Raw genomic sequence first — 72089 nt, forward strand, 5'->3', positions numbered from 1 at the left:
ACCTTTGGTGATATTAGTGCTTGCTATGAAGCCATACCTCATATAAAGCAAGATAGACTTATTGAATCATTCTACAAGATAGCCCATTCTTTAGGGTTCGTTGCCTTTAACAAATCATTTAGAAGGTTCCTTGACATTTTCTTAAAAAAACTTCCTTACCTTTCAACAAATGCGTGAACTTAAATTATGCCTCGTCATTACTACAATATAGTATCTAATATCATTAAAAAGAAGAATTAAGGTGGTATACAACTTGTACTTCTTAAGGTATGCGATTAGAGACTAACATGATTCCATGAATTTCAATAACATGAAGCCTTTAAATCATCATTTAGATTTAGTGATGACATGTTTTAATTAACAACAATTGTATTCTTGATTTTCTCGATTCAAATGAAGACATTTTGGATGACAACCTAAAGTGGATACTACCACTCAGTATTATCACTAGCAAGCCCACACAAATCATTGTGTTGAAGACTATTGTTGCATCTACATTTCTCATTACTTCAATCACACGCCTAAGACCATACCTTGGATTTTTTCATTTTTCCATTACATGGAAGAAAGATAAATTAACCTTAAAGAATGCCATGTGAGAAGCTATGAATAATAAATATTTGAATGCGAGGGAAGACACTTTGTGAGTGAGCGAAAGGGAAACCCCACATTAAAACAACCACCCCATTTGAATGTGAGGGAAGACAAACTTTGTGAGTGTGTGAAAGGGGAACATGATCACTCCCACAAGAAAGGTAAAATGAATGTGTGTGTGTGTGCATGTACGCGCGTGTGTGTGTGTGCGTGTACGTGTGCGTGCGTGTGTGTGTGTGTGTGTGTGAGAGAGAGAGAGAGAGAGAGAGAATTTATGTATAGATAATAGTCAAACATGCACAAATCTAAAGGTATCTGCACTCATGTGTGCATGTGCATGAGCGAATGTGTCTATATAAAAAATCACAATCAAACATGTGCATACATGAGTGAGTGTCTATATAAAAGATCACAGTCAAACTTGTGCATGCATGAGTGTGGCTATATGAAATCTCACACTCAAACATGCATCAAATAACCATGTTTATTTTTCTTTTGTGAGGAATACAACAGACACATTGTTTTTTTCTCCCCTTTGTGGAGTGAGGGTGGAGGCACCGGTCGTCACAATCGAACCCACATCATCTTGGAGAAGAAAGGGCGTCACCTTAAGCACCACCCAACGACTGTCCCCATGCACGCTCAGATCTAAAGGTTGAGTTACTTTTTCATAAAAGAGAAAGGGTGTCACCTTATTCACCACGGGACCATTGTCCCTACCCCCTATCAAATCTAAAGGTTGGGAATACGACAGGTATGGACTTACATTTTCATACGAGAATCAAATTATCACCCAATTAAGTATCCCTCTAAGGCTACTTAAAGGGCACCCAGATATTTACATGGATAAGCGTGGTGAGCTTGAATGCACTAATTGGACCGCCTAGATGTGTTTCCTTGGTGATTGGGGAGAGGGTATCAATTTTATCTGGTTGCCATGCGGAGAAGGGTACGTGTGTCAAGTCATTGGCGCGTGTGTGAATTTGCGTGCTAGGTTCTGATCGTGTTATTATGCCTATTTAAAGTATCTTACGCATAAGGTTTCTTGCTGCCAATTCGCTTAATTAATCCGGATTAAGTGCTTAGTTCCTGCATAATCTCTCCGCTCACCTTCTTCTTCTGCTTCATATTCCCAACAATCGCAATGGCTTCTTGTGGAAACGACGATCGCGTGTGCTGTCCTCAATGCGGCTCCCAGGCTCCCTGCGAGTATTATTTTGAAGCTTTCCATTGATTTGATTTAATGTATAATTAATGCGCATGCAATGAGGCTAATTCTTCATGTATCGTTTTTAAGCAGCTGCGGCAACAACACGGTGATGGACGGAAACCCTATGAGCACGCAGTACGTAGATTTATCTAGTTTTGCGCCAGCCAATGCCCTTGTTAATTAACAGCTTCATTACTGTGTTCAATCACAGCTTCATTAATTTAATCAATCGTTAATTCTAAACCGTTTGCAGGACGGAGGCTACGCCTGTGGGTGCCGATGTTGCCAAGTGTGGGGAGAGCTGCCAAAGCGAGAACACTTGCACGTGCGAACAAGGCACGGAGGGTGTCAAGCGTACCGATGCTTGCAACTGCGGGGCTACTTGCAGCCCTTGCACGTGCTAAATCATGTGAGGGGGGCTACTTGGCACATGTAACCGCCTAAAGCTTGCAAGCTCTAGCTCTCTACTTTTGTATACCGTTAATGTATATATAAATGAGAGATATGTGAGGAGTCCACATTAAGCTTCTTAATATATATATATATATATATATGTGTATATATGTATATATATATATATATATATATATATGTATGTTTGTGTGTGTAAGCAGTTCACTAAGCTTTTGTATATGTGTGTGTGTGTGAGAGATCTCGAGACACATAAAAATGTCTAGCTTTGGGCTTTAATAAAACAACAATATTTATTATATACTTTTTAAAGCCTTCACAATTGAGGGTATCGTTTCTCCATTTTCAAGAATCTTCATCTCCTTGAGTTGCTTGTTACCATTGCCAATTAATTTTGGAGAAGCTTACATGGTTGCAAATATGTTATTTCTCTAATCATTTTTTAGAAATGGTAAATGATGTGGCAATCTTCAATTATTTTGGTTTACTGTAAAGGTTTCTCTCTCTTAACTTGGCGAGGAAATTCCCCTTGACCATTGCCTAATCCTTATCTCTTAGACCGTCGCTAAAGGAATAAATTCATTGCCAAAAAAATGATATAAGCTCGCGAAAAATAACAGTCCCATTGAGGACATATAAAATGAGGAACATAAACAATAACCATGTAAACCAACGCTAGATGTACATTAATACCACCATTCATCATGTGATTTACATTACCACTACTACCAACCATGTAAAGGTCATACAGATCAAATATGTATTGTAGATCAATACCACTAACCGTGTAAAAATCAAACGGATCAACACTAACCATGAAAAATAGCCCAAGTACATGTAGAGGATACATGAATTAATGAACAACCACATTGACCACGTAAAATAACCCACAATTAACACCTAATTATGCACAAGGTGAGTCTGTTGACAAGTTGCCATGAAACTTAAACGATAAAAACAGCACGTGCACATGGTTGTCCACAGTTGCAATGGAGAAGGACGATCTCCAGGGCTTAAAATATGTGGCATTGTCGAATGCACAGGATAGAGACAAGGTGGGTTAAATGAGTGGGGTGGTCGTAGACGTGGTCGTAGACAAGGCTAGGGCACGCAATCCACACAAGGGCGAGGAAAGCGCGCGAGTTGGGGTTTTCTTTTTTGCTTTGATTGCGTGATCACAGTGGTTGTGGGTGGGAAGGTGGGTGTACTGAGCGCATGCTTGGCTACACATAAGCGAGTCTTTTTTTGCCCCGCAGGGGGAAAGGGAGGGAGTACTTACAAAAACAAAAAGTTTTTTTTTTTGTTTTGATTTTTAATGAAAAAAGACGAAAGATGAATTAGAAAATTAAAAAGCAAAAACTAAGGGGAAAAGAAAGAAAATAGAGGGAGAAATGTTTTTTTAATAACTAACTAAAAGAATGTAGGAGAGAATACATGCAGTGTAAATGGAAGCTTGTGTGCATGCAAGGTCAAGAGCCTACCAATGTGTAAAGGTGTCTTCACACGCAAGGGGTGTAATACATGTGCATGTGCAAGAAGGTGGATCAAGGTGCATGTGTGTGGAGGTTAGTGTGCACGTGCATGCGAATGTGATGTGTGCACGCATGTGCAAACATGTATACAAACTTGTGCACATGCAAGTGTGTACGGATCACGCATGCGAGTGAATGTGGGATAGTGGTACATGTGCAAGCGTGCATGCATACAAATGAATGCGTGCAAGCACGGCCGGTGCAAAGGTGTGTGCATGCTTGTGCACGAGGGTGTTTGCACACACACAAATGTAAGTAGTAACACGAGTGTGTTGTAGCTACATGCAAATGTGTAATTGTGCGAATGTGCGTACACTCGCAACTATGAGTGCGTAAGAAGTGCATGTGTGCAATATGCAAAGAGGTGAATGTGTGTGTGCGTGCATGTGCAAGTGTATAGGATGCATGCGAGAATGTGTGTGCGAAACTCAGTGAGAATGTACATGCGCGTGCTCTTTCAAGTGTATAGGGCACACACGAGAATGTGTGTATATAGACCTCTATGGGAGTGAGGTGTGTGCACAAACAAGAGAAATATAAGGGATCGTGCATGCAAGTGGAGTGCGTGCACAATTGGTTTATGCTCGTGCGCGTGCATGGGTGGACAAGTATCCAAGGGTAATTATGTAGGCACACGGATGGGTGAATGGTGCCCCTACGAGTGCGATTGGCATGCTAGTGTAATGTGCAAAGGTGGAGTGCACGTGCGACCATAATATGTAAAGAGGTGGGTGACCAAATATGCACATACGGAGGTGCAAGTGTGTACCTGCACGCGTGAAAATGTGATAAAAGATTGGGTGCACGCACGTGCAAATGTGTGGGCACAAAGAGCAAATGTGAATGTTTTTAGTAATTTTTTATGAATCTTGATATGTTTTTGAAAAAAATTTAGCAATTCTTGATATGACTTTTATCATTCTTGGTATATGAAGGTCGTGACTATACACACTTGAGCGGGAGGAGATATCTTACATATGTACACATGGGGTAGGGTCCGATCTTACCATGCGCGTGCTCAGTAGTTTTGCATGCTTCTACTCTACCAATTCAACAATGCATGAACAAATTATGAAAAAACATGAACAAACATGAACAAAAATCAACAATCCCGCTCTAATTCAACGTAATGGAGTTCAAAGCTCATATTTTGGAAGTAGATTTCACTCCTAATCACAATTACTAAGCTAATTCTTGGACCAAAGCAAATGAAATCTGCGTCTCTCCGACTTCAATCATATACAAATGAGCAAAAAAACTAAGGTTTTTCTCTACCAATAAATGATTTAGAATGCCTTGATGCAAAATAAAACTTCAACTCAAAATCAAATACAACAAACAAACACATCTAATGACTCCAAAACGTATGTTTTTCAGAGTGTGACTCATAATCAACACCGAGTAATATATGGTGATCCCAATAGCTTGGAATGGACGGAAAAACGTAACTAATCAGTTCCCGACAGCACCGCCAAATATGTTCAAGTCAAGAGCTTACCTTAGCCTTGTCAAAGCTTGTGTCGTGGGGTCTTACCTTCGAGCCGCAAATGCAACTTCCCTTGTGGTGGGTGCACCATCGCATCCTCACTCCGTTTGTCACACTAGAATACTCCTTACCAAAGGAATGAAGGGAGAGATCTCAATACCTAGATGGAGACAAGAAGAGAGGTCCTTCGCGATGGTTCTCTCACAAAAAGCAAGGGAAGAAGAAGCTAATCGAAGAGAAATGTATAATCAAACCTATTTATACATACATCCATCTACTGGCAAGCATGAATTCAAAAGCATAAGTAAGCAAGAAGAGGGAAGAAGGAGAGCTCACAAGATAACTACTATAAGGGAATGATTATGTATTTCTTATTGTCGAAAATGACTTATATACAAATAACTAGTTTTCACACTAGCCCGACTAAAATTAAAAGTAGTCCGATCTTTATTACGAGTCTTAAGTAACTATATACACTAAGTCCGTATACTTTCCATATTTGACACTATGGTAAGACTGCTTTATATGTTCTAGTGCTCTCTTACAAAAGTTAAGTGTCTGTTCTCGCATGGGTAAGATAGCAAAGCACATTACGATAGGTCGTGCGGTCGAAACCATGTTAACCAACAGAATGGTCAACAAAAGCTCGAGCAAGAAGATCCCTACGCAATGCTAGTCCGAAAAGTCAATGATCCTGAAAAAGTGGGCCAAAATCCTTATAGAACATACGGTGCAACCTTACGCATCTCATAGTATAGTAGGTAGTGACATGGGTAATGTTCCTCTATCTTGACCTGTGTGTGGCATAATTGGCAAATCCTCTCCTTCCTACGTCTCTATATGAGCTCCCCGGCTGGAAGACACGCCCAACTCTCCCAATCGCCACTCTCAAGAAGTGGGATGAAGCTCATATATGGCCAAACACAATCCGCATGGCAAGGGAGGACATGTGAACACTTACGGAGCCAGACTGCTAAATGAATACATCCTCAGTAAGCATGAGGAAGTGATCTCTATGAAAGTGCATCTTTAAAGGGAGCTCCAAAGGTGTAATCCATGTGCAGTGGGTATAGAGGTTGAGAAGATCTAACCGAGTAAGCCGATTGGTGTCTTCATTCAGAGAACCAAGTGGAAACTTGAGAATACCATATTCTAGGGTGCCCCTCAAGTGCTAGTTGTCTTAAGAACTCCAGAGCAAACCTCGGTACCTACGGGAATCCATGTAACTAATGTGATGGAGGTATGTGAGTGTCTGGAAGAGTGCATGTACTACCATCGAGGCTACAGCAAACTCTGCTTGGCGTGCGACTGATGGTTTGTTGTGGATCATGCGAGAGAAATCATGACTTGGGGCCTCTCGACTCAATATGCCAATCCTCATCAAACAAATCTAGCCCCTAAAAGACTGCTTCATACATCAAGTCTAGTGTGACAAGGGTGTCAAATAGCCAACCCTTCATCATGGGCTCTTGGAAATGTGCCTGGAAGCACCACCGCTCAAGTAAGCTCATGGTTGCATATCCTCGTGTCAATCTGGCATTTTCTAAGGGAAGCATGGGTCACTCAAAGTGGCACGAAGGTAGACATGACAATCTCCACAAGATCCCCTCTTTATGTGAAGCTAAATCTAGATGTGAAGGCACGGGAGGTATTGAAGAACATTACCAAGGTTCACAGTGAGGTCCCGCTAAGTGCACAAATCCTGTAAGGCTTACAAATATCTCTGAATCTCCTCAATTGAATTTGAAAGGAGGACGATGCCATCTGCATAAAGTTAGTACGAAGATCGATATATCTATCAGTGTGGGACTAGTCCCACCTATTTGTCAATGAAGCTCGAGATCTCATCAATTTAGAGGCCAAAAATAGTGGGCGAGAAAGAGAAAGAGGAGAACAGATAAAGAGAAAGAGAGCGAGAGAAACAGGGTGAGAGTGTGTGAAGACCTCAAAGAGAGAGAGAGAGAGAGAGAGAGAGAGACAGAAAGAGAGAGAGAGTGCACATGAAGACCTCCCTCGAGCAGAGAACCAAGAAGAGAACGAAAAAAGGAAGCAAAGCCAACAACAATGCAACAAAAACCTAAGAATTAACCGAGCTTTGTATCTCCCCCCAAGGCACAAAACATACCTACAACCATGCTAATCAAACGAGAAAGAGATGGCTAGAGGTCACTGCAAAGCCACATCCCACGATCAGCATCGTCAACAAGCCACCCATCGCTCGCAATTTACTAACATTTTGCTATACTGGGTGTCCCTAAATTCTTCCATTCTTATGGAAATTCTAACATCAATTCACACCAAACCAAAACCAACAAGCGCACCCACATAAGGAAGTTGCATTTGCAGCTCTAAGGCAAAGACCCAACGACACTCGCTTTGGCAAGGCTAAAGTATACTCTTGAGTTGAACACTTGTTTGGTTCATCTGTTTGAAGATTTTATTTCAATTTTTTAAAAAAAAGTGCTAGAAGCCGAACATAGATAGGTTACTTAGGATTAATTGGAGAAAGAATGCAAGGAGGAATTCTAAAATGGAATTCCACTCCTCCATTCTTTCTCCAACAATATGATTGTTGGGAGAACATTAACCAATAAAGTTGTGAAAGTTGCCAATAATAATTGATGGGGGGTGGTAAAGTGTTCCTAATTGGTTGAATGAAAGAATAGCCAAAGATCCAACAGTTACTGCTGAATGATCTTCAATCGACAACCGATGCTAAGCATAGGGATTGATCAAAGTTCCAAAAATTTTTCTACTAGCATCCTCCAATGCATGGCTTCTGATAACTAGAGCAGTCATTAGAACTCTTCTTCGAGTAACAAATTCAAATGTTGCATCCAAAAAATTCTGATATGCAATTTGTCTGGCCGCCTTACAGCGTGTCCTTGTAAGCTTCTCTTCAAAAGTCTCTTATGTTGCATCCCAAGGTTCCCCTTACTTGCTAGTGGCATGTTGCACATAGCATCGGGTTTTTGTATGTGACCAACTTCTGACTCTCCAAGGAGAAAGTAACACAAGCATGTGAAATGTACTACATGCTGAAAAGGAAGGATTAATCATTAATGCAATACCTGACAAAAAAAGTGCTTGGAGGCTTAAGTGAAACCTCATTAAGCCCCTTTTATGAACACTTGCCACTCTCCTACCTACACAAATTAGTAGTTCGTCACTCCACATGGTCATTAAAAATGGCATGAGCTTGTTCTAAGTCTCATGTGACTAGCCCAAGTGGTAAGGGGTTCAACTCTCAAGGCAAGTTTCAACCCTACTGGCTGCAGCCACTGGACACATTGTTGTCTGTCACTTCCATACAATACATTACTCTTTTAAAAAAAAGGCATGATCTTGGAATCATACGAGTGCATGAGGTAGGAACATGCCTCCACACACAACCCTCATGAATAAGGTAAAGACGGTTGCCCTTTGCTCCGCCTGTAACATCGTAAAGACAACTAACTGCCTGTAACATCATTTTGAAAATACTGTACCATGAACTCTTAGAATTCATTGTACTACTTTAGACTCACAGGTTCGCATCATACAGAGGTTCCCATCATACAGAGGAAAACACATCTTTGTATTTACCCATGTAACAATGAAGTCTAAGGCCTGGTACGGATGGCAGTTATGAATGCCCAGATGTGATTAGGCCACCTTAGTGCTGTAAATCAAGCTAGTAGTCCAACTCAGAAACGGCTTGGAGCATTCTGCAGATGGCATTTTGAGGATAGACCAGGTTCAGTCATATAGCTGTCCTACCTGGCATTAAGCCCTTTTATGAACACTTGCCACTCCCCTACCTACCCAAATTAGTAGTTCGTCACTCCACATGGTCATTAAAAATGGCATGAGCTTGTTCTAAGTCATGTGACTAGCCCAAGTGGTAAGGGCTTCAACTCTCAAGGCAAGTTTCAACCCTGCTGGCTGCAGCCACTGGACACATTGTTGTCTGTCACTTCCATACAATACATTACTCTTTTAAAAAAAAGGCATGATCTTGGAATCATATGAGTGCATGAGGTAGGAACATGCCTCCACACATAACCCTCATGAATAAGGTAAAGACGGTTGTCCTTTGCTCCTACGATGAACTCTTAGAATTCATTGTGCTACTCTAGACATATATGTTAAGGTACACTCACAGGTTCGCATCATACAGAGCAAAACACATCTTTGTATTTACCCCATGTCACAATGAAGTCTAAGGCCTGGTACAGATGGCAGTTATGAATGCCCAGATGTGATTAGGCCACCTTAGTGCTGTAAATCAAGCTGGTAGTCCAGCTCAGAAACGGGTTGGAGCATTCTGCAGATGGCATTTTGAGGACAGCCCAGGTTCAATAATATACCCTAATAGATGTCCTACCTGGCAAGATTTCGCGCCACTGCATGAATATCCATGTAACCGACCTTCACCTACCCACATCCTCTGTTTCCTCATCACTTCTCCCGCAATATGGCTGCATTAGACCTGGGGGTTGCTTGTGCACATGAACATGCACACCGCCCAGTGTCCAGATGCCGTGTCCACCCATCCATTGGTGAACCAGGCCTAAGCACCTTTACTAAGGGCAAAAAATCAGAACCTGATGTGACTAGTACCTTCCTAGTAAGGTTATTCGGCTGTGGACTAATACTCCACTTGAGCGCACTGAATGCAAGTCAAAATTGAAAAGAAGATGTCAAGTACTCAGACCAAGTGCTAATGCATCAAATAGTGGCTCATCTCTTACAAGTGGAATCGTTTTCATAATCTGCAGGTGTAAAGGTTGCAAGTCTTTGGAATCTGAAATAACCACCGTATCCAACAATCAAATCAATTTGAAAGTAGCTGCCATGTAGTCTATAATCTGGGCAAAACATACAAAAGCCCACACAAGTCACAAACCTTGTTCAAAGCTTCCACTTCGTTGCACACATATTGATGCATAATGGGTATCCGTGGGCTGAAGAAGCACGAACTGCCAACTATTGGAGTCTGTCTGCAATGAGTTGAGAATTTCTAGTCTTATAGAGAATGCCTGCAGGAATGCAGAAAGACCCATATTATATTTGTGTGTGTGTGTGTGTGTGTGTGCGCGCGCGCGCGCATGTACACGCACGTGTGCTCACACGTGTGTCAGTGTGTAGCACAATCATGCAAAACTAACAAACAAAACAAAAATGGTTACACACGTCTTTGGGTGCATAACATAACACGCTATCATTTGACCTGCTCATGGGCTTGTATTCCAGTCACATACTCCAGAAAGTCAGGTGATGCAGATAATTCCTCAAAATGGAAGGCGATATCTCTTAAAGTCGTTCCCGCAATACCTTTACCCAAGGCTTTTCCATACGATTCCTATTATCGAACTTTTTATGTTAGAGCTCTACAAAATGAGTTAGGTAAGGCCTAAGATACACGTATTTTTCCCCATTATTTAAAAGATTTTGCACATAAAACCAACAAAAATGACTACAATAAATAAAAGAATACTTTCAGAGTCCAGAGCTGCAAAAAGTGATTCTTGCGTGTTTCAAGATTGTCAAGCTGCTCTAGCCTTAGTGCCTCTGCCTTAGAAAACTTGCGCCTAGCAAATGTTACCAAGTTCGTGTGTGTTTCTCGCTCCTTCTCTTCCACATCGATGCCCACCTAGAAGGCAGAAACAAAGAACAAGATCTATTAGCCCTACTGCAATGAAAAATGCTTTTACTGCTTACATAGATTTTTTATGAACGAAACTGTTCTCTACGAATAGAACTTAAGTCTCACACCTATATAAATTAGCAAGAGCAATATGCCGAAAAGGATTTGCATTAGGCCAACTCAGAAGCAAGCAACTTGGACAACACAGGTATTTAGAGCAGAGAGGTTCCTAAGCACCTTCATGAAATAACCAACAAAAGAAGATGTCACCAAGCACGTGCCAAGGAGATTAGTGTGACAAATTCAGGTCTCCATGTTGACTTGTTGCTCTTTTAATTGCATGAGATTTTTTTGAAATAATTGTACCATAGTCATACTCAAGGTGTTAGAGGCGTCAGAGGCGTTTGGTACGACGGGGGTATGGTACGCGCCTCGAAAGACTTGTATTTTTTAGAGACGTTAGAGGCGTCTGTTTTATATATATATAGTGATAGATAGATATAATATATATAGTGAAAATTAAGAGAGAGAGAGAGAGAGAGAGAGAGAGAGAGAGAGAGAGAGAGAGAGAGAGTAGAGTGTGTATGTATGAGCCTTGAGGGAGGGAGAAATGAAATGAAATGTTATATTAACGTCTTCAAAAGGCCATAATGACCTATGAGACCAAAAGTTACATCATGGTGGATCTGATACAATGTCTGGATAAAAAAACCCAGAAAATGAAAAATAAAGATGATACTACTGGCACCTAGAAAATGAAATTGGAACTGGAATATAGCGAGGGGGGGGTACGCTATGGAGGTGAGTGGAATAAAGTGAGAGGATACAATATCATGTGGGACGGAGGGGTACACTATGGAGGTGCCTCCATCTCATAATATGTGCCGCATCGGACACTGGCAGATCTCCTCAATATCCTCTGTGGTCAGCACCCTGACTGGGTGTCCTGCATGCCTCGCAAGAATAATCCGAATCTGCCGCTGCAACCTCCGTCTATGATGCTGGGATGCCCCCCTCCGTAGTCGTGGACGTCTGGACCACCCAAGCTCAATCGCACGATCAATCAGTGTACCCCTGGTGTGGGCTGTATCCATGTCCTGCTGCTGCTGTGGTCCATCTGGCGCAGTGATGACTGGACTAAAGAAATCTGTAATGTGCCTCTAAGTCTAGCTCTCTGTGCGCCTAAGCAAGCTATCTCTATGTCTCCGCAGCTCAAGCAAGAACAATCCCAAACACCTCTGGTCCTGGTACCCCATGACTCTGGAAAGTGGTCCAAAACCCTCTCTGAATAAACAGTGGAAACGACCACGTATCTCATAGTATGCAGTACAATGGCATATATAATGCAGCTCTGTCTCTGGCTCCCCATGGCATTCTCGGCATATCCTGGCCTCAGCTGGTATACCTCTATATCGGCCAATCTCAATCTCAAGCTGGTGTGAGGATGTGCGAATCTGACCAATAGCACATCGTACTGCATGAGACAAGTGTACATCCATGTAATTGGGTCTGATCACAAAACCATCTGCTGTGAGCTGAAGAAAATGCTCTCTGTAGAAAGCCATCTTCGTGCCCAACTCCTCAGTCGGCTGTATCCATGTCCTCCTAATGTCCAGCTGAACTAAATCCTGACGGATGAGTCTGGTAATCTCTGTCCGTGTGAGAGTGAGAGAGGGTGCCTCCAGAGAGAGGGTGTGTATGAGAGGAAGAGAGAGTGTGTGTGTGAAAGAAAGAAAGCTGTATTAAATATCTACGAAAGGCCAAAATCACCTATAAGACCAAAATAGTCCATCATCATCATCTGGATACATCATCAAGATTCAAGGGTACAAAGTAAAATGAAATGAACCGGTAGAGTATAGAGAGAGCTCCAAAAGTGGGTATAAAAAACATCATCATCCTAGTGTGTTTGAAGTTTGAACTTTGAACTTTGGGTCTTGAGAAAGACTTAAGGGAGGGAGGGAGAAAATGAGGGAGAGAGAGTGTGTGTGTGAGGGGCTGCCTTGGGCCCTTAAAGCCCCCGTCTAAAGACTCAAACTAGCCAAAAAAAAAAAATATGGACGCCTCGATTAGGCAGTCGGACGCCTCTAACCGTTAAGAGGCGCGCCTCGTAACAACTATGTTCATGATACATTTACGAGCATTAATAAGAAGGCTCTTTAGTCATATTGTGCGAGGTCTGGCAATCACCCAATTGGGTATGAATAAAGTGTTAGCAGTCATCTCCTATCTGTATATTTACACAAGGGCCTCTGTTGTGGGTGTGCCTGCCCAATTTAAGACTTTTGGACGTTCCTACATGCTTGAAGAGGATCAAGGGAATGGATCGTACCATAGATCAGGCTTTCACATGCCATGGCTCCCCTATCTAGAGATATACTTAGATGGTTGTGGATGATAAGGCTTGGTCCATGCACTATAGCTATTTTTAGTGCCTATGTACATAAGATGTACTTCTCCCCTGTATGCTGGCCGACTGTCCAGTGCTGGCCGACAAGTGTCTACTCTACTACTGGCCGACTGGAGGGATCAGGTCGTGGGCAGCTATGAGGGCTATCGGCTGTTTTTCAGCAGGCTGACTGGTTGCCTGGGGCCATTATATTCTAACATGGTATCAGAGCTCTAGGCTCTTGCAAGATCTTGGGAACTGTGTGAGCAAGAGGGGGGCTGTTTGTAGTGCTGATTGGAGGACTGTTTTGGGCCGTACGGGAAGAGGAGAAGCAAGCGAAAGGCGGGCAGCCACTTGCAGGTTTAGTTCTTCATTTTTTCCCACCCACCCTCCCTTTTCAGTTACACCCCCGCAATGGCAGATTTACTTGAGACGGCTGAGAAGCACGTGAAGATCCCGACACTCCCCACGTTCCCAGTGGACCGTCAGTTGGACGGGAACAACTACGGCATATGGATGGTAATGATGGAATCTGTTTTGGAGTCTTATGACTTGGCTGATTTCATTGTTGTTGGGGTTCCACGGCTGGAGTTAGAGGAAGGGGAGTTACCCTCTATTCAAAAGAACACGAGGCACAGGCACAGTTATGGGATCGTGTCAATGCCAGAGTCTGTTCTTTCCTCTTCCTCAATTGCACACCACAAGTAATCAATCATATCAAGCATATGACGCTGGCCAGAGGTATTTGGCAACATTTGGCTTCTCTCTACAACAGGGTCTCACCCATGAAGAGAATCTCCTTGGAAGTCCAGATGCGGGTGATGAATCTTACAAAGTTGTCGACGATGCGGGAGCACATCAACAAGTTGCAAGCTCTTCAACAGGAAGTTCTCCAGGTAAGGAAAGAGATCATCAAAGGATATGGCCATAACGTTGCTGTCACATTTGCCCTCTCAATACTCAGCCTTTTACTCTTCGTTGATTACCAGTGATAGGTTCTCAGGTTGGTGACTTGTGGCACTTTCGGTTTGGCCACTTGAATGTAGATGCACTGTGTCGAGCTTTCCGGGACCAGATGGTGGTTGGCTTGACAGATGTTGGCAGCAGGCAAGGACGCTTCAGTTCTTGCAATTGTGGGTAAGCAGCACAGGGAACCTTTTCCGAAGCAGGCTTCCAACCGGCGGGCTTCGAAACCATTGGAGTTGGTACACACTGACTTGTGTAGACCTATGTAGACAGCATCCTTAAGAGGTTCTTTGTACTTCATGCTGCTTGTTGATGATTATTCCAAATTCACATGGGTTTATTTCCTTTCACAGAAGGACCAAGCTTTTGCAAAGCCAGACTTGTGGCTAAGGGTTATGCTCACCGGCCAAGCATCGACTATAAGGATACCTTTGCACCGACAACGAGGATGACCACAATTCGGACGGTTCTTGCCCTTGCTTCTTCTCAGCGGTGGCCCGTATATCAAATGGATGTCAAATCTGTGTTCCTTAATGGTGAACTGCAGGAGGAGGTGTATGTTGAGCAGCCTCCAAGCTTTGAGGTTCCAGGATCAAAGGGTATGGTTTAGGAAGGCCTTGTATGGTCTTAAACAAGCTCTCAGGGCTTGGAATCAAAAGATATATTCATTCTTTCTACGGACTAGATTTTAGAGATCGGTTGCAGATCCCAACCTATATCTCTTTTGGGAACGTGGCATGGTCACGCTGATCATCCTTTATGTGGATGACCTCATTCTCACACCGGCGGTCATGTGGAGCACATTACAGTGACGAAGGCTGCCTTGTCAAAGGAGTTTAAGATGACCAATTTAGACTTACTCCATTTCTTCTTGGGATTGGAGATCTGGCAGACCCACAGGGGGTTCTTTGTCTCTCAGCAACGGTATGTTCATGAGTTGCTTGAGGCCTTTGGAATGGAGAACTGCAAGCCTATCACGTCGCCGATGGACCCGAACACGAAGCTTACAGTGAATGATCCTTGTGAGCCAATTGATGCCTCCCTGTACCGGAAGCTGGTTGGTTCATTGATCTAGTTGCTGAACACCAGATTGGACTTGGGTTGTGGGACTGTTGAGCTCATTCATGCAAACGCTGTTGAAGTCTCATTGGGACACAGGATTGCGGATCTTGCGGTATCTGCAGGGTACAAAGGATATTGGACTCTTTTACACAGGAGGGGGATTGAACGATGGAGTCCGACTCCAAGGTTGGAGTGACTCGGATTGGGGAGGAGATCTAGACACGAGGAGATCCACATCAGGCTACAATTTTTTCCTCGGCTCAAGAGCGGTTTCATGGAGCAATAAGAGGCAGCCAACTATTGCCTTGTCTCGACGGAGGCAGAGTACTGGGCTGCTTGCGAGGTTGTGTGGCTGCAGAGGTTGCTTGGCGAGATTGGGTTTCCACAGAAGGAGCCCACGGTCATCCAATGCCATAACCAGAGCTGTATAGCTATTGCTCAGAACCCGGTCTTCCATGCCCGGACCAAGCACATAGAGATACAATATCACTTTGTTCGTGAGAAGATCTTGGCTGGTGACATCTTGCTTCTTTATTGTTGCATGGAGGACAATGCGGCGGACCTCTTCACGAAGTCTCTACCTCAAGCTATGCTCCGGTGGCACTCCAGCTCACTGGGGTTGGTTCCACATCCAGGAGCTGAGAGGGGGTGTTAGGAGTCATCTCCTGTCTGTATATTTACACCAGGACCTCTGTTGTGGATGTGCCCACCCGATTTAGGTGTTTTCTCATTTTTCCCTACTCTCAAAATTTTTCCCTTGGTGTGGAGGGCTGTATGACTGCTCTGCTGCCCCCATGCTCTCTCCTGTCTGCTAGGTCTGCTGGCCGACTATCCAGTGCTGGCCGACAGGTGTCTACTGCTGGCCGACTGGAGGGAGCAGGTCGTGGGCAGCTATGAGGGCTGTCGGCTGTTTTTCAGCAGGCCTCTTGGTTGCCTGGGGCCATATAAAATGGCCCCCTGCTCCCCACACTCCATATCTTGTACTCAGGGATTTTCTTGTGTATATAGCATAGTTATACGCTTCTCTCTCTCTCATTTCTGCGTTTTCCTGCTGTGCACTTGCTCTAGGTGTTTTCAGATCTTGTCTTCATCTCCGCTGCATATTCTGACATAAAGGCCCCCCACCTTGTTTATTTGCTTTGTAATGAAGTTGAGCTGAGAACAATGCAGATTTGGTCCTTGACCTGAGAATATCTTCCTCCTTGCCAATTCAACAAAGACAACTATGACTTGCAACCCCCACCAACCACCCCCCCCCAAAAAAAAAGAAAAAACCATATGCAGCTAATGTTGGCGTTGAAATTCGTCGCCTTCCTCTCAGCTCCTATGCTGCCATGTTAGCAGCTTCTATCCCACATGGTGGTTTCGGTCTTCACGGCCCTCCTATATGGGTCACTCCGCCCCGTGGTCTCCCTCATCCCCCACTTATGGTCGACACCGGGATTTGGGGGTGGGAAGACCATTCGGCCAAGCTAGGCCTCCGTCCTCTTCCACATTGATGGCGGTTCTCCAGGGCGGCTCTTCCATGTTTCTGATATGGTCTCAGAGCTTGTTCGGCTCTTGGGCTCCTGCTCAGCATCGTCCGGGCACCTTTGCTCGGCATCGTTTGGGCGTCTCTTTCGCAGGGGGCGCCCGGGGGGGGGGGGGGGGGGGGGGGGCGGGGAGGGATTCGTCGCCTTCCTCTAGCTCCTATGCTGCCATATTGGCAACTTCTATCCCACACGGTGGTTTCGGTCTTCACGGCCCTCCTATATGGGGCACTCCGCCCCGTGGTCTCCCTCATCCCCCACTTATGGTAGACACGGGGATTTGGGGTTGTGGAGACCATCCGGCCAGGCTACCATCCTCCGTCCTCTTCCGCATTGCTGGCGGTTCTCCTAGACGGTTCTTCCACATTTCAGATACCTCACCCAACCCTCTCCCTACACCGCCCTTCTTGTAACATGGGTACTTGGGGAAGCGTGTTTATGAATTGATTGATTGTGATTAGCGCCTGATCAAAGGCTTAAACCCATGCACAACCTTCTTCTTCTTCTTTTTTTCAAGAAAAGATCCTTTCATTAGTTATATAAAAACGCCCGAAGGGCTACAAAAGGCTCTCTCCTGCTCATAAGAAAACAGAGCAGAGATCAAAGCAAGGCAGCCAAGGAGACTCTCCCTAGGTGCTAAAAAGTACAAGTATCAGTACAAAGAACTGAGGGGCTATATCATACAATAGGAGGGGGGGAAAGCCAAACAGGTGGCCTGTAGTGCCAGCGGGGGGACCCCGCGTGAAGGGTATAGAAGGGGCCGCTGCGCCAAGTGGTGTGAAAGGCCTGGCGCCGCAAGATCGCCTCATCCGAGTCGCCCCGGATGTGGTCATACTGTCCTCGCAGGGTGTGGATCAACTCCTGCCAGATCCCCCGAACAGTCTCTGCTGGTGTAGTCTCCTCTCAAAAGGCCCTGAAACACCGGGCCCTCCAGGTGAACCAGATGGTGAGGCTGCTGAGGAGCTCCCATCGTAGATCCCTCTCCAGTGTCCAGCTGGCGGACAAGAAATCCCGTGAAGGAACCAGGCGAGGCTGACCCCTAATGAATCTGATGGCCTGGCTGTCCTGCTCCGTCTCATTATTCATAGCCCATAGCAGGCCCTGACGAAGTCGACCAAGCAGCGGCACCCCACGTATACATACCCTCTGGAGAGAGAGGGGCCAGAATACGCAACATCCGCAGCCAAATCTGCTGCGCCTGAGGGCAGTCCCATAGGCAATGTCTCTAAGTCTCCATAGGGTGGCCGCATCGGACGCAGGCCACCAGAAGACCGCTGTAGACAAGCTAGGTGCCAACTGCAGAGCCCCTGTGGGTGGGCGACCAGCCACTCGAAAGTCGAGATCCTGCGTGCCTGTCGACTAGCCCAGAGCCTGGTCCAAAAATCCTCCAGGAACTCCTATGAGAGTCCTTGTAGCCGCCAATGCCCCGATGCAGCTGGATAGACTATCCTCCGCGCCGTCAAAATCTGCCGCCCCAACCGAACAGTATACTGGAAAAAGGTGATCTCTGTGGCCTCCAGGGATGCATAAGGATCATGCCACTCGTACTCGCCAGGGTCCCACTAGAGCCGGGCCAAGGGACGCGCTGCATATGTCCATATGCGCCAATCGGAGTCCACATCTGCAGGGTCTGGGTCAATATGCCACCTCCGAGAAGCGGCGGCCACTACCCGTATCCTCGGAAAGATGCACTCTGCAATCAAAGGCGACTCTGAATGGCAGAGATAATTAGGGTTAGAGTTCATGTGTGGGAGACATACACAGAGAGAAGGGAGAGAGAGAGAGAGACATATGTGGGGATAAGTCAACTCATAGGAGATGAGTGTGTGACTCCCCTATCACACATGTATATTGCACTAGTACACATAGTGCACTTAGTACATTAAAAGTACTAAGTGTACTATGTACTATAACTTATGGGCTTGTACACACTGTAAGGGTGGGCATAATGCCTTTACCCCAACAACCTCCCACTTAAAGGCAAAGTGCCCTTAAATGAAGGAAAAGAAAAAATCAGCATGTACATAATAATATACAAGGCCATATCAAGGCTGAAACTGGCCTCATCCAATGCCCATTAAGTGTCTGCAATGAGCAAACCGCTCTGGAGGCAAACTCTTTGTCAACAGATCAGCCGGGTTGTCATCCGTGTGAATCTTAACAAGCTGAATTTGCTTGTTCTCTATCACCTCTCTGATGAAGTGATACTTCACATCCACATGCTTCGTCTTTGCATGAAAGACAGGGTTCTTTGCCAACTGGATGGCACTCTGACTGTCACAATGCAACAATGGAATATCCCCTGTATAACCCAAATCAACCACTAACCGAGATAGCCATAATGCCTCCTTGCAAGCCTCTGTGGCTGCAATATACTCGGCCTCTGTAGTAGATAAGGCAGTGCACTTCTGCATCCTGGATATCCATGACACAGCACCTCCTGTGAATGTAAACACATAACCGGTAGTAGACTTCCGGTTATCTGGATGACCGGCATAATCCGAATCCGTGTAACCATGCACTAATGCATCCTGTTTGCCAAAACATATGCACATATCCTGTGTGCCCTTCAGGTATCTCATGACACCTTTCACTGCTTCCCAATGCTTCTTGCCAGGGTTGGCCATGTATCTAGAAACCACTCCCACTGCAAATGCAATGTCCAGCCTAGTAGCAACCATGGCATACATGAGACTGCCACAAGCTGAAGCATACGAAATCTTGGCCATATCAGCTCTGCCACTATCTGACTGTGGGCTGTCCATAGCACTGAGTTTCACATATGGAGGCAAAGGAGTACTAGTCTTCTTCCCCCCGTCCATATTGAACCTCTGCAAAACTTTGCCAATGTATTCCTTCTGAGACAAATACAACACATGCTGATTTCTGTCCCGAAGTATCCGCATACCCAAAATGTGATTTGCATCACCTAAATCCTTCATATCAAAGGTTTGATGCAGCCTCTGCTTCAAGGCATCCATCTCCTTACGAGATTTCCCGGCAATCAACATATCATCAACATACAAGATGAGGATCAATAGACTGCCATCCAAAGCTTTCTTGGTGTATAAGCAGTGATCTATGTCACTTCTCCTGAATTTCTGGGATTTCATGAATGTATCAAATTTATGATACCATTCTCTTGGTGCCTGTTTGAGCCCATAAAGACTCTTTTTCAGCTTGCATACAAGCTTCTCCTTTCCACTCACTGCATAACCCTCTGGCTGTTGCATATATATCTCCTCATGGAGATCACCGTGAAGAAAAGCAGTCTTCACATCCATCTGAATCAAGTCCAGATCATGTGCAACCAAAGCTAACACAGCTCTAAGTGTGGTCATTTTGACCACTGGAGAGAAGATCTCATCAAAGTCCACACCATACTCCTGCTTGAAGCCCTTAGCCACTAACCTGGCTTTGTATCTTGGCTTTGCATCTGGTGCAACTTTGAGCCTGTAAACCCATTTGCATGGCAAAACCTTCTTGCCTGCAGGCAAATGCACCAACTTCCATGTTCCATTTTTGTGCAGAGAATCCATCTCTGACTTCATGGCACGCTCCCAAAGAGCTTTGTCTGCCCTCTGTAAAGCCTCCTTATATAACATGAGGGCTCCCCACAGTCAGTAAGCATCAAGTAGTCAACCCCTGGAACAAACCTGTCAGGGGCTCTGGAGGGTCTAGTGGACCTCCGTACCCAATGACCATCATTTGCAGGTTGCTGTCCAGCCTGCATATCACCTATTGGTGGCTCCTGTTCCATGCCATAAGGCTGAAAAATCATGCCTGGTATCTCCTCTAACTGTGGTATATCCATAGGGATATCTTCTGCCATCTCTGGCTGTCCATTTGGACCATTTTCAGCACCGTTTAAGGGCTGGTTTTGCTGCTGTAATGGCTGATTTACAGCCCTTGGTTGTTGTCCATGATGTCCATCATCATCAAAGATGACTCTGCCAGGCTCCCGTTGCCTTGCAGGCTCCTTATACATGCATGTTTCATCAAAAATGACATCATTGCTGCGTATAATCTTTCTATTCACGGGATCCCAAAGTCTATACCCCATTTCACCTCTGTCACCATATCCTAGGAATATGCATTTGTGAGACTTAGGATCAAGTTTGGTGCGCATTTCCCTGCGTATGTGCACGTACGCAACGCAACCAAACACTCTCAAGTGCTTGTATGACGGAGGCTTCCCTGTCCATACTTCCTCTGGCACTTTCCCACCAAGCCTCGTGTTAGGTGACCTGTTTATAAGGTGAACGGCTGTCATAACAGCTTCAGTCCAAAAACCATGAGGTAATGCAGCATGTGACAACATAGAACGGACCTTCTCCTGAATGGTCCTGTTCATCCTCTCTACTGTCCCGTTTTGTGGAGGATCATAAGGAGTAGAGAGCTCCCTCTTGATGCCTTTAGCATCACAAAAGTCCTGAAACTGTTTGGACATATACTCTCCACCATTGTCGGAACGCAAAGCCTTCACTGTTTTGCCAGTTTGATTCTCAACATGAGCAACAAACTTCTGAAACACTGAGAATGTATCACTCTTCAACGAAGAGGATAAACCCACACCTTGCGTGTGGTATCATCTATAAAAGACACAAAATATTTTGCCCCTCCCAAAGAAAGCTGAGGCATCTCACATACATCTGTATGCACAAGCTCTAACTGAGCATCTTTCTGTCCAAGAGCTTTCTTGTGGGGGCACTGGAGTTGCCTGCCATATATACAATGCTCACAAAACTGAAAACTTGAAAACTTTAGAGAAGGCAAGTAACCAAAACGAGACAATTGCTCCATTTCTTTGACACTCATGTGTCCCAACCGGCTATGCCACATAGAGATTTCCAGGAGCTCGGTTGCATTTACATTAGCATGGTGACAAACACCTGCATGCATACAGTAAAGAGTGTCCACCTTAGAGCCTCTGGCAACAACCAGTGAGCCCTTACTAATCTTCCACTTTCCACGACCAAATGTGGTAACATAATCAGCATCATCAAGCTGTCCAGTAGAAAGCAGGTTCTTCTTGATCTCAGGCACATGCCTGACATCATGGAACATAAGCTGTGAGCCATCTGAAAACACAAGCCTCACATCACCTCTGCCAAGAATCTTGCATGCATGGTTATCACCCAAATAAACTACTCCTTCATTGCCAGCAGTATACCTGACAAACAAGTCTCTGCAACCTGTGACATGAAAGGAGGCACCTGAATCAATGATCCATGAGTGCATACCATGACCACCTGTAAGAAGTGAATGGGTATCAAGTGAAGACGTAAATAGGACCTCATCCTCACTGTCACCTGCATGTGACACATTGATTTCTTCAATCTTGACTCCACTTTTGCCCTTTGGCTTTACATCTTTGGCTTCATCTTTGTCTTTGTCTTTGCCTTTTCCCTTTTCCTTTTGATCATTTTTCCATTTGTAGCATTGCTTTTTGATGTGTCCCTTCTTGCCACAATAATGGCATTCCAAGTCCTTTTTGGAGCGAGACTTGCTCCTTCCCCGTTCTTGGCTTTTTCCCATTTGCTGGGATCTCCCACGTGCATTCATTGCATTGGACTTTCCAACAGAATTGTTCTTCCTGTTCATCTCTTCTTGAAGAAGAGCACCCTCAACATCTGCATATGACAGCATAGCATTCGAATTGCTAGTGGCTGTCCTGAATGTGTCCCAACTCTCTGGCAAAGTGCATAAGAGAAAAGTGGCTTTGAACTCATCGTCCATTGCCAACTTTTGATTTATAACTTGGCTGACAATACCATTAAACTCATTTAGATGGGCTGTCATAGACGCCCCTTCCTTCATCTGAAGACCTATGAGTTTCTTCAACCAATACACTTTGCTTGAGGCACTTTGCTAGGCATACAAGTCCTGCAATCTTTGCCACATTCCCCAAGCTGTCTTCTCTTCACGAATGCTGAAAAGTAAAGTGTCTGACACAGACAACATGATGGTGGCCACATCTTGCTAGCTCATCCATATCTTCCCACTCTTCAGCAGTAAGAGAAGCGGGCATTACACCCCTTTCTTTGATAGGCTTGTGCTGCTTCTTCTGGAGCAACACATTATAGCGCTGGGTTTGCCAAATATCATAGTTATGTGAGCCTTCAAGCTTCTTGATGTGAAGCAATGAAGAGCTCTCACCTGTGGTTGCCATAGCAATATGCAACCTGTCAATGCCTGACTCCTTGCAAAATGTGCAAACACTGCACCAAAAGCACACAAAGTGCTCACAGTTGTTCTCCCAAGCTTGATCTCCCACTGCGGAAGCAAGAATGCAACTTTTCTCCCACTGTATGTGATGAAATCACCAAAATCTGGTTGCTGCAGATTTAGGACAGCACCTTAAATGTGCTCTGTTGCCCTTCCAAAGTACTGTACAACAGTACCAAGTGCTCACCAATGATGTACCAAACCTGTACCGGCAAGTACAGCAACTGAAATTGAACCTTTTCCTCACTCAAATCAATGTACAGCCATGCCAAAACTTGTACAAAGCTGTACCAAATCTGTACCAACAGGTACAATAGCAATAAATGCTCTCCGGGCTGTCCAAATGAGTGAAAATCAGACTTTTACAGTCCCGAACACTGCATACAACAGTCCCGAACAGAAATTGGGCAAAGGCCCCTTGACTGCAAGCTGATTTCTGAGGATTCAAGGCATAAATGTCTTGCCTGCTGCTTTGCCAAGCTCAACAAGCATAAAATCTTGAAAAGCCCCTTGATTTAAGATCAATTGCTGATCATACATGGTACATTGACGCACGTGAAGGCATCCAGAGTCTTCACGGTGCTTCCCCTTGGCCACATATACATCCAATACATGAAAGCCCCTTGATTTACAGGCACATTGAGTGCTTGTAAGGCATCAACACATTGCCCAAAGCATCAAATGCGATTGCCTGCATGCAAATCAACCCAATCGGCACAAAAGCCCCTTGATTTGCACTGCAATTTGCTGCAATTTTGCCCGAATGTGCGATTTCTCACATCATACAGCATGTATGAATGCTTAATTACACAATTACATCAAAAGCCCCAAATTTTGACATCCAATTTCCTGCAAATTGATCCTGATTGTGACCAATGTCACCCAATTTTGCCAATTTTGCTCAAAAATTGAGCAATTCGGCACCTGTACCTGCTCAATTGATGAATTGATAAGAAATTCCCAAAATTGAAGGCAAATACCTCTTAATTTTTGAATTTCTCTGAGATTTGCAGGCTGAATTTTGTTGTTGCAGGAGAGGGGGGGGAGGCACGTCTGATGCTGATGCTGTTGCAGAAAGAGTGCTGCTGATGCGCCTGCTCGTTGCAGTTGTACGGATGGCTGGGCAGCCCTCTGCGCTGCCTGGTTGGGCAGCGTGGCTGCTGCTGGGCAACAGCTGAGCAGCCCACGCTGCTGGCTGCCTACGCCCAGCTGCTGGGCAGCAAAGTACCAAGTACAGTGCGACCTCTGCTGCCTACGTCCAGCGATAGTGATTACGCCTACTGCCTACGCCCAACGGCCAGCGCTTCTACACGCTTCCCCACGTTCACACAGCCTTACGCTCACACAGACAGCACACGCCTACGTTGCTGCCTTCGCCTATCCGCCTAGTAGCCAGTTGAACGCCCAACGCCACCAGTCGCTCGAGATCGCCTTCGCGGGGACAGGTGTTCGTTTGTTGATGCCGCCTCCGACCGGTAGCCAGCGCTACACGCGACGAGGCATGTTTTGTTGACGTCGCCTCCGTTCAGTGGTTTTACGCCGTCTAACGCCCAGTGCTCATACGCTTCCCCACGGAGTCCACTTGCCGTGCGCCTTGTGGACCAACGGCTGCTGCTGTAGGCGCCTGGCTGCGCCTGGTTGGCTGTAGGTTAACTACGCTAGGCAGCCTGGGCAGCCTTAGCTGGGCTGCATGGATTGGGCAAGGCGACCAGTTGGGCAAAAGGTAAAATGCGACCAGTAGAGAAATCAGCGCCAAGGGGGAGAGGATCAAGACAGCTACCTATGCTCCGATACCAGTTGAATGGGAGAGATGATTAGGGTTAGAGTTCATGTGTGGGAGACATACACAGAGAGAAGGGAGAGAGAGAGAGAGAGAGAGATATGTGGGGATAAGTCAACTCATAGGAGATGAGTGTGTGACTCCCCTATCACACATGTATATTGCACTAGTACACATAGTGCACTTAGTACATTAAAAGTACTAAGTGTACTATGTACTATAACTTATGGGCTTGTACACACTATAAGGGTGGGCATAATGCCTTTACCCCAACAGACTCCACCTCCACTCTCTGCAGTCTGCCCTCATCCTGGATCTCATAGTAGAGGCATCTGCCATCCTCAATGCAAGCTCTGACAGCAATCAGGATCTCCAACTGTGTAAAGGCTCCCATCCACCATGGGGCCACTGGGTCGAGAGGCGTGAACCACTCCTCTGTGAGTAATCCTGAATGTCATCCCTCATAATCAGCCCCCCTCTGAAGTGACTCAGCCTCTCCACCTGGATCTCCTCTGGAAGACTGCAAAAGGCCTGCCAATCTCCAAAACTACGTGCTAGGCCTGCCGCCAATGGTCCCCAGGCTAGACGAGGCCGAGAACCCAGCATATGACCCTGCTCTGTGCGAACCGCTGGGTTCCATATGAGCGGCTGTCTGGCCCGCTCCTCATCACAAGAAGGAGGTCTCTGAGAGAGTCCCGATCTCAGCAACTCCCAAGCTCTCAGGATGCTCAAGGCAAATCTGTCCTCCCAACCTCTACGTTGTCTGAAAAAGAGGTGCCAGCGAGAATGCCAACGGAGCCCCCTCGCTCCCCTAACCTGTCGCCCACATAGAAGCGATCGATCCGAGATAGATTAGTCCCTCCCTGCCGGCGATCCAACCGAGAGAAACTAAGACTGTCTTGAGAGCGGGAGAAGGCCTCATGCCGCCATGCATCAGTGATCCTCAATGACATGCAAAATCGCTCCCAAGCTGCAAGCTCCATGCCGTGCACTGTAACATGACTGCCTCCCACTCTATCGGTCGGGTCCTCAAGCATGTTGAAGTCTCCCCCGACACACCAATATGCGGCCTCTGGCAATGCATCCGTAACCTGGGTCCAGAACTCTGCTCTGGCACTAGCATGGTTGGGCGCATAAACATTGAGCACGCCAAAGAGCTCATCATGCGTCCTCAGAATGACATACTGTGCTCTACCAGGCACAATGATCCCTCGATCCACAATGGCCTGCCGCCATACATCTGCAATGACCATGCATACTCCTCCCTGCCCACCCAAGGGGCCAAACCCTGCAGACCAAAAGGTGTCCCATCTACCAGGCATCACCGAACCATATCTCCGGATCCTGCTCTCACCCAAATGATGCTCCTGCAACATCAAAATATCGATACTGCCCCCAACCAGGCATCTCTAAAGCTCCTGCCTCAAGCAGCCACGATACCGTATATAATGTGCGCCGCCAAGGCCCTGTACATTCCATGAGATGATCCTCATGGATGACCTGCTGAGGTGGATGCTGTCTCAGCCGTGCGGCGGGCCTTCGCAAGCGGCTTGGATGGAGAATAGTCCCCATCCGAGCGGCTACGAGTCTACCCACCCGGTGTGCTGCAAGAATCTCAGATCAGGCGGCGCCAGTGGCCATGGCGACTGCCTCCCGCTCAGACATAGCAGCCTCGTGTATGCATACATATCCAGGGTCGCATGCTAAGTCTGCCACTATACGAATGACCAAATGTCAAATCCCTGAGGCATCCACACTCCCTGGATCAAAGAAAAAATGAGCCAACTCCCATAGTCGGCCTATCACATCTGTCACCTCCAGATCGCTCACATGATGAGAAAACTCAACTGCCTGAGTCTTCAAAGTGCTAAGAGCAAGATCCATGGTCCACTCCCGGTCGCAAGGGCCACAGAGAGGGAATGAGAAGGCCACCGCTGAGTCAAGTGCCTCCTCCCCGCGGGCCGGAGGTATCACTACATGCACTCTGATGGGTGCTGGCTCATGGGGGCCCTCTACTCCAAAAAGCCGTGTGAAGGAGTAATCAAAAGCCTCTGAGCGCTGTCTAGTATCGAGACGACTCAGCCGACTGCGTATAGAGGATAGCCGTGAAGCCCGAATCGGCATGGTGAGTCTCCTCTGCGGTGCTTGAGCAAGGTCGGTGCTCAATGTCCTCCGGACTGCAGGTGAACGCCAGGGGACTGCCAGGGCCTCCCGGGGAACTGAGGTGAGCGGGGGGGGAGGAGGGGGGGCAGAAGGGGGTGGAGAAGGAGCCGCTGCCGAAACCGGAGCGGGGACGGGAGGAGGCGAAGGTGGAAGCGAGGCGAGAGGGTGGGACGGGGGAGGGGGGGGCGAAGGAGGGGGTGCTGGCATCTCCTGGTCCTCAGTCGGCGCTGGGGTCTCCTCCTGGAGGGGAGCAAAGTTGTTCCTCACGGGAACCCAGTGATGCTGAGACTGAGGCTACTGCTGCATCGGTCTCTGGGCATGCTGCTGTGGCTGTCTCCCTCGACGGCGCCCTTGTCCACGCTGCCACTCCGAGGTCTCTGTGGGCTGGGCAGGTGTCCCGGAGGCTGCCTGCCGAGCCGCATCTGTGAGCGGGCCACTAGGGGCCTGCTGCTGCGGTAAGGGTCTAGGTCTCTTGCACGGGCAGGCCTTGGCCAGGTGGCCGACCTGCCTGCAAATAAAGCACTGGCTCGGGAGCCCCGAGAACTCCACTCTCTAATCAATCCATCCCCCCCTATCCTGGGTAGCTGAATGACCTTCGGAAGGGAGGAGATGTCAAGAACCAAAACTCTGACCGAAGGTAGCCCAGCTGCTCTAGCCACCACTGAAGCGGCTGTGGAGCCAGTCTCAAGCACCGAACCCACCAATGCTCCAAGCCTCGAAAGGAGCGGAAGGTACTCGCGGCGGAGTCCAGGGAAGCAAACTGTAACATGGAAAAGGCGCTCTCCCTGCTCGGCCCTGCTGGGTCAAGCCATGCTGCCAAGGTCTGAAGAATGCCCAAGCACCCCTGATGTCAAGGGGACTCATGGCAAGGACCTGGGCCACGCTCTGGGCAGTCTCGAACTCGATCTGGTAGTGTCCACGGCCCAGTAGCTGAACGTCCAGGATCTTGCCCACATCTGCAAGAAGGCAGGCCTGGAGAAGATCCCGGATCTCCCCTCTGCTGGGGCGAGTGCCGACTATACGGCAGATGGTGGAATGTGCCTGGAGGCGTTCCACCTCTGCGGCGAGGCTCGCTTCCTCTTCTGGCGAAAGAGAAAGCCTGATGGGGGTATCCTCAAGGGCGAGCGAGGGGGCTGCAGAAGAGTCCCTCTGAGGTGGGGCGGGAGGAGCCTCCATCAGAGTCTAAAGCTATGGCGAAGGCGGAGCGAATGCGGAGAGGCCTGCAAGAACAGAGCTGCACACAAAGACGGTAAAAAAAAGGGAAAGAAACCCCCAGGGGGCGGAAAAAACCAAAAAGAAGAGGAGGGGGGGGGGGGGGTAAGTCGACGAAGAAAGAACCCTGGGGGGGGGGGGGGGGGGGGCGGAAGCAGCGCGACAGGGGGGGTGGGGGGAAAGAGAGGGCTGGCGGGGGGGGGGGGGGTCGTAGCGCTGAAGAGGGGAGGGGGGCGCGAAGGCGAGGAGATGGGGCGGAGGGCGCTTCAGCGCAGGAACACCAGGAGGAGGGGGGGCGCACAAGCGAGGGCAGGCGGGGGGGGGGGGGGGGAGGACGCGTGGGCGGGAAGGGGGACTGAGCATGCGGCCGCAGCGCGAGCAGGGGGGGAAGGGCGGGAGCTTCAGCGAGCTTTTGTTTGGCTTTATGGACTTATCCTAGCTTGTATAGTTGACCTTGCACAACCTTCTTCTTCTTCATGCTCAATACATAGTAGAGAGGTGACCTAATCTACCATGTATTACAAACATGAAATATATACAATGCTAAATAGAGATACTCAATGGTAGCATCGCTTCTAAGTCCTCAATGATGAGGCAGTAAGAGGCAGCCAAGTATTGCCTTGTCTCGACGGAGGCAGAGTACTAGGCTGCTTGCGAGGTTGTGTGGCTGCAGAGGTTGCTTGGCAAGATTGGGTTTCCACAGAAGGAGAGTAGAGAGGTTCAGTGTGGAGACAGGGACTTCAGCTAGAGCCAAAGAATTGGAAGGCTACTTGGTGTTAGACATCATCCCCTACTTGCTGGCTTCCTATTTGGTGTCCAATTTTAGCCTCTAGGGCTGACCATGTTAGTCTGAGGGGCTGGTCACCCCTCACATATATTTTCCCATATTTTTTCCCATTTTATGGAGTCCTGGGTATTTTCCAACGTCGTGTAGGTATTTTAGCTACAGTCGGCTGCCTTCATGTAGAGGTATATATAGCGGACATGCCTCCCTCATATTTCACTGCTTAGCATTGCTTGTCTAGCTGCAGTCCCTCACTTACGAGGTTCTCCCCTCTTGCTCGGGACATGTATTCCTTTGGATGATGATATTGAGAGCAAGTTCTCACCTGTGTTTCCTCTCACTCTCTCTCCTGTGTTTCCACTTTCCCTTCTTCCGCTGCATATTCTATCATGGTATCGAAGCGCCGGTGATTGTCAGCGTTGGATGCTCCCTCCTCTACCTCTTCATATCTGTGTTTTTCCGCCCATGGACAGATCTGCATTTTTGTGTTCATGTGTTAAAGCTTGCGGTCCTTCAAGGGCTGATTGATCCCCATCCAGTGGGCTCAAGCTCTCTTCTCCCCTGCATCTTTTCATGGTATCAGAGCCTGGTTCATGCTAAGGGCTGAGCTGCAAGCAAGAGAAGCACAGGAAGCGGTACGAGGGTAAGAGCTTCAACTACTCTTCCCTGTTTGTGTTGGCGACTACACCCTTGTCGGGAGCTCTACGGGAGGCACCGGCAAACGATCTCTGATTAAGGAGCTTTCTTCACGGGAGTAAAGCTATAGGGCAACTGTAATGTCCTATCGGAGTCCTATTGGACAAAAATTTCCGGGCCGAAAACGCGTTTCGGGCGCGTTACGACCTCCGTTTTTCAGAAAGCAGGCAATTTCGAGCACTGCGGGTAAGTCATCGATTCTCTGCAGAACTCTGTTTTAAGAACTGCAGGAAGACAGATTGGTTGAGCAGACATTGTGTGTGCTGCAAGGAGGTCAATAGTTGCCATTGGGTGTATGTACGCACATTGAGGTCACTGGTTGTGACATTTGAGTGTACTGCAGTACCGCTGCAGAAAATACAGCAGTTTGTGCAGGACAAACCAGAGTGCTGTTTCTGGTAAATTTGTGTGTCTGGCAAGATGTCAAATGATGGCATAAACCAGATTGTTGCTCAGAAGCTTGATAAGAACAACTTCCATGCTTGGAGGTTCAGGTTGACGAACTTCCTGATGGGAAAGGGTTATTGGGACTACATTGAAAGTGAGCATGAAGAGGCACCGGAGATACCGGAGAAGGATTGGAACCAAGGAGCCAGAAAAGTTATGTATTGGCTCTCTATCAGTATACATGACACCATGATTGGGCACATACAGGATGCCAAGTCCCCCAAGGAGACGTGGGACACCTTGGTAAAACTCTATGAAACGAATACCAAGGCACGAAAGATACAGTTGAAGAATGAACTTCATACTGTGGAGAAAAAGAGTATGTCTGTGAATGACTATGCATTGAAGATCAAGGGTATTGTGGAATCCCTTGCATCTATTGGCGTTTCAATAGATGATGATGACAAGGTGGAAGTCTGTCTACGTGGTCTCGGGCCACAATACAAGGCATTCCAAACGTCTATTCAGACTTGGGAAAACATTCCCAATTTCACAGATTTGGTATCTATATTGATTATAGAAGAGAGGAGCTTGGATGAAGACCAACAGTCTTAACAAAACAAAAACAACTCAGAGCAAAAGGCTTTCTACATAAGTTCAGGAAGAGGACGAGGTAGAGGAGGCCAAGGAGGTGGCCGAACAGGCAATCAGAATTATGGCCAGCAGCAGCAACAACAACAGTCCCAGAATTCACAACAACAACAACACGCAGGTGGAAGAGGCCAATTCAGAGGCAGGGGGAGTCACAGAGGTCGTGGAAATTGGCAAAGGCAGTATAATGATATACGTGGATGCTTTTATTGTGGTAAGCCTGGACATGTGCAGGCAGATTGTTATAAGAAGCAGGCTGACATGCAAAATGGGAAATTGCAGCAAAACAACTATGCATCCTCGAGCAGAAACAATGAGGATAATGAAAGGTTGTTTATAATGCAGCATGTTGTTAATGCCATGTCTGAAAATGTTGAAGCAGCACATAAAGATGATGTATGGTACGTTGATTCAGGTGCTTCGAACCACATGACAAGTCATGAGGAGTGGTTCAAGGAGATGAAAAATCTTGAAAGACCAAGTTTTGTGGAAACAGGGGATGACACTGCTCATCCAATTGCCCATGTAAGAGATGTGCCATTGTCTATGCAGGATGGCAAAGTGAAGTACCTTGCAGATGTACTTCATGTTCTGAACATAACAAAGAATCTGGTTTCAGTTGGCCAGATGATTGAGCAAGGTTTGCAGGTTCAGTTTAGCCCTGATGACTATTATGTTGAAGACTTTAAAGACAAGTGCAGGTTGGTTGCAAAAGGCAACAGAGTGGGCAAAATATTTACATTGAATGTAAATATGCCTGAAGTGAGTGCTGCGATGTTTGCAAATGGTTCAAGAATTGTTGCAGACACAGACATTTGGCATAAAAGAAATGGACATATGAATGTGTAGAGAATGAAGTCTATGCAGACTAAAGGAATTGTGACAGGGCTGCCAAAGTTTAAAGTTGAAGGTATGCAAAAAATATGTGAAGCATGCCAATTTGGAAAGCAAACAAAGCATGTATTTCCACGTAACAGAAATGTGAGCAGAAATGCACTAGATGTTGTGCATTCAGATGTATGGGGTCCTACGAAGACCATGTCTATGGGAGGCTGCAGGTACTTGTCAGAATACGCAACGGAGATGATGACCGGATCTGGGAACACAAGAGCAAAAAACGCAGGCAGAAAAACAGCACAAGAGAAAGAGAGATGTAGGCGTGTAACTCTGCTCTGATATACACAAGAAGATCCCGAATATGATACAAATATGGTATGGGGGCTGGGGGCCTATTTATATGCCCCCAGATAGGCAGTCCGCCTGCTGAAAAGTCCTCCACGACTGTAGCATCAGTCAGCCAGCACTGTATGAAGCCCACGACTGAGTATGCCTAGTCGGCCACCAGCACAGGGGTCCACGACTGCTGTTGGGTCAGTCGGCCAGCTACTCAGTGCTCCTGCCAACTCAAAACTGCCTCCCAAGCCACAGAAAAATAGGAAAAAATAGGGGGAAAATATGGGGAGTGAGGAAAAATGATAAAACACCTGATAAGGGCGGGCACACCCACAACTAAGGCCCTGGTGTATAAATCTAGACAGGAGATGACTTCTAACACCCCCTCTCAGCTCCTGGCTGTGTAACCAACCACTGGGAGCTGGGGTGCCGCCTGAGCAAATCCTGAGAGAGCGACTTCGTGAAGAGGTCCACCGTACTGTCCTCCGTCGAACAGAACTCTAGCAAGATGTCATCAGCAATGATCTGTTCACGAACAAAGTGCCTCTGGATGACCATGGGTTCCTCCAGTGGAAGCCCAAACCTGCAATGCAACCTCTGCATCCTCACCACCTCACAAGCAGCATCACAAACAGCCCAGTACTCTGCCTCTGTACTCGACAAGGCAAAAGATGACTGCTTCTTACTGCTTCATAAAACTGCTCTTGGGCCTAAAGTAGATCCCCTCGTGTCTGGATCTCCTCCCCAAACCGAGTCACTCCAACCGTGGAGTCGGACTCCATCCAACAATCCCCCTCCTGTGTACAAGAGTCCATGATCCTTCGCATGCCGCAGAAACCACAGGAAACGCAATCCTGCCTCCCAAAGAGACATCTGCAACCATGAGCTCAACCGCCTCATCAGGAAGCTCCCGTCCAATCTGGTGTCCATCAACCAGATCAATGAACCATACAGCTTCTGAGTCACAGAGACATCACACTGCTCACAAGGATCAACACCTTTTACGGTGCACAAGCAAGTCCTGGAAACCTCCTAAAGACCACGCAAGGCCTTCTGAAACCTGTCAACAACCCCCTCTGAATCCGGAACCACAAAGCCTGGAGAAACCACCTCCTTCTGCAAGTAATCAGCTGCCACCTGCCTAGCTTTCGGAAAGGTCCCCGTGGAGAGAACATCCTCAACTACTACTAGAAGTTCTATGTCCCGAACACGACGAGACATCAGAGCATAAGTGACCTGTTCAGTTTCCTCTGACTGACGAACGCAAGAACTACCAACATCAGTACTGGAAAGTTCCTGCCAACTGTTGCCATCTACTGGCAAGCTATCCACCACCTGGTCTCGGAAAGCCCGCACCTACAACGTATCCACACTTAAGTGACCCTTACCAGACTGCCACTCATCACATACGTGAGGACCTGGGAGAGAGAGTGCTGAAAGCCTGTAAACTCCATTCTCCACTCCGCCTTCCCAAACCACTTGACCTGTTGCTTTGTCCCGGAGAGCAACAAAATGCTCATCAAACTCCACCCGTACGCCAGTCTTGCAAACCTGATGCACTGACAACAGATGAAAACCAAGTGCCGGAACATACAACACCTTCCCCCTCTACCATCGGGAACTATCTCCATCCTGCCCTCACTGTGAACTGGGATAGTGGACGTATCCCCAGTAAGAATATGACCAGAAAGCCTGCAGAGATCCTGTAAACCGGAACGGGAAGGAGTCAAGTGCCTGGAAGCACCACTATCGAGAATCCACTCCCGAGTATCCGTTCCGGAGAGTCCTCAAATCTCCTCCCTGCCTGAAGAAAATGAAACATCGGTGTCCATCACCTCCAGGTGCACAAAAGCCGGAGTCTTCATGATTGCTGCTGAGGAGTCTTCACCCTTCTCGGTCTTCCGCTTGGGACACTGCCTCCAATAGTGGCCTCTCGCCACAATCATTACAGGTCCTCTCTGCCTTCAGTTTCTTGCGGTCAGCGTCGGACTTCTTCTCAGAAGACTTCTCCGATGAAGCCTTCCCTTTGCCCGAGTTACGGCCTTTCGACCGTTGGCCAGTTAAGGCCTCCGAACCTCCACCCTGAGGAGGGTTCGTGAATCGTTCCTCCTGGTCCAGGACCATGGGCACAAGCTCCTCCCACGTGATGGTGCTGAGCCTGCCACTGGTAATCAACGAGTAAAATGCTGAGTACGAAGAGGGCAAATGTGACAGCAACGTGATGGCCATGTCCTCTGACGATATCTCCTTCCCGGCCTGAAGAACTTCCTGCTGAAGAGCCTGCAGCTTGTTAATATGCTCCCGCATTGTCGACGACTTTGCAGGGCTCATAACCCGGATCTGTACTTCCAAGGAAATCCTCTTCATGGGCGATACCCTGTTGTAAAGTGAGGCCAAATGCTGCCATATACCTCTGGCCAGCGTCATATGCTTTACATGATTAATTACCTGTGGTGTGCAGTTGAGGAAAATAAGCGAACGGACCCTGGCGTTGACGCGATCCCACATCTGCGTCTGGGCCTCCCGGTCCTTTCGGGTGGACGGTAACTCCCCTTCCTCTACTTCCGGCCGTGGAATACCAACAACGACAAAATCTGCAAGGTCGTAAGACTCCAGAACGGATTCCATCATCACCTTCCATATGCCGTAGTTGCTCCCGTCTAACTGATGGTCCACCGAGAACGTGGGGAGTGTCGGGATCTTCACATGTCTCTCGGCCATCTCAAACAGATCTGCCATTGCGGGGATGTACTCTGAAAGGGGTGGGTGGGTGGGTGGGAACAAAGAAGAACTGATACCTGCAAGTGGCTGTCCAGCAAATCAGCCCACCGTCCTCTTGCTTCTCCTCTTCCAGAACAGTCCAAAACAGTCCACCAATCAGCCACAACACAGCCCCCTCTTGCTCACACAAATCCCAAGACCTATCTAGAGCCTAAGGCTTTGATACCATGTCAAAATACGCAACGGAGATGATGACCAGATCTGGGAACACGAGCAAAAAACGCAGGCAGAAAAACAGCACAAGAGGAAGAGAGATGTAGGCGTGTAACTCTGCTCTGATATACACAAGAAGATCCCGAATATGATACAAATATGGTATGGGGGCTGGGGGCCTATTTATATGCCCCCAGATAGGCAGTCCGCCTGCTGAAAAGTCCTCCACGACTGTAGCATCAGTCGGCCAGCACTGTATGAAGCCCACGACTGAGTATGCCCAGTCGGCCAGCAGCACAGGGGTCCACGACTGCTGTTGGGTCAGTCGGCCAGCTACTCAGTGCTCCTGCCAACTCAAAACTGCCTCCCAAGCCACAAAAAAATAGGAAAAAATAGGGGAAAAATACGGGGAGTGAGGAAAAATGATAAAACACCTGATAAGGGCGGGCACACCCACAACAAAGGCCCTGGTGTATAAATCTAGACAGGAGATGACTTCTAACAGTACTATGTGACATTTATTGATGACCACACAAGGAAAGTGTGGGTATACTTCATGAAGGAGAAGAGTGAGGTGTTCACTCATTTTCAGAATTTCAAAGTTATGGTTGAAAAGCAAACAGGGAAATACATAAAGTGCCTAAGGTCAGATGGAGGGGAAGAGTACTTCTCCAATGTGTTCTCTGAATTTTTGAAGAAGAATGGTATTCGGAGACAGTTTACATGCAGATACACTCCACAGCAAAATGGAGTTGCTGAGCGGAAAAACAGGCACATTGTTGAGATTGCGCGAGCATTGATGGAAGAGAAGAATATGCCGCATAGCTATTGGGCTGAGGCTGTTTCTACAGCAGTTTACATCATGAACAGAACTCAAACTGCAGCCATACATGATGTAACTCCAGACGAGAGGTTTACTGGAAGAAAACCTGATTTGTCTCATCTGAAAGTCTTTGGATGCATTGCATATGTGCATGTGCCAGATGAGCTAAGAACTAAGCTGGATCCAAAAGCTGAAAAATGTGTGTTTATTGGATATTCCCTTGAGCAAAAGGGATACAGGTGTTATAACCCTGCTACACGTGAGTTGAGGGTAAGCAGGGATGTTGTTTTTGATGAGATGAGCAGCTGGTATGCTACTGAAAAAGAAGCTGTTGGGGCTGATGTGAGTGGAAATGTGGTTGCACAAAATGCAAGTCAGCAATCACAGTCTTTGAGTGGACCAGGAGAGTCCTCATCTAGTGGTTCAATTGATAGACCATGGAGTGGCAGGCTGCATCATAATACCAGTCCTCCAAATGTGATTAGTACATCACATAAAGGCAAAGAAAAAGTGGTTGAGCCCCTTAGTATGCCTGACATTTCTGCAGGGCATTCTCATGTTGATGGAGAGTCTAGTGGCTCAGAGATGAGCCTTGATGAGGAGCTTGGGATACCAGCTATGAGAACACCTGGTGTAAAGAAGGCTATGGAAGCCATGAATGCAAAGCTACGAAGATCTGGGAGAGTGAAGAATCCTGTGGAGAGGTTTACCTATGATGGTTATGTGGCACATCACTATGCATACATGGCAAAAGTTGTACAGGTTGTAGAGCCCACGTGCATTGATGAGGCTCTTGGAAATGTGTGTTGGGAGATGGATGAGGAGATGGATGCACAATTTGGAAATGAGACTTGGGATTTAGTGCAATTGCCTGAAGGCAAGAAAGCCATTGGATGCAAGTGGGTGTACAAAGTAAAACATAACAGTGATGGAAGCATAAGCAGGTACAAGGCTAGATTGGTAGCCAAAGGATATGCTCAGATATATGGCATTGATTATGAGGAAACTTTCAGCCCAGTTGCCAAGATGGCAACTGTGAGAGTTGTGATAGCAGTGGCTGCGTCAAAGCAATGGTCTTTACATCAGATGGATGTAAAGAATGCATTCTTGCATGGGGATTTGCACAGCCACCTGGTTATAAGGATGTGAGTCACTCCGAGCATGTTTGCAGGTTAAAGAAAGCCTTGTATGGCTTAAAACAAGCACCAAGAGCATAGTCTGACAAGATTTCTGAATATCTTGTCACTATTGGCTTTCATGTAGCCAATGCAGATTTCTCGTTGTATGTGAGACACAGTGATAGAGGGGTTGTGCTTGTTGTCATCTATGTAGATGACCTGATCATTACGGGAGACCATGATGCAGAGATCTCTGATGTAAAGATCTTGCTTAGTCAAAAGTTTGAGATGAAGGATCTGGGGGAGCTCAGATATTTCTTAGGCATTGAGGTAATTTGGTCACCACATGGTATTGGATTACTGCAGAGACAGTATGGCTTGAACATGTTGTCCAAGTATGGTATGACAGGCTGTAAGCCTATCTCAGTGCCATTGGATCAGAATGGCAAGTTGAGTACAGATTTAGGAGAGATTTTGGAGGATCCTACTATGCATAGGCGCATAGTAGGAAGCTTGATCTACATGACGATCACCAGGCCACATTTGAGCTATGCTGTTGGGTTGGTGAGTCAGTTTATGCAGGTTCCTCGGAGCCGCATTTGGATGCATTGAGACGCATACTCAGGTATGTGAGGTCTACTTTGCATTGTGGACTATTTTATGAAACTGGGACAGATATATGTGTACATGGGTACACAGATACTGATTGGGCTGGTAGTATCTCAGATAGAAGATCTACTAGTGGATTCATGTTTTCTTTGGGGAGTGCTGCTGTGACTTGGAGCAGCAAGAAGCAGCCTACGATTGCTCTATCCAGTACAGAGGCCGAGTACAAAGGTGCTGCTAGGCAGCATGTGAGGTAGCTTGGTTGAGAAAGCTACTTGCAGATTTGGGTCTATCAGTGGATAGACAAGTTGTCATTTTCTGTGACAACATTAGCAGTATACAGTTGGCCAGGAACCCAGTTTCTCATGCTCGCACGAAGCATATAGAGGTCCACTATCATTTTGTCAGAGAGAAGGTCTTGGGTGGCAGAAGACGTTGACCTTGTTTATGTCAGCACACAGGATCAAGTAGCTGACATCTTCACCAAAGCATTGGGTACAGAGAAGCTCCGCAGATTCAGGGCTTCACTTGGTATACATGAGATGGAGTTGAGCTCGAGGGGAAGTGTTGAGATATCGAGCTCATCTAGTGAGGCGGTGGACACAAATGACCCACCTGGGGGATAGGCCCCACACTTACACCACTCGCATGGTTGGTGAGATCATGGGTGATATGCGGCCAGTGGGATGACAGGCTGTGTGACAGCCATTCTAGAGACTGGCATAGTTATAGCGCCGGCTCATTTAGTTGGGTTCATACTATAGAGAACCCTAGTATGTATTTGGTTGAGTACCTTTCATATAGTGTGTACTCTTATCTTTGTATATGGTGTGTTGAGTGTTGAGTGTTGAGTGAAGAAGAAGAAGATTTTTAGCCACTCACCTTGTGTGTTCTCTTTTAGGGTTTTGTGAATGTGTGTGTGTGCTTGCAAGAGCTCAAGCTCTCTTCTCCCCTGCATCTTTTCATTCCACATGGATCCTTTATTTGTTGATGATTCTTGGGATCTGATTCTACTTTTGGAATAGTCTTCTGCTATCTATGATGCTTTTGAGGACTTTGTTACCACTGCAGTTTATATTCTAGCTTCCCTTCCTCATTGGGAGGTGTCTATCTCTACATCTCTTTGTGATGCTTCTGAGGATGCCCATCCCCCTGCCAGTTCTGCAGGCTTGTTGTTTTGGAGGATGCTTTCTTGGACCCAGTGGGATGCTTTGGATCTGTGGTTGCTATCTGTGCCTGGGGCACAGTGGTACTTCCAGAGTTTTTTGAATTTGGATCAAAATCAGGTTGGGCTTATATCAGTCCGACGATATTTTTTTTCAGAGGGGGATGTGGAGTCCTTTCATCATGCGATGCCCACCTCAGTGGTGTGTACTTATGTACATCATTGGTGGGCAACTCATGTTATAGAGTTTGAGCAAATGGAGCCCATTTTTTCTACAGAGTCTTTACATCTTGCGATGCCGACCTTTTCTGAGGATGCTTTTGTACAGCATTCGGCTACTCTTTGTACAGAGTTGGAGCAGATTGACTCTATTTCTTTTGAGGGTTCCAGTGAGGAGCAGCTTGCTTCTCCCAGGATTGATTATATACACGATCTGATCTTGGTTGGTTATGAGGTTTTTCACACCTTCTCCAGGCTGGATACACGACATACGACTTCGGGGACTGTTCTTACACTTGGGTTTGGAACCATTATTTGGAGCAGCACGTCACAGCCTACATGGTTGTTTTCTTCCAGAGGAATGGTGTACCCGGCAGCTTGTTCTTTTACTTTTGTAGCTGAGTTGTTGAGGAGAGTGCTTGTGGAGCTTTCCTGGTACCTGTTTCTGCAGTCTTTCATCTTTGATCGAGGACGGCGTCTCTGGCTTCTTGGAGTTTGCTCAGCATCCGATGCTGAGAGGGGGTGTTAGACATCATCCCCTACTTGCTGGCTTCCTATTTTAGCCTCTAGGGTTGACCATGTTAGTCTGAGGGGCTGGTCACCCCTCACATATATTCTCCCATATTTTTCCCATTTTATGGAGTCCTGGGTATTTTCTCAGTCATGTAGGTATTTTAGCTCCAAACGGCTGCCTTCATGTAGAGGTATATATAGCCCGCATGCCTCCCTCATATTTCATTGCTTAGCATTGCTTGTCTAGCTGCACTCCCTCACTTACGAGGTTCTCCCCTCTTGCTCAGGACATGTATTCCTTTGGATGATGATATTGAGAGCAGATTCTCACCTGTGTTTCCTCTCACTCTCTCTCTCCTGTGTTTCCACTTTCCCTTCTTCCGCTGCACATTCTATCACTTGGGACTCTTGAGAACCCTACAATACAATGCTTTAAACATGCATTGAGAAAACCACAAATTAATGATCAATACAACATAGTTGATCGTGAGCAAACCTTAAATTAAAGGTCAATACTTGGGAATCTTGAGAACCCTACAATACAATGCCTTAAACATTACATGCATTGAGTACAAATTAAAGGTCAATACGACATAGTTGATGGCATGTACTCTCTTAAAGCTTTCACAATATCCATAAGAATATCCCAGAACTGGAAACTTTTCTACATTACTTATGAGCATACCAGATCAAGACAGTTAACTGGAAAATGTGAACTTCTGCAGACAAGTTCTAACTTGTAAAAAGAGAAGCATTAAGTCTTCTAGACCTACCTGAAAGCCACCTGTGATTACACAAGCAATCAGAGATCGTGTGTGAGAAATATTGAAGCTTAATTTTGGTGGATGCCATAACTGTCCACTTGCAGTATGTGAAGGCCATACAATCTGGTGTGTTGACATCAGAATATCAATAGATTATTGACAATGGCATGTGAAACAGTTAGTTCAGGTAGATCATAATGAATCCTAAAAATGTGTTTAAACAAAAATGTTCCGTCAAAGAGAAGCCACTCTTAAAAACATTTACAAAGAGAAAATGATAAAGCGATGTGAGAAACATGCATGAAAGACCAACGAAGGCATAAAGAAATCTTGCCTGTGGTTTTCCAAAACTGCTCCTCTCAAACTTCAGAGTGCTAGGGTTTACTAGATTCCCTGTATCTGCAAAAAAAAGGCATTCATCTAGTGTCTTCAAAAGGAAAGTGAACGGGTACTTAAAGCAGTGACAAGAAACCCATTACATCCAGCAAGTAAATGTGACAAATTGCTTGCTTGTAAGGCCCATACATCTAGCAAGTAGAGTGCGTGCTAAGATACGTGTTAAGAGGTACTCCTGCTGCACCTTCTTGCTCTTTGCCTGAAACACATGGGTTCTTTCTTCATTGGGTAGAGTGCTTTCATACAAACGCAACAAGCTTGATTGATGTACTTCATTGGGGAAAAGGCACCACAGATGCACTTCCCTGTAGTTTACAGAAAATCAAAAACCAGGCACTTTATCATCAATAAACGAGTTTATAATTTCAAACCAGCCTTTTTTTTTTTCGAGAAAAGATCCTTTCATTAGTTTTTTTTTAAAAACGCCCACTAGGCTACAAAAACTCTCCTGCTCATAAGAAGGCAGAGCAGAGATCCAATCAAGGTAGCTAGGGAGACTCTCCCTAGGTGCAAAAAGGTACAAAGATCAGTACAAATAACTGAGAGCTATATCATACAATAGGAGGGGGGAAAAGCCAAACAGGTGGGGCCTGTAATGCTAGTGGGGGGTTCCCGCGTGTAGTGTATATAGGGGGCCACTGCGCCAAGTGGTGTGGAAGGCCTGGCGTCACAAGATCGCCGCATCCGAGTCGCCCCAGATGCGGTCATACTATCCGCGCAGGGTGTGGATCAGCTCCTGCCAAATCCCCCGAACAATCTCTGCTGGTGGCTCCAGTCTCCCCTCAAAGGCCCTGAAACACCGGGCTCTCCAGGTGATACTTGTGTCTAGGGGTTTTTTATTGAGTGCTACACACATGTGTTTCACTTGCTTACTTTGGAGTTTTGCTTGAACGACACAATGTTCATATACTCCGGATTTTTGAGTTGGCCACCAATTTTAATGCTTCTTTTGGCATGAATAATGTCCATTAGATGGTATGCATTGATTTTTATGATCAACTATGGTCTTTATGGATTCGAGGAGCTTCTATGCTTTTATCCATGGTTTTATAAGGATCTTTTGATCTTTTGAATAATTACATGTGCTTTGAAGGTAGCATTTGCCTTCGTTTTTTGCACGTAATTTTGGAGTATATTTTTTGTACTCTTGTACATATTCCAACTCAGATACCTAGTTGCTTATATATATAGGTGAGTTATTTTTCTACCCTAACTTTATTGTGTTTTGGGTAGTTATCATTAGAAAGGCGCCAATAATTCAATTTCTTTTCTAATGATGTACTCAGAAGGAGTTATTCCTTGATGTAGTCTCAAGTATATAGAGACTTAGTATGTGAAAGTCTAGATAAGGCCATCTTATTCCTTTTATACAAGATTTTATTCATATTTCCTAGACGCAAATGGTGAGGCTGCTGAGGAGCTCCCATCGTAAATCCCTCTCCTGTGTCTAGACGGCGGACGAGAAATCCGGTGGAGGAACAAGGCAAGGCTGGCCCCTAATGAATCTGATGGCCTGGCTGTCCTGCTCCGTCTCGTATCCCAAAGCAGGCCCTGACGATGTCGACCAAGCAGCGGCACCCCACGTATACATACCCTCTGGAGAGAGGAGGACCAAAATGCGCAGCATCCTCAGCCAAATCTGTTGCGCCTGTGGACAGTCCCATAGGCAGTGTCTCTGTGTCTCCAAAGGGTGGCCGCATCGGACACAGGCCGCCGGAAGACCACTGTAGACAAGCCAGGTGCCAACTGCAGAGCCCCTGTGGGCAACCAGCCCCACTGAAAAGTCGAGATCCTGCGTGCCTGTCGACTAGCCCAGAGCCTGGCCCAAAAATCCTCCAGGAACTCCTGTGAGAGTCCCTGTAGCCGCCAATGCTCCGCTGCGGCTGGAGAGACCATCCTCCTCGCAGTCAAAATATGCCTCCCCAACCGAACAGTGTACTGGAAAAAGGTAATCTCTATGGCCTCGAGGGACGCATAAGGATCATGCCACTCGTACTCGCCAGGGTCCCACTAGAGCCGGGCCAAGGGGCGCGCAGCATATGCCCAAATGTGCCAATCAGAGTCCACATCTGCAGGGTCTGGATCAATATGCCACTTCCGGGAAGCGACGGCCACTACCCGTATCCTCTGAAAGATGCACTCTGCAACCAAAGGCGACTCCGCCTCCACTCTCTGAAGTCTGCCCTCATCCTGGATCTCATAGTAGAGGCATCTACCATCCTCAGTGCAAGCTCTGACAGCAATCAGGATCTCCATCTGTGTAAAGGCTCCCATCCACCGTGGGCCCGCTAGCTCGAAAGGCGTGAACCACTCCTCAGTGAGTGCCTCCTAAATGTCATCTCTCATAATCAGCCCCCCTCTGAAGTGACTCAGCCTCTCCGCCTGGACCTCCTCTGGGAGACTGCAGAAGGCCTGCCAGTCTCCAAAACTGCGTGCTATGCCTGCCGCCAATGGTCCCCAGGCTAGACGAGGCCGAGAACCCAGCATATGACCCTGCTCAGTGCGTACCGTGGGGCTCCATATGAGCGGCTGTCTGGCCCGCTCCTCATCACAAGTAGGAGGTCTCTGAGAAAGCCCCGGTCTCAGCAGCTCATAGGATGCTCAAGGCAAATCTGTCCTCCCATCCTCTACTGAGGCCTGTCCTCCTCATCTCTATGAAGATCCATCGTATCTCTGGTGCCCAAGTGCCCCCTGCTGGAGGAGCCCTAGCCTACAGTCGCTGAAAAAGAAGCTCCTTCCAAGGCTCAGCGCCTGGAAGCAGCCCCTGAACAATAAGCTTCCTCAATAAGGCTCTACTCTGATCAACTGGATCTATAATGCCCATTCAAACCAGTCATTTCGTCATCAGTTATGAGTTTACAACCTCCAACATGTTTTTTCAACACTTTCTTGAATGAGCCAATACGAACATTCTGATACAGGTGTCCTTTGCTTCAATACCTCCTTCGTCATCTTTTCTGACTGACAAATAAGGATTATCACATGCTAGTCATGCCCAGACACCAAGCAATCCAGGCTTAGCTCATATTTCAAGTGTCAATCTAAACCTGTTCTGCAATTGAAAAGGTGTGCTTTTGTGAGATGAAAACCAATCATGAGTTTGGAATTTTCAAGGCCAGACATGAACCAATGAACATTTGAAAGCCTGCTCACTTCTTAGGCTCCTTCCTGTCCATGACAATTGGGAACAGCCTTCATCCAGCTATTCACAGGCACAGAATGGGCTCAGCTCCCTCCTCATCTGGAACAACTGGCTGAAGAAAATTCCCTACCACGTCCTATGTATCTTGTATTGGTTCCATGACTATAAAAACATAAATCTTTGACTACACTTCTTTCAGTGAAAGCTTGCCAAGAGCTCGTGAATTATAGGTATATAATTGTGTAGCACTTATGCTCTTATTAGCAACTTGACAAAACATATACTGTATATAAAGTTCATAAAATAAACTGTATTAAAGATTAACAAAAGAATAGGAGCTTGAGTAACAAATTGTTCACCTAGGTTTGGGAGGATCAAGCATTGCTTGAGAAGTCGAACAGAGGTGCTTCCACTGGCATGCCTTGGGTTTGAAAGTGGTTGTACCAGCCAACATACTGATGTCGGGGCCCTGCGCGGAATCACAAATGGCAGAAGTTCTGCCAAGCAGGTAAAAAATTGTGGGCTCAATATCAAAAAACAAGAGCAAAACAAACATACCTTTGATTGGTATGATGATAAATCAGTTCAAAACATACAGTGTAGGAGGCATCAGTGCATATCTATTGCATTTACTAATTAAACAACGAACTTCCCAATAATTTCAAAATCAAAATTTCTCCTCAAGTTTTGACCAGGCGTAGCTCAACCGCCAAGCTCTCTCTTATGGCCATAGTGAATCAAATCCACAGCATAGCTACCAAAAAACTTAGAAGCCTAAAAACTCTTACAACAAAACCTCAAAACAGACGTTGCACCCTTAATTTTTAATTCTACAAGTTTCGTAAAGATTTAACCCTTATGACTTCCCTTATCTACACTTTGAGAAATAGAAAAACAAGGAAGCTTGTGAAGGAAAAATATGCTCGATGAATAACTAAACAATTTCCAGTACCTTCATGCATGCAATAAAATAGCTTGATTGCAAAACCTATCCACAATTGTCCATATCATGTCAGGCCCTTTTAGAGACTTGGAAATTCCTGCAACAAAGTCCATAATATATGTTGCCATGCGGCATGCCTCTTTTAAAATTGAAGGAGGCATGGGCTGTCCTGGAGTTTTATGTCTATCAAACTTTGCCATTTGACAAGTGCTGCATACTCAATAGTATTCTTCATGGGTGGCAAATAGAAAAGCCCATGACCAGATCTGGGAACACGAGAGCAAAACGCAATGCAGAAAATAACAGCACGAGAGAGAGAGAGAAAGAAAGAAAGAAAGAAAGAAAGATTTTATTAACGTCTTCCAAAAGACCGAACTCGGCCTATGAGACAAATCGGAGTACATGTATGGGGTATCCTCTGTCATCCCAACAAAATGAAAAAGTACTGAATAAAAAGGCTGAATCTGGGTGTGCAGGGGATGGAGCTCTATTACTAGGAGAATGCAAAGCTATATGCATGGAGTATACAATCATGATATGCAACCTAGCTAGCTCCATCCTGTACCATACTGGGGGTATAAAATGGTATACATCAGTGAAGGGGGTGTCCACAGCTCCCTGAAGAACATGCCTGGGTGTGCTCTGAAGCGAGCCAGTCGCTCCGCACCCTCTTTGTGAAACTGAGCTCTGATCTCTGTCATCTCTCTCTGGTATAGGCGTGGTGTCCGAAAGCCAGGTGTCCTCTGTCTCCTGCGGGCTCTAAGTGTCTCTGCTCTCTGGAGAGTAATTCCCTGCCGTGTAGAGGCTGGGAGGGGTATGGATCTCTGAAAAAATGTAGTAATCTGTGTCTGTCGCCCCCCCTCAGGAGCTGTCTGAGCCTGTGATAATGTCTCTCTGTGGCGCTGTATGTCTAGAATGTATCTCCCCAGTATGCGCTGGTCTGCTGCCTCAAAGATCTGGCGTAGGGAATGTGGCTCTCTGAATAAACTGGGATATCTCTCTCTGATGGCTGTATATGCTCTGCATCTGCATACATAATGCTCCTCACTCTCCACCTCCTCTCTGCACAATCTGCATACCCTCTCCTCTCGGGGGATCCGTGCTGCTCTGCCAGTCTCAATCTCCAATCGGTGTGATGAAACTCTGAGCTGACCAATAGCCACTCGGGAGCCGTGTGGTAAAAAGCCCTCCATGTATCTAGGCCTCTCTATAAATCCATCATCAGTGATACTCATGAAGTGATCTCTGTAGTATAGCATCTTCGGTGGAAGAGGCTGTGTAGGCGATATCCATGTCTCTCGTGTATAGAGCTGCCATAGATCCTGTCTCAATACTCTGTTCCTCTCACTATGAGAGAGACGGATATGTGGTGCATCCCTGTCATACTGGAATGGTGGTAGATGATCCATGTCTAGGCCATGCTGTGAGAACCAATGTGTGACCTGTGCATACCATGATCCTCTGTCTCCTGCCTCAGCCAACTGTCTAGATGCCTGAAAAGCTCTGTATGATAATCTGTCCTGTGGCATCTCTCTGAATCTGTCTAGCAGGCATATAGTCTGAAATATGGCCTCTACCATCATAGAAGGCGCAGCAAACTCTGCTCGGATAATGTCATGAGGTACTGACGGTTTGCTGCGTATCATGCGTGCCATCATGAGGGCCTGTGGTCTCTCTATCTGTGTCCACCAATGGGTAGCAAGGCCTGGCGCCCATACTGCTGCTCCATACATCAATGCCGGTGTGACTAATGTGTCAAATAGCCACCCCTTCGTCCGGGGCTCCTGAAAATGCGCCTGGTGGCACTGTCTCTCTAGCATAGCCAATGCTGCATATCCCCGTGTCAATCTAGCTCTGGCTGCTGAACCCATGGTAAAGCGTGTGGCTGCTGCAGAGAAGGTAACCCCTAGGTACTCGTATGATGTCACCACCTCCACCTGGCATCCTGCGAGGGTGAATGTCAGCTGACTCCTGCCCTGTCTCGATGTATGAAAGACCATAACCTTGGTTTTCCCAAGGTTCACAGTAAGACCCCTCTGTGTGCAGAAATCATGGAGTGCATGTAGATGCTGCTGTAGACCACCTGGGGACTCAGACACTAATACAATATCATCAGCATAGAGCATAATATGTACTGAGGTACCTGCTAAATCAACTCCATCTCCGCCTCCCCGTGTAATGAAGTCAGCCACCTCATCAATGTATAACCCAAATAGCGTGGGGGAAAGTGGGCATCCTTGCTTCACACCAATGGTGCTAGCAATAGTCTCGGACATACCTCCTGGACATCTGACTCGCCCAAAAACCTGCTCATATAATGCATAGATGCCCCATGTCATATCTGCTGGTATGCCAAGAGACTGCAGGCGCTGAAAGAGCCTCTCTCGTGGTACTGTGTCAAATGCCTTGCGGAAATCCACAAAGCAGCAATAGAGCTTTCTCTTCCTCACTCTGGCCTGATCAATCATACATCTCAAAGTGAATACATGGTCAGTGGTAGAGAAAGCTCTCCTGAAGCCTGCCTGCCCTGATGAGCGTAAACCTGCTCGCTCAGCATATAAGCTAAGCTCCTGCTCCAGCACTGCACCATAGAGTTTGGCCAGCACGTGGCCAACCATAACCGTCCTGTAGTTGCTCGGATCCAGCATATCCCCTGTTTTGTGAATCGGCACAATGGTGTGCATCGTCCACTCCGCAGGCAAACCCTCTGCTAGTGCCCTGTTAAACACGTGTGCAAGAAAAGGAGCTAAAGAATCTACTGCATATATGAGATGCTCACCCTGCAGGCCCATATGGTCGGCGGCCCGTCCATGCTGTAGGCGGCGGATAGCTTCCTGTACCATCGAGTGGGTAAAGAAGCTAGCTGTGGTAGGTCGAGGCTCCTGTGGCTGAGGTATAGGTGGCTGCTGTGGGGCATGGTATAGACCCTCTGCATATGTGTGCCATGTCTGTGGGTCTGCAATAGGTGTCGGGGTCCGGGGCTCTCTGAAGTGCCGCCATGAGACAGGGCTATCTCTACTCATGAAGAAATGAAAGATCTCTAGCTCCTGTATCTCTGCGAAGGCCCGCCTTTTGCGGCGAGTAAGTCTCCTCATCTCTCTCCTCGACTCCTGCTCTGTGATGGCTCCCAAGGCTCTCTGTATGCGGAGTCGTGAGTATAGGGCTCTGCACTCGTCATCATACCATCTGTTCTGGGGCATAGTCCCAGGTCTCGCAGGCTCTCCTGAGTGTACACGATGTGGGAAGCTCTGTAATGCAGCCGTGTGTAGGAGTGATGCGAGCTGGGCTGTAATGGTATCCATAGATGCCAGGGGATCCATGAGTAGGAGCCCATCCTCTACTCTGCCAGTGTATATGTCTGCCATGTCATGTGTGAAGTAGATGGTAGTGTGTGGCGTCGGTATGTGGGGGGCTGGTGATACTGGTGATCCGGCTAGTGAAAATGCCAAGTATGTATGATCTGCCCCAATAGGACGAGGTGGAATGGAGAATGAGGTGACAAGCTGTGATGCCTCCAAAGACCCCATAATGTAGTCTACCACCGTGCCTCTGGTCCGTGTATGACCCCCATGTGGGAAGCATGTCAGTCCTCCTGATCCCGGCCACTGTAGCATCCCGTTATAAATAACGAGACGATGCCTGGCTCCCAACTCTAGTAAGTGGTCCCCATAATGTGCTCTGTCTGGTCCAGTGTCCTCTGATGCCCGACTAGCCCCTATCTCCTCTGGATCCACAGGGTGGAGGATCTCCATGTCATCATAGTCATACACCTCACACTGTCTGCTCTGTGTGTGGGCATTGAAGAGAGAGAGAGAGAGAGGCGTGTAACTCTGCTCTATATACACAAGGAAGATCCCGGAATGATACAACATGTGGCAAGGGACTGGAGGCCATTTTATATGGCCCCCTACAGTAGTTGGCCTACTGTAGGGCAACCCACGACCAGCCATGAGGACCAGTCGGCCTGCTGTAGGGCAGCCGACAAAGCCTGAACCTCCATGACCAGCCATGAGGACCAGTCGGCCAGTAGTAGGGTGTCGGCCAGCTCATCTGGGGGGGTCGTGGACCTAAAGCAACACACACAGCCAGCAACAGCATGTCCAGATGCAGTCGGCCAGCTTCAGAGGTCCTCCTTCCACCACGGTGCAATTCGGACTGTTCTTGCCCTTGCTTCTTCTCAGCAATGGCCCGTATATCAGATGGATGTGAAATCCGCGTTCCTTAATGGTGACCTGCAAGAGGAGGTGTATGTTGAGTAGCCTCCATGCTTTGAGGTTCCAGGATCAAAGGGGATGGTTTACAGGTTTTGGAAGGCCTTGTATGGTCTTAAGCATGCTCCCAGGGCTTGGAATCAGAAGATTGATTCCTTCTTTCTACGAACTGGATTTCAGAGATCAGCGGCATATCTTGGCCACGTTGATCATCTTTTATGTGGATGACCTCATTCTCACTGGCGGTCATGTGGAGCACATTGCAGCGACGAAGGTTGCCTTGTCAAAGGAGTTTGAGATGACCGATTTAGGCTTAGCCCACTTCTTCTTGGGATTGGAGATCTGGCAGACCCAGAGGGGGTTCTTTGTCTCTCAGCAATGGTATGTCCATGAGTTGCTTGAGGCCTTTGGGATGGAGACCTCAAGCCTATCATGTCACCGATGGAGCCGAACACAAAGCTTACAGTGAATGATCCTTGTGAGCTAGTCGATGCCTCTCTGTACCGGAAGCTGGTTGGTTCATTGATCTGGTTGCTGAATACCAGATTGGACTTGAGCTTTCCTGTTGGGCTGTTGAGCTCGTTCATGCAGACACCTTTGAAGTCTCATTGGGACGCAGGATTGCGGATCTTGCGGTATCTACAGGGTACAAAGGATCTTGGACTCTTCTACGACACTGGAGGTGAAACGAAGGACCGAGTTTGACTCCAAGGTTGGAGTGACTCAGATTGGGGAGGAGATCTAGACACGAGGAGATCCAATTTTACCCTCGGCTCACGAGTTGTTTCATGGAGCAGCAAGAGGCAACCAGCTATTGCCTTATCGTCTAAGGAGGCAGAGTACCGGTCTGCTTGTGGTGCTGCTTGCGAGGTTGTGTGGCTGCGGAATTTTTTCTACTAGCATCCTCCATAATGCATGGCTTCTGATAACTAGAGCGGTCATTAGAACTCTTCTTCGAGTAATAAATTCAATTGTTGCATCCAAAAAATTCTGATATGTAGTTTGTCTGGCCGCCTTACCAGCGTGTCCTTGTAAGCTTCTCTTTAAAAGTCTCTTATGCTGCATCCCAAGGTTCCCCTTACTTGCTAGTGGCATGTTGCACATAGCATCAGGTTTTTGTATGTGACCAGCTTCTGAACTCTCCAAGGAGAAAGTAACACAAGCATGTGAAATGTACTACATGCTGAAAAGGAAGGATTAATCATTAATGCAATACCTGACAAAAAAGTGCTTGGAGGCTTAAGTGAAACCTCATTAAGCCCCTTTTATGAACACTTGCCACTCTCCTACCTACCCAAATTAGTAGTTCGTCACCCCACATGGTCATTAAAAATGGCATGAGCTTGTTCTAAGTCATGTGACTAGCCCAAGTGGTAAGGGGTTCAAGTCTCAAGGCAAGTTTCAACCCTGCTGGCTAGCCTCTGAACACATTGTTTTCTCTCACCTCCATACAATACATTACTTTTTAAAAAAAGGCACGATCTTGGAATCATATGAGTGCATGAGGTAGGAACATGCCTCCACACATAACCCTCATGAATAAGGTAAAGACGGTTGTCCTTTGCTCCGCCTGTAACATCGTAAAGACAACAGCCTGTAACATCATTTTGAAAATACTGTACCATGAACTCTTAGAATTCATTGAACTACTTTAGACATATATGTTAAGGTACACTCACATGTTCGCATCATACAGAGGAAAACACATCTTTGTATTTACCCATGTCACAATGAAGTCTAAGGCCTGGTACGGAAGGCAGTTATGAATGCCGGTTGAAGGATTGTAGCGGTGCTTTGAGGGGGCTTTTCCTTAGCGATGAGTTTGTCGCCATGCAAGAGTCCCATACAAACACTGGCCAAGAGTGTAGGCTACGGGCGGATGACGCCTCTTGGTGGGAGCGTGTGAAGACCACAAATGCTATGGTGAGGCCCATAGTCCACCTATTGAGGACTGTAGACGCTATGCAACCATGCATAGGCAAGGTCTACGAGGCCATGGATCGCATGATAGAGAAGTTGAAAGACTTCGTGCCTGACGAAGACAGATACGAGGAGATCCATGCCTTGTGTCTAGGAAGGTGGAATTCCTACTACTCTCCATTGCATGCAGCAGCTTATGTGGTGGACCCAGAATTCCAAGGCAACAAGCAAGAGAGCGACCGGGAGGTGAGCGCTGGATGGAGGATCATCTTGGATCGTCTTGTGCCTGATGCATCGGTTAGGCGCAAGATCAGGGACCAGCTTTCGATGTACAGGTTATTTCATGGCTCCTATGGCTGTCATGATGCACAGGTTGACCGCTCCAAAGTTGGTGCTGCTCTATGGTAGGAGGACTTTGGTTCAGATGGACCGGAGCTGCAGCAGCAGCTTGCCATCCGCATACTTAGCCAGGCCGTCAGCTCCTCTTGCTTGGAGCAACTTTGGAGTACCTACAGCCACATTGCCTCTAGGAAGAGGAACCGACCTAGGGTAGAGCGTGCCAATGACCTTGTCTTCGTCAGCGCGAACTTGCGAATGCTTTGCAAGAGCGTGACCAAGAAGGCAGATTCCTTCACCGAGTGGGAGATGAGTCAACAAGAAGAGCAACAAGAGGATGAGGTGCAGGAGCAGCATGCCAGTGGGGATGAGACTGAGGATGAGCTTGATGCTTCTTTGGCACAAGCTACCCATGACCATGAGGCGAGCACTTCACGTGGATGATCATTCATGAATCATGATTCATGGGCCTTACTACTTAGCTCTAGCCTCTAGCCTCTAGTCTTTAGCACTTTTTTGTCATTGACTCATTTGAGTCCGTCCATGTATTCTGTCTCCTTAAGGCTTAGTCTTGACTCCTGACTCTTGAGTCATGACTCATTTTGTATCTACTTAATTATTAATATGACTCAAAAGCTTACCATTTTAGTGTAAATTTGTGCTCATTTTGATGTACTTCCAAAGTAGAATAAGTGTAGAGTAGAAAAATTTTAAAAAAAAGTATTTTTTGAGTGTCGTTCCCTCCCCCGTCCCCGTTCCCTACTTATGGCCGTCCCCCGTCCCGTCCCCCGTCACCGTCCCCGTCCCTTGTGACTATGATGATTTCTTTTACCGTGTGAGTGCCGCACAACAAGAAGAGATCATGAAGCAGGTAAATGAGCTTTTAGAGAAAGGTTTGGTTCAGCCAAGTTCCTCACCTTATTGCTCTCCCGTGCTTCTTGTTCAAAAGAAAGACGGGTCATTCCGCATGTGTGTGGACTATAGAGCTTTAAATAAGCTTACCATCAAGAATATATTCCCAATCCCGTGTATTGATGACATTTTGGATAAGCTTGATGGCTCGGCTTGTTTCAGCCGTCTTGATTTAAAGAGTGGTTACTCATTTGGTCACAGTGTCCGAAGAGTTGTGGAAGCATAAACTTTTCATTAATGCTAAGAAAAGTGAGTTCTTTCTTTCAGAGATACATTATTTGGGTCACATTGTATCCAAGGATGGAGTAACAATGGATCCTGCATAGATAGAAACCATACGGAATTGGCCAGAATTGCAAAACGTACATCAAGTACGTAGTTTTCTGGGATTATGTTCATATTATAGGCGTTTCATAAGGCATTTTGCTATGATAGCCACCCCTCTACATGATCTCACAAAGAAGAAAACCACTTTCAAATGGACTCCAAAAGAACAGGATGCCTTCTTGCAGCTCAAGCATGCTATCATATGTGGACCCGTATTGATTGTGCCCGACTTGCAAAGGTCATTCGTAGTGGAATGTGATGCTTGTGGCGATTGTATAGGGGCTGTCCTAAATCAAGAAGGACATGCAGTTGCATATGAGAGCCGTCAGTTCCTCACGAAGTTTTAGGACCGAGAAACCCATGAAGCAATATGGCTCGACAAAGAGTTTTTCGAAGACTATCCGGCGTTATTGACGGATTATTTGGAGGCTATGCAGCTTCCGTCAAGTTAAGCAAAAGGGGATGTCACGTGCATCCCGCACTTGGATGCCACGTAGACATATCTGTACAGAAGGTGCAGAACCTGGGATGGTGAATTGGTCCCATGTGAGCCCAGTCCGGGACGAGTCAGCCAGGGATCCATCTCAGTTGTCCGAGGTCAGGTGTGCATTGTCCTGCACAGGAGTCTAAGGTCAGGTGTGCACTGTCCTGCACATGAAACAGTGCCAGTCCACGCTGTAAGTCTCCCTCTGGAATGATGTCAGTGATTTTGTGTATCTGGTATAGTACCAGATGCCAGATCACTGAGTAGTTAGTTAGGGTTTGCTTTTAGAACAAGGGGCCAGCCCATAGGGCTACCTCGAGTCTTTGTGTGGGCATGGGGATAGTGTGAAACCACCCCCATGAGGACCAAGAAGGCCCTGGCTGAACCCACCAGCCATGGAGGGATTGTAGGACAGCCCTAGGGGCAGTCTAGAGGCAGACATTCAAGAGATGCAGCCTTTGTATGGCTGTAGGGTAGGTATGGGGCAGCCCATACAGGCTGCCCAGCCCTCAGATTGTTTGCAAAAGCATTGTCCACCAGCCATGTAGAAGCATGCGCATAATGCCCAGCCAACAAGGGAAAGAAGCGCTGGAATTTATGTGATTTTTTCAGCATTAAATGCTGAAATACTCAGTCGTGGGACATTTAATGCTGGCCGCCTGGACTTCACCTGGCCGAAGGTGTCAGAATACGCAGCGGAGATGATGACCAGATCCGGGAACACGAGCAAAATGCATGCAGAAAAATACAGCACAAGAGAGAGAGAGAGAGAGATATAGGCGTGTTACTCTGCTCTATATACACAAGAAGATCCCGGAGTACGATACAAAATGGTATGGGGACTGGGGGCCTATTTATATGCCCCCCCATCAGCAGTCGGCCTGCTGTAGGGCAGAAGACTGGACACAAGAATCCTCCACGACTGAATAATCACAGTCGGCCAGCATCAAAGTGGGTCGGCCAGCATCAGAAGAGTCCCACGACTCATGCAATGCAGTCGGCCATGTCACAGATGCAGTCGGCCAGGCTCAGGGTCCTCCTGCCACTACTAGACTGCCTCCCATGCCACAGAAAAAATAGGAAAAATAGGGGAAAAATACGGAGTGGGGAAAAATGATAAAACACCTCATAAGGGCGGGCACACCCACAACAAAGGCCCTAGTGTATAAAAATAGACAGGAGATGACTTCTAACACCCCCTCTCAGCTCCTGGCTGTGAAACCAACCACAGGGAGCTGGGGTGCCACCTGAGCAAATCCAAAGATAGCGACTTCGTGAAGAGATCCACCGTATTGTCCTCCGTCGAACAGAACTCTAGCAAGATGTCATCAACAACGATCTGTTCACGAACAAAGTGCCTCTGGCTGACTATGGATTCCTCCAGTGGAAGCCCAAACCTGCAATGCAACCTCTGCATCCTCACCACCTCACAAGCAGCATCACAAACAACCATCTGCCTCTGTCCTCGACAAGGCAAAAGATGACTGTCTCTTACTGCTCCGTAAAACTTCTCCTGGGCCTGAAGTAGATCTCCTCGTGTCCGGATCTCCTCCCCAAACTGAGTCACTCCAACCGTGGAGTCGGACTCCATCCAACAATCCCCCTCCTGTGTACAAGAGTCCATGATCCTTCGCATGCCGCAGAAACCACAGGAAACGCAATCCTGCCTCCCAAAGAGTCATCCGCAACCATGAGCTCAACTACCTCATCAGGAAGCTCCTGTCCAATCTGGTGTCCATCAACCAAATCAATGAACCATTCTGCTTTTGAGTCAAAGAGGCATCACACTGCTCACAAGGATCAACACCTGTTACGGTGCAAAAACAAGTCCTGGAAACCTGATGAAGACCACGCAAGGCCTTGTGAAACCTGTCAACCAGCCCCTCTGAATCCGGAACCACAAAGCCTGGAGTATGCACCTCCTTCTACAAGTAATCAACTGCCACCTACCTGGCTTTCCGAAAGGTCCCCATGGAAAGAACATCCTCATCTACAGGAGGTTCTTTGTCCCGAATACTACGAGACATCAGAGCATAAGTTACCTGTTCAATTTCCTCTGACGGACGAACACAAGAACTACCAACATCAATACTGGAGAGTTCTTGCCAACTGCTGCCATCTGGTCCCGGGAAAGCCTGTACCTGCAGCATATCCACACTTCAGTAGCCATTACCAGACTGCCACTCATCACAAACCTAAGGACCTGGGAGAGAGAGTGCTGAAAGCTTGTAAACTCCATTCTCCACTCCACCTTCCCAAACCACTTGGCTTGTTGCTTTGTCCCGGAGAGCAACAAAATGCTCATCAAACTCCACCTGTACGCCAGTCTTGCAAACCTGATGCACTGACAACAGATGAAAACCAAGTGCCGGAACATACAACACCTGGGAGGAATGCTTTCCCCCTCTGCCATCGGGAACTATCTCCATCCTGCCCTCACTGTGAACTGGGATAGTGGACGTATCCCCAGTAAGAATATGACCAGAAAGCCTGCAGAGATCCTGTAAACCGGAACGGGAAGGAGTCAAGTGCTTGGAAGCACCACTGTCTAGAATCCACTCCCGAGTATCCGTTGCGGAGAGTCCTCCAATCTCCTCCCTGCCTGAAGAAAATGAAACATCGGTGTCCACCACCTCCAAGTGCACAAAAGCCGGAGTCTTTATGATTGCTGCTGAGGAATCTTCACCCTTCTCGGTCTTCCGCTTGGGACACTGCCTCCAATAGTGGCCTTTCTCGCCACAATCATTACAGGTCCTCTCATGCAGTGCAGTCGGCCATGTCACAGATGCAGTCGGCCAGGCTCAGGATCCTCCTGCCACTACTAGACTGCCTCCCATGCCACAGAAAAAATAGGAAAAATAGGAGAAAAATACGGAGAGTGGGGAAAAATGATAAAACACCTCATAAGGGCGAGCACACCCACAACAAAGGCCCTGGTGTATAAAAATAGACAGGAGATGACTTCTAACAAAAGGGGCTAGACAAGCCAAGAAGGTGCTAAGCAAAGGGGTGAAGGACTGCGGGTCAAGGGCAAGGAATTCCCAGCCAAGAAAGGTCAAGGTTTTTTGTATTTTCTTTTCAGATTCACATCATTCTAATAAAGCAAACACACCATCCATGGTGGGGGCCCTGCAGAGGGTATTTGGGACCCAATACTGTGTCCTCTCTCTCTCTCTCTCTCTCTCTCTCTCTCTCTCTCTCTCTCTCTTGCACATCTTCATTCAGTTTGTGCATTAATTCCGTCGTGAAAAGAGTGCTGATTTCTGAGCATTGAAGTTACCGATCTTCTCCGAAGTTTCCGCATGTTACAAGGAAAGTGCAGCAAGAAGACAACCTGACGATGGAAGAAACAATGGTTAATCTCCTGGGCCCATGTGCAAAGTTAATTCTATGTAGAAGAAAAGTGTCCCAAACACTTAAGTTATCATTCAACACTCTATCTGCATCGATGGTTTCACATATGATGGAAGAAACAATGGTTAATCTCATCGGCCCATGTGCAAAGCTAATTCTATGTAGAAGAAAAGTGTCCCAAACACTTAAGTTATCATTCAACACTCTATCTGCATCGATGGTTTCACATATGATTGATCTCTGCAACCCATTTTCTGCTGCACATTATGAGGAGGTCATATAAAGAACTAACAAAACACCTCGAAATCTCATGATGCTCATGAGTACAACAGGAGATGTGGAGCTATAATCGATTAAACACTTGATTAGGAAGTAGCAGAGACCGAAACAAGCAATCCAGTGAGAGGAACTAGCGAAATACTAGGGCATAAAAAATACTTCACAGATTTTAACGAAAAAAAAATTCCCCAGAACAGACCCTAAATGAAAGAGAGAAAAAACCTTATATAAAAAATGCAGAAGCCAAACTACGAGCAATCCCTATCTAGAAAGACACAAATACACCTGCAATACCCTAGTAGAAAGACATGAAAACAGCTACAAAAACCCTAACAAAGGGAAAAACCTAATCTCGATAGCTTCTGCAAAGAACTTACGTGAATTAGCCATGGAGATTTCGTTGACTTCATTACCAGACCTTGCGCTTGCCGCACTTCAGCACGCTGGCCGCCAGGCGCTTCTGAAGCTTGAGGGACTCTGCACCGACTAAAACCCCACCGGCAGGTCAAGAAGATCTCTTCTATGATGAGCTCATCAGAATCAATGTGCACTGTTATGCTTTGACAAATCCTCCTATCTGGCAAGGGTCGAGCGGACGAAGTTCTTGGCTCCGGCGATAAAGACAAGCAGACGGCAAAACAACATCACGTTTTTTTTCAAAGGTTCACTCCTGCATAAGCAAGGATCACTCCTGCATGGAGATTTAAGATAATTTTTGGGATTGCTTTATGTTGGACAAAATGCGTCAAAGGCTTTAATAACCTTAGAAAAATAAAAAAGCTATTCCTAGAGTAATTAACGAGTATGATTTTTTACTCATTCCTTATTTTGACCATCATCCTTGCTTCAAGTGGTGTGGTTTGTCTCGTGTCCTTTCTGCAATGGACCAAACCAAATTGCACTATTGAATCAAGCCATTGACAAAGATAGTGTGGATGGTGGCGTAGCCCTGAGCGAAGGGGCCATTGCCACCCACCACACCGATCTAAAGACGAGACGTTGATGAAGATGGTGCGAATGGTAGCGTAGCCCTAAGCAAATCTGATGGGCGTAGGCTAGTTTACATCATCAAATGTGTAACGTCTCTTTGACTCTCTGTCTCGATCTAGTTTACATCATCAAACATGCAATGTCTCTCTCTCTCTCTCTCTCTCACACACACAAGCTACCATCAACAAAGAGTCAACCCTCTAAAGGCCCATTCCCTTAATAATTCTCTCTTAAACTTGATTGTAGGCCATCAAAAATATTCTCTCTCTCACTGTGCAAACATATCTATCTTCTCTCTTTTGGCTGTGAAGGCTGAGGGCACTCGTGAGACCCCCGCCCCCTCCGAGGGCGCAGGCAGCGAAAGCAGCATCAGCCTCTCACGTGGGGTAGGAATCCACACTTGAGGCCTCGCCCACAGATATCCGGACAAGAGACTAGCTCTACCCACGCCTACCTCTATGCTCTAAGAGTGTGACTGTTAATTTTTATCATTTTGCATTAAGTATACAGGGGTTTATGCATTTTTTTCTTTATTTAGAGACTTCTCTAGACTTTTTAGAATAAGAAAAGTAGGGTTTTTAATTTAGGAAAATTTTAGTTTGCTTTGATAAGATATTGCTTTAGGTTTTTCACTTTTCCTCCTTTGTACAGAGAAAATTCAAATCTGTGTTTGTTTTCTTTAGTAGCTATGCTCAAGAGCTTTCTTTCCCTCCCTAAACCACATTAATGAGTTTAGATATTCTCAATCATGGGGTTTCTTCTTTTCTGTAATAGCAAAGAAATTGAAGGGTAGGTTGATTATTTGGTGCCATTTAGTTGGAACCACATATTCATCTTCCCCTTCAATCATCTTTCTGTTCATCAATCTTTGCAAAAGAATCAAAGAACAAGAGAGCAATGGAGGTATGCCCATCTTCTTATTTGTTATGTTGTTTTATTATGGTTTAATTTTGTTTGAGTTATTATGTTTTCTTTTCTATTAATGTTAATCTTATTGTTCTAATTGTGATTGTCATGTGTGAAATAGAAGATAATAATTGAGTTTAATGATGTTATTTCTATGCTATGTGGATTGTTTATTACTTATTTTCTGAGTGCAACAAGTGTGTGAAATATAATTTTTGATTAATAGTATTGATTTAGTTTTGGAAACAAGAGAGTAAAAGAACAAGAGAGCAATGGAGGTATGTCCATCTTGTTATCTGTTATGTTGTTTTGTTATGGGTTAATATTGTCTGAGTTATTTTGTTTTCTTTTCTATTTTGACCATCTTATTGTTCTAAATGTGATTTAGTCATGTGTAAAATAGAAGATAATAGTTGAGTTTAAGGATGCTATTTCTGTGTTATTTAGATTGTTTATTAGTGATTTTTTGAGTGAAAGAAGTGTGTGAAATATAATTGTTGATTAATAGTTATGATTTAGTTTTAGGATATATTGAAGTCTATATGTTATGTTCAATAATGTCATTTCTCATTTATGATGTTATTTTTGTGTTATTTGGGTGAAATAAGTGTGTTATTTTGATTACAAGTTATGATTTAGTTCTAAATTATATTGAAGTTATATCTGGTTAAAGTTGTGTTCAATAATGTTATTTCTAGTTATATTTTTGAGTTGTACAAATGTATAAAAGCTAATTTTTTTATTAACAGTTATATTTTGTTCAGAGCTAATTTTTGATTAATAGCTGTGTTTTGTCCAAATGCTAATTTTAAGATGCAGGCCAGAACAAGAAGAGAGACATTCACTTCTAATTGGAGGCCGAGTACGCACCGCTAAATAAGAGAACAACAACAAGTAGAAAGCAACCAGAGATAATGCAACAAGAAAGAAATGTAAGAAAAAAACATGTGGGTTGACGGGTGTATTTATCCACCCGATCCAATTACCCAAACACCTCCACAATTTAGGGGCTTACATCTTTCATTAAGTATGTGTGTGAAGGTAATGCAAGGTTATTAGGATACACTAGGAGGCTAGCAATGCTTCCTCATAGTGTTTACACATCTGTTCAGCGCACCGTTGATGGGTATGGATGTAAGGATTAAGGAGCTCACAAAATCACTAAGTGAAAAGGAGAGAGAGAATCAGAGTCTGCAAGATGCGATGCATGTTATGGAAAATGCGGTGCATGTTGTCGAGGTAGACAATGCAGAACTACATTGCAAAATATAAGGTTTGGAGAAGGACAACAAAAAGATGGCAACAATGCTTTCAAAGAGAGTGTTGTTTTGCTCTCCAACAAAAACCAAACAAACACGTGAGTGTGTGAGGTTGCTCAAACCACTTCATGAGTTGACCAGAGGGAGTGGACAATATAATCGGCGGGTCTATGCACAATGTGCAAACATGAAGAATATGTTTTCCAACCCAAGTGAAGAGGTTGATGATGCAATGGCAAAGGTCTTAAGTAAAGGTATGGTTAAGTATGTGTTGGAAAACCCTAAATTCAAAACCAGTGTGATGATGTTGCAACAGTACGCTTGAAGGAGGTAAGCAATACCTTCACAGCTACAAGAACTCAAGGCATATGTGACAAGGTAGGGATTAGCTCTGAATCCTATCCTATGATTTATAAGCAATTGGACGTAGGGTTTAAGGCTGTTCTTAACAAGAGATGGGTGGTACCCATCCCTAAACCATTCCATGTAAAGCAGGCAGCACGAAAAGATCTTAATGCAAAATTCTTAGACACAATTGGTGAGCCAATGCATTTGGAACATACACAGATGCTTAAGTCTAGATCAAAGGAAGTGCCCTTCAAATTGCATGTAGACAATAACTTTGTATTGAATGTAGCAGCAATGGTAAAGTTCTACAACATGTCTATCGAAGAGTGTAGAGGTAAGCGTAATTTTTTTTTTGAAGCTTGATGAGAGTGAAGTTGTTAAGGGCCAAAAGCTTGATGAGAGTGAAGTCGTTAAGGGCCAAAAGCTTGAACGTGTTAGCTTAACACTAATGAATAGGGCGTTGGATCCCAGCATCAATTCAAAACATCAAAAATATTTCAGTGTGCAATCGGAGAATGAAATATGGTGGCTTGCTGCATTTGAGGTACCAAAGGAGGATCATGAAGTACTTAAGATTTTTTTTAACTTAACAGAGATACCAGATATTGTACGATGGCAAAACAATGGTGAAGTTTTCCATGTCGATGGATTTGGTGATTTTGAATACAAGGTAGAATGGCATCTTGCTGGCGATTTGAAAACATTGAAAAGTATGTTTGGTGTTTCAAATTCAGCATTAGTTGAGTTTCCTTGCTTATATTGCATGCAATCCAAGAAGAAAGGCAATGATGGGAAGAAATAATGGATTACAAGGACAGGACAACGTGGTGCTCCAACACGTGACCAGTGTGTTCAAAGGAATGGAATGTTGGTTCCATTAGATCCTAAGTGGGATCCTATTTTAGAAATATCCTTATAACAAGGGTCCACTTTTGCACCTTGCATTGCATAGTAAGGATAATAGAGAAGTTTGTGTTTGATACGTGTGTTTTGCCTACAAGATGCAACCTACTCAGATGCTAATGTATCTATATATCCACTTGATCCTATTACACAACAATCTTTCCAATTCTCAGGACTAACATCATTTGTCAAGTATGTTTGTGAAGGTAATACAGGGTTACAGGGTTATACTTGGAGACTTGCAACCTAAGCCCATGTTTTTGCAGCACAACAGATCATGAAACTTAATAGATCATTGTTGGCAAAACAAGAAGAGAAGAATGTTTTGCAAGATGCTATGCATGACATGGTAATGCAAAATGCCAGTTTGATTAACCAGGTTAACGATTTACAGGCTAGCCAATAAGAAGGTGAAGACAATGCTAGAGAAGACTATCACTTATGGGCCCACAATGATACGGGAGGTACGTGAACGCCAAAGGTCATATAAATCTATGCACATGTTAGCAAAGACATGTGGACAATACAGGCGAAGGATCTATGCACAACGCGATAACATGCAAAAGATGTTTAGCAATCTAGAAAATGAAGTGAATCAAGGAATTGAAAAGGTACTCACTAAAGATATGGTGAAGTCCATGCTTCAATGCCCAAAGTTTAAGTCAGTTTGGTGATGAAGTTATTATACAATGCTTACAAGAGATAAGTGATTCCTTCACATCAAATGATATGCATGGAATATGTGATAAGGTAGGAATAAGTTCTCAGTCTTATGGCATGATATACAAACATTTAGATACAAGGTTTAAAAAAGTGTTGCAAAAGAAAAGGGTATTGCCTCTTCCTAAACCATTTCATGTGGTGCAAGCATGACAATCATTAAAAACAGTAAGGTGGAACAATTAATTGGTGAGCAAATGCACTTATTTCACAGACATGTATGCAAATATGGGTAAAGGAAGTGCCGTTTTTGTCTTGCACACAAATAACAATTTTGTATTAGATGTATGCAAGTTACAATCTCTAATGGTAAAATTTTACAGTATATCTGCAAAATGTGGAGGCAAACTAAAATTTGTTTTGAAGCTTGATGAAAGTGAGGTTATCAAAGGTCAGAAGTTAGAACGTGTTAGTCTAACTCTCATTAATAGAGCATTGGATCCTAACACTCTGAGAATAAATTTGGTGGCTCGCTACATTTGAAGTACCAAAGGAAGATCATGAGATTTTAAAGATTTTCTTTAACTTGACAGAGATACCTAATATAGTGCAACGTCAAAATCATGGTGAAAGTTTGCACGTGGAAGGTTATGGTGAGTATCAAGTGGAATGGCACCTTGCTGGAGATCTCAAAACTTTGAAGTGCATGTTTGGTGTGTCAAATACAGCAAATGCAGAGTTTTCTTGCATATATTGTATGCAGTCTAGAGAGAAAGGTAAGAATGGGAAGAAACATGAAGAGAAGGGTGTCCTACACATGATTAATTTGTTTGTCGTGGTGGGGGCCAAATGGTACGAGTAGATCCTAAGTGGGATCCTATTCTTGACATCCCCTTGACAAGAGTACACTTTTACACTGCATGCACTAGTGAGGATCATAGACAAATTGGTTTATGAATATGTATGTTTTTCTTATAAAATGCAACCAGCTTCTGATGCCCAAGAAACATGTAAAAGGGTCGAAGAAGTATTATTTGGGATGGGTTTACATTGAGGCTAGGTAGAAATAAAGAAGGATGAAAAAAAGTCCGGAGTAAGCGGCAATGTACCATGCCAGCCTTGCTTTGGCGGCTCAAAAGCAAGGAAATTCCTCTTTGTGTACCACGAAATGAAAATGGAGAACTACTAGTACAACCAGAGAAATATGAAGCATGGAAAAAGTTACATATGGCTATTCCTGATCGAAGAAGCAATGGAGGAAAGACTAGAGTAGCAAAAGCAAATTTGTGGATTGCTCTTGACAAATTGGCAGTGCTTTTGTAGAACATGGCATTTGGACTAGATGATTCCAAGGAGTTTGAGGTGATTGGTATACTCTATGCATCAGTTGTTTGCAGGTTGGACTTCAAGTAGTATAACACATTACATGGTAAGTGTGACATTACAATAAGAGTCATATGTGAGGTTAGAAAGGCACGATTTGACAATTCATCAGGTAGAGAGAAACATGCTGAATGGTTGAGAACTCAAGAAAGAGAGGGGAGCAAGTGGGAAACCTGAGAGTCAAGTGTTTCAAATGAGTAAATGCAAGTTGAAACTCTATAATTTTTTGTTGATGCAAGTATTACTCTACTAAACCAAAATGGCTTGTAAACCAATGTGATATATCACCCATAATCTCACTAACTATAACCATAATATTAAATGAATTTATGTGTGAGAGTGTATGCATACTTGTGTGTGAACAATTGTGTTATTTTTAAAGTTGACTAAAGTTGACTAAATTATTACTTATAAGTGGTGAGACATTTACATTTCATAGTCTTCTAGCTTTCAAGGCATGGCACGCACCAATCAAACTGCTAAGAGGAACCCTACTAAGACTCACCCAACACAGCCCCACGTCAATATACCAACGGAGACTGATAGGTGAGTGCATTCAATCTGACAATCCAGGAGGCACTACTACAGGTACAATTCATCCACATCCACTGAAAGATCCCTGCCCCCTCCGCGCAACGAATTTGGGGGTGCTAACAACAGAAGTAGCACTTCTTGCATAGGGCAGAGTCTCTCACTCGGGGCCTCGCCCAATGGATATCCGGACAAGAGACTAATCCCTCGGTCCTTCCAAAACCGAACCCGGAAAAACTTCTCTCGCCCAAAACGCATGGGCGATTCCTCCAGGATATTTTTATTCTAATGTAGTCAAGAACCTTAACTAACTAAACTGATCCGGCCGAACCCGTAAGTCACATGGTCAGACCAAGGAAGAAACTTGCACTTCGATCATAGAGACCAACGCTTTTTTCCTCATCGAGAGGCACAGCCATTGATTCTTTTCCATAGAACAAGACTATTCGGGATTTACTTCATCTATCGTACCATAAGAAAATTGAGTCTCATTTTAGGGATCCATCAGTCCAGCCTAACCCCATCCAATCCCATGGGTTAGCCAACCGTCCAACCACTGTAGTGATAGGATCCATTTAGGAATTTGGTTATGTTTTGTCCTAGGTACTAGGGAAAAGAGTTCCCAGGCCCCCTAGCCGGCCCTTCAAGCAAAGTTCAAGATAGTTACACCACTTACCACCCAATATGAAATTGCCTTTTTCACAAATTCAGCTGTCTTTAAAACAATCTTTTAATGAAACCATACCATAGTATCACTGATCATAATCCTCCAAAATATCTAGTTTGAATTCTAATTTCCAATCATTCCTTCATCGGTGTACCTATGGCACTACAAAAAGCCCCCCTCTTGCTCACACAGTTCCCAAGATCTTGCAAGAGCCTAGAGCTCTGATACCATGTCAGAATATATGCAGCGGAGATGAAGACAAGATCTGAGAACACCTAGAGCAAGTGCACATCAGAAAAACACTGAAATGAGAGAGAGAGAGAGAGAGAGAGAGAGAGAGAGAGAGAGAGAGAGAGAGAGAGAGAGAGAGAGAGAGAGAGAGAAGCGTATTACTCTACTATATACACAAGAAAATCCCGGAGTACAAGATATGGAAAGTTGGGGGCAAGGGGCCATTTTATATGGCCCCAGGAAACGAGTCGGCCTACTGAAAAACAGTCGATAGCCCTCATAGCTACCCACGACCTGCTCCCTCCAGTCGGCCAGTAGTAGAGTAGACACCTGTCGGCGGCCAGCATACAGGGGAGAGCCTGGGGGCAGCAGAGCAGTCATGCAGCCCTCCACACCAAGGGAAAAAAATAGGGGGAGTGGGGAAAAATGAGAAAACACCTTAATCGGGTGGGCACACCCACAACAGAGGCCCTGGTGTAAATATACAAACAGGAGATGACTGCTAACACTTTATTCATACCCAACTGGGTGATTGGAATAATCCCTCTCCTCTCTTCCCTTCACAATTGAAGTTAAACACACCAAAGTGGTTAATGGCACACCTTAATCATGCATCTGGTTAGCCCATGTAACACGAGATTTCTCTACTCTGAGCATAAGCTGTTTGTAAATATAGTGACCTTATCCAACAAGTCAAACTGGGCTCACATGCTAGAGCTCACACAATATGACTAAAGAGCCTTCTTATTAATGCTCGTAAATGTAGTATGACCATAGTTGTTACGAGGCGCGCCCATAACGGTTAGAGGTGTACGACTGCCTGATCGAGGCGTCCACAATTTTTTTTTTGCTGGTTTGAGTCTTTAGACGGGGGCTTTAAGGGCCCAAGGCAGCCCCTCTCACACACACTCTCTCCCTCCCTCATTCTCTCCCTCCCTCCCTTAAGCCTTTCTCAAGACTCAAAGTTCAAAGTTCAAACTTCAAACACACTACGATGATGATGTTTTTTTATACCCACTTTTGGAGCTCTCTCTATACTCTACCGGTTCATTTCATTTTACTTTATACCCTTGAATCTTGATGATGTATCGAGATGATGATGATGGACTATTTTGGTCTCATAGGTCATTTTGGCCTTTTGTAGATGTTTAATACAGCTTTCTTTCTTTCACACACACACTCTCTCTCCCTCTCATACACACCCCTCTCTCTCTCTCTCTCTCTCTCTCTCTCTCTCTCTCTCTCTCTCTCTCTCTCTCTCTCTCTCTCTCTCAAATTTCACCATATGTATTATATCTATCTATCACTATATATATAAAAAACAGATGCCTCTAACGTCTCTAAAAAATACGAGTCTTTCGAGGCGCGTACCATACCCGCCTCGTACCAAATGCCTATGACACCTCTAGCAACCTTGAGTATGACTATGGTACAATTATTTCAAAAATATTTCATGCAATTAGAAGAGCAACAAGTCAACATGGAGACCTGAATTTGTCACAATAATCTCCTTGGCACGTGCTTGGTGACATCTTCTTTTGTTGGTTATTTCATGAAGGTGCTTAGGAACCTCTCTGCTCTAAATACCTGTGTTGTCCAAGTTGCTTGCTTCTGAGTTGGCCTAATGCAAATCCTTTTCGGCATATTGCTCTTGCTAATTTATATAGGTGTGAGACTTAAGTTCTATTCGTAGAGAACAGTTTCGTTCATAAAAATTCTATGTAAGCAGTAAAAGCATTTTTCATTGCAGTAGGGCTAATAAATCTTGTTCTTTGTTTCTGCCTTCTAGGTGGGCATCGATGTGGAAGAGAAGGGAGCGAGAAACACACACGAACTTGGTAACATTTGCTAGGCGCAAGTTTTCTAAGGCGGAGGCACTAAGGCTAGAGCAGCTTGACAATCTTGAAACATGCAAGAATCACTTTTTGCAGCTTTAGGCTCTGAAAGTATTCTTTTATTTATTCCAGTCATTTTTGTTGGTTTTATGTGCAATGTTTTAAATGATGGGGAAAAATACGTTGTTCTTAGGCCTTACCCAACTTATATTTTGTAGAGCTCTCTAACATGAAAAGTTTGATAATAGGAATCGTATGGAAGTCTTGGGTAAAGGTATTGCGGGAAGGACTTTAAGAGAGATATGGCCTTCCATTTTGAGGAATTATCTGCATCACCTGACTTTCTGGAGTACGTGACTGGAATACAAGCCCATGAGCAGGTCAAATGATAGCGTGTTATGTTATGCAAACCCAAAGATGTGTTTTCCTCTGTATGACGCGAACCGGTAGTACAATGAATTCTAAGAGTTCATGGTACATTATTTTCAAAATAATGTTACACAGTTGTCTTTACGATGTTACACAGGCAGTTGTCTTTACGATGTTATAGGCGGAGCAAAGGACAACCGTCTTTACCTTATTCAAGAATTATCAAGAGCCTATGGCTCTGATACCATGTCAGAATGCGCAGCGGAGATGATGACCAGATCTGGGAACACAAGAGGAAAACGCAATGCAGAAAATAACAGCACGAGAGAGAGAGAGAGAGATAGAGGCATGTAACTCTGCTCTATATACACAAGGAAGATCCCGGAATGATACAACATGTGGCAAGGGATTGGGGGCCATTTTATATGGCCCCCTACAGTAGTTGGCCTACTGTAGGGCAATCGACAAAGCCTGAACCTCCACGACCAGCCATGAGGACCAGTCGGCCAGCAGAAGCAGGGTGTCGGCCAGCTCATCTGGGGGGGTCGTGGACCTGAAGCAACACAGAGCTAGTAACAGCATGTCCGCAGCAGTCGGCCAGCTTCAGAAGTCCTCCTTCCACCATGGGGCTGCCACCCAGGCCACAAAAAAATAGGAAAAAAATGGGAAAAAATATGGGGAGTAAGGAAAAATGAGAAAACACCTACAAGGGCATGCACACCCACAACAGAGGGCCTGGTGTCTACAGAAAGACAGGAGATGACTTCTAACAGCTTCCAGGAGGGCTTTGAAACCTTTGGAGTTGGTACACACACACTGACTTGTGTGGACCTATGCAGACGCCATCCTTGGGAGGTTCTTTGTATTTTATGCTGCTACTTGATGATTGTAAGCAGATTCACTTGGGTTTATTTCCTTTCCGAGAAGGACCAAGATTTTGCTCGGTTCAAGGAGTGGCATGTGATGGTGGAGAAAGAGTCTAGCTTGTAGATAAAGACTCTTCGGGCTGACAAGGGAGGAGAGTTTTCTTCCAATGCATTTGTGTGGTTTTGCGATTTTGTGTGGAACATGGCATCAAGCGGGAGCTGGCCAATACAGGTTCGCCTTTAGAGAATGGAGTAGTTGAGCGTAAGAACACGACTATGGTGGAGATGGCGAGGACGATGTTGGAGCATCGTGAGCTTTCTCGTCCACTTTAGGGAGAGGCTGTGGCTACGGCTGTCCATATCCTCATCCGATCTCCGACGACTTTAGTACTGAACATGACTCCCTTTTAAGCTTATTTTGGCAGGAAACCAGATGTCTCCCATTTCCGTGTGTTTGGGAGTGATGCACCTGTTCACATTCCAAATAAGCAGAGGGGAAAGCTTGACTCAAAGTCCCAGAAGCTTGTTTTTGTGGGATATAATTCTCTTTCCAAAGGATAGAGGTTGTATGACCTGAAGCGGAACGAGGTTGTCGTTAGTAGAGATGTGGTTTTTGATGAGCATGTTCCAGCTTCCACTGTTGATGAGCCGCCACTTCTTGGAGACCCAGACGAGTCTGACGATGATTTCCCGTTGATTGTTCCAGCAGACAGCTGGACAGCCTCAATTAGTTGAGGAGGTTGAGCCCACTGCTGGAGATGAGCCACCGCAATAGCAGGAGGCTCCGTGATCTGTTCAAGTACCCACGTGGTCGTTAGACACCCTTCGGGAGTCATGTGTTACGAAGCTTCCCTCCGAATGGACCACAGAGGCCTCGAAGATCGCATAGAGTCCACTTAGGAGTTGGTTCCGAGGCCATCAAAATGGTCAGTCATTGGTGTCAAGTGGGTCTTTAAGACCAAGTATACGTCAGATGGGTCGGTTGGACAAACATAAAGCCAGACTTGTGGCTAAGGGTTAAGCTCAGCGGGGCCAGGCATCGACTATGAGTAGACCTTTGCACCGACAACGACGATGACCCCAATTTGGACTGTTCTTGCCCTTTCTTCTTCTAAGCAGTGGCCTGTATATCAGATGGATGTGAAATCCGCATTCCTTAATGGTGACGTGCAGGAGGAGGTGTATGTTGAGCAGCCTCCATGCTTTGAGGTTCCAGGATCAAAGGGGATGGTTTACAAGTTATGGGTGGAAGGCCTTGCATGGTCTTAAGCATGCTCCTAGGGCTTGGAATCAGAAGATTGATTCCTTCTTTCTATGAATTGGATTTTAGAGATCAGTTGTTGCAGATCTTGGTCACGTTGATCATATTTTATGTGGATGACCTCATTCTCATTGGCGGTCATGTGGAGCACATTGCAGTGACGAAGGTTGCCTTGTCAAAGGAGTTTGAGATGACCGATTTAGGCTTAGCCCACTTCTTCTTGCGATTGGAGATCTGGCAGACCCCGATGGGATTCTTTGTCTCTCAGGAGTGGTATGTCCATGAGTTGCTTTCAACTTGTAAACCTACTCCATACCAAGGACATTTTTGCCATGAGGCAAATCGGCCAAATACCATGTGTCATTCTTGACTATGGAGTCATACTTATCCTGCATAGCATGCATCCAATGATCATCTTTCTATGCTTCTTTGAAGAAAACAGGCTCCTCTTCATTGCATAAGGTGCTCACGAGAGCATGATCAACAAAGTGCCCAGATGCATGGGGAGAACTAGCATGCCTTCTCCATGGCAAAGGAGCCTCAACATGGCTATCTCTTAAGGTTTGCAACAGCCAACGAGGTACGACTTTAGCTTCGTGCATGGTTGTCCTTTCCTTTGCCATTGCATCATCAACATCTACCTGAGCAATGGGTTGAACATTAGGTATGTCTAGCTGCTGATTTTCAGCTTGTATGGGCTGATTTCCAGCCATAGGCTGAGTGTCCAAATGCCCAACACTAGGTAAATATGTATGATACAATGGAAGAAGAGTATCAAAGAGATCCTGTGAGCCTACATGTTTGCACTCAAGCAAGGCCTAAGAAGAATTCTCCACAAAAACCACATCTTTGCTCACCATAATCCGTTGTGAGGCAGGATGGTAGAGATAGTACCCTTTTCTCTTTGAACTGTAGCCCACAAAAATGCATTCATTGCCTTATCATCAAGCTTCGTGTGATGTTGCTCATGCACAAGAGCATAAGCCAAGCATCCAAATACATGCATTATGAGCCACTGATGGCTTCCTATTATGCCAAGCTTCGTAAGGAATGGTGGCAGCTGTCCCACCTTTAGCCTTGTAGCCACTGGCACTGGATGCCTTGCCTTTAGCTTTGCCTTAAGTGGCAAAAGCCTGATCACCAACCCTCATTCCCGACTTGTTCATCATCGGGGATTTCTCCTCTTGGAGAAGCAAAGACACTAGCCCATTAAAAGATAAGGCATTTGCATTGCCTTTCATGAGTAGCTGAAGTGTAGTAACAAAGCTCTGATAGGTGTTAGGCAATGCATTGAGGATGGTTGTGACAAGAGAACTGTCGGAATAAGCTCATCAATGTTTGCAACCTCTTCTCGAAGATCTTTCACCTTTGTGAGATACTCATCCATATGCAAAAGGTCCAGCTGCCTTTTTAGGTAGGCCACATGAGCCTTATTGCACACATGATATAGTGCTGCAAGGGTAGACACTCAATGTCTACTGAAAGGCAACCTCGAGAGATGCCCAGTGACCCACTGATGATGACAAAGACCTACAAGTGTATCGAAATGATAGTGTAGGGATAGAAAAGTTATTTGAATAGAGGCTTGATGACCAAAATGGACCCCATTGATAGGTGTCGGGATATCGTATGTCGATGCCGATGCATGAAAAGAGAGTACGAGGAATGCATGATTCAACCTAGGGCTCGTTTCAGCTCTGTTTTCAAAAAAGCTAAAAATTTGCAGAAGGGTTTTGATGGCCTTAAAATGGGCTCCTATAATGAAGTTCTTCGGCTTCCGAGATCCAAGAAATGATGAAGAATACACAATGTAAAAACATTCAAAAAAATTTTACTTCTAAAAATGGGCACTGCAACAGTGGCACCGGTGGCGGGCAGAATTGGTGGCTCATCCGTCTATCGTCATTGCTAGGACGGAGGAGGCAGAGTTGGCCAAATCGAAAAATTGACTAGGGGCTTCTTTAATTCAAATGTGGGCGACTATGGTTCTATAAGCGGCCAGGCAGCGGCTGCTACGGGCAAGCTCCAAGATGGAGCTTATGCTTCTTTAGTGGGGGCATAAGGCCCTTTAGAGCCCTTTGGTGGGGCTTCCCAAAGAGGAAGCAAGTCCCAAAGTGAAGCAAGCTCCACGACTCCTTGCCCACGAACTGCTGAAGAGGAAATTAAGTCCCAATTGCTGTAGCCTCTGCTCTGATACCAAATGTCGGAGAGATGCTGCAGCCAAGCATAGAAATCCACACACAGAGTCAAAGAAGCACAGTCGTGAGAGTACAAGGAGGCACACAAAGCAATGTTATGGATTATGTGCAAAAGTACAATAATATGTGAACCCTGTAGTGAAATAAGGGCCGGTTCACATGTACAAGAGCTTGGGGGAAAAAACCTCTCCTAAACAGAGTAAAAAGTGCCCCGGCAGGTCCTAGTGTTCACACACCACTCCCCATACAAGCCTACGACATAGATGTCAACAAATGCTAATCAAATTGAGCCAGACACAAAAGAAAAGGAGAGAGACCTTATCTACTATATATTGAAAAACATGATATATTTAAAATGAATGAACTTGGATCTTGCTCATACATAACTATCTATTGATGCATACAAATGCTTACTGGCTGTCCTCCACTTGTGCGTGGTTTAATCCACATGAGGGCTTCTTGGACTTGCTGTTTTAGAGCTTCTATTATGATTGAAGGGCCTTGGTTGCTGCTAAATGGTTATGAATGACCCTTGACCTACCTTGATATAGGGAATTCATAGCAAGTCGGCCGGCCAGGGCTTCTATGACCCCAAAAAGTCATTCAAAAGATCTTTTATTGTGTTCATATTGTGTCCAACTTGTGTCTCAACTATAGTCCGTGTCTTGGGCACCTCGAAGTGCCTATTGGGCTGCCTGTAAGATTCCTTCCCTAGCCTTTGAGGTATACAGGAGTAAGAACCTCCCTTTCTGATCTTATAATTATTCCATCTCTAAAATAAAAAGAAAGATTCTGTTTAAAAAAGGAAAACCCTTTTCCCAGAATACTTTCTCAGGAGCCCCACCTGTTTTAAGGATTCAGAACGATGAGTTCAGAAGTGAGAACTGGTGTTTTGGATGCCAAGGTTTTGGTCATCAGTTAAAAGACTCCCGACTCCTACCATGACAAGGGCATAGGGAAGTCAAGAACCCAAAATTCGGAGACCAATTCCTTCATACCAATCTAATCAGGGTCCGTCTCGGACAAGATTGCTTAACTCCATTAACTAGGTCCAACCCATTGATTAGGGTCGAGATGTCCGGACAAATGCTTAATGACATGGAGCAGCAGATGCAAGCAATTCATAAAGATATAAAAACAGCCCAGGATCGACAGAAACAGTATGCAGATAAGAAGAGGACAGTCAGAGAATTCAAAGAAGCAGATATGGTCTTCATTCGAGTACGGCCCAAAAGAAGTTCTTTATCTCTTAGGAAGTATAAGAAGTTATCCCCCAGATATTGTGGGCCCTATTGGATTTCAATGAAAGTAGGTGACTTAGCCTATGAGCTTTTTCTACCTCATCATCTCAAAG

At 45.8% G+C, this 72089-nt stretch overlaps 1 protein-coding gene and 1 long non-coding RNA gene across 4 annotated transcripts; one reads left to right on the top strand and one right to left on the bottom strand.

Annotated features, from left to right (window-relative positions):
* Positions 1–1555: 1555 nt before the first annotated feature.
* Positions 1556–2349, top strand: LOC147604544 (uncharacterized). Its single transcript, XR_015265369.1, has 3 exons — positions 1556–1803; positions 1895–1939; positions 2058–2349. It is a non-coding gene; the product is annotated as an uncharacterized LOC147604544 (long non-coding RNA).
* Positions 2350–9027: 6678 nt separating this feature from the next.
* On the bottom strand, positions 9028–56962 carry LOC147604545 (uncharacterized). Of its 3 annotated transcripts, XM_086794957.1 has the most exons (9): positions 56706–56962; positions 43922–44059; positions 40550–40725; positions 40359–40423; positions 40034–40147; positions 10713–10868; positions 10446–10577; positions 10122–10254; positions 9032–10019 (listed from the first exon to the last, which is right to left on the bottom strand). In XM_086794957.1, the coding sequence occupies exons 2-9, from the start codon at positions 44014–44016 to the stop codon at positions 9916–9918; spliced, it is 975 nt and encodes a 324-aa protein (XP_086651083.1). In that variant the 5' UTR covers positions 44017–44059; positions 56706–56962; the 3' UTR covers positions 9032–9915. The 3 variants fall into 3 exon arrangements, with proteins under 3 accessions (XP_086651086.1, XP_086651083.1, XP_086651082.1); XM_086794956.1 differs by lacking the exon at positions 56706–56962 and having other exon boundaries at positions 43922–44553; XM_086794960.1 differs by lacking the exons at positions 40034–40147; positions 56706–56962 and having other exon boundaries at positions 9028–10019; positions 43922–44557.
* Between the last annotated feature and the right edge of the window lie 15127 nt (positions 56963–72089).

The sequence above is a fragment of the Cibotium barometz genome, chromosome 61 (genome assembly GCF_041138505.1).
Source record: "Cibotium barometz isolate CiBa-2024 chromosome 61, ASM4113850v1, whole genome shotgun sequence".
NCBI classification, from domain to species: domain Eukaryota; kingdom Viridiplantae; phylum Streptophyta; class Polypodiopsida; order Cyatheales; family Cibotiaceae; genus Cibotium; species Cibotium barometz.

Bases quoted from the DNA above. Each gene is read 5' to 3' on its own strand.
- LOC147604545 (XM_086794956.1), bottom strand. From the start codon at position 44,118: ATGTTTGTTTTGCTCTTGTTTTTTGATATTGAGCCCACAATTTTTTAC. The intron at 40,148-40,358 runs GCAAGATTTCTT...TCAACACACCAG, and splicing joins GCAGTTTTGGAAAACCACAG to ATTGTATGGCCTTCACATAC. The intron at 10,578-10,712 runs GTATTCTTTTAT...GTTCGATAATAG, and splicing joins TGCAGCTCTGGACTCTGAAA to GAATCGTATGGAAAAGCCTT.